Here is a 72,089-nt window from a genome sequence, read left to right as displayed (position 1 = left end):
ATTAATAGCCGATAAGCTTACTTTGTAGAGTCCATGTCGGAGTCTATGTCCTTCAAGGAGGAGACTTCGAAGAAACCTATACTCCTAATTGAGTACGACTACCATATATTTATAAATTCACATTAAAATCATGAGTCCCCACTTTTGCTCACCCTACTGTTTACAACTTTGATCGTCGCTGGGTTTTGGTGTGGAGACGATTGCTAAGGGTTATTCAGTTTGTTGCTAAAAGTTTAAGACTGGTCCACTACAAGAAAATAGTCAAAGATGGCGGACATAGGACCGTTGGCATAGTCCTTTAGACCGTCGCTTCAGATCTAAGGCGGCGGTCATGAGTCTGCCCCTTAAACCACTACCGGCCTAGGTCAAGACCACCGACTTAAACAAAAAGACCGCCACCTTTGAGGACCGATCCGACGTGGTTCAATCATTCCTAAACCAGTGGTATGTTAGAACCACCGGCTCAGAAGCAATAAAGTTGGTGGTCTGGACCGCTGGCTTAGATCTCTTTAGATTGCTGCCTTAGGTCCGTCAAAATGTTGCTTTCATTTTTAGGTGGCGGTTTGGACCGCCAATTTAGATTTCTTTGGAACGCCGCCCTAGGTCCATCGGAATGTTGCTTTCATTTTTAGGTGGTGGTTTGGACCGTTGGCATAGATCTCTTTTATGTCTAAGGTGGCGGTTGTATGACCGTCAACTTTGTTTTTTTTTAATTTTTTATTATTTATATCAATTTGGTTTCAACATTTTTTTATACCTATTTAATACAAATCTCATGGCAGATAATGCATAAAAATCAATTTAAATAAAAGATGCAAATTAAGAATAAAAAACTTTTAATTAAATTATTAATTATTATAATATCAAAAACAAATAGCTTAAATATAATATCCAATTAATATAAAAAAGTACAAGGCATTTAAAAAAAATATTCTCGAATAATGTAACAAATCTTTCAATGCAAATCCACTTAACATAATGGTTTAACCTGTAAATCATAATATATAAATTGTTAGATAATGTAAAGTAAATGAGATATCAAATTCAATTCTTAGTCAAATTAGAGCCGCATCTGGGTTTTGCACTCAAGGCACAATTTAAGAGTACAAATATAGATATGTAGAGTGCAAAACCTTATATTTTTATAAATTTGTACAATACACATGGAAACAATACAAATGTTTTCAAAATTTGAGGGTGCATTTGGTTCGCGGATATGACCGGAATCGGAATCACTTATTCTTGGCACTTGTTTGGTTCAGTCAGGAATTGGAATCCAATTGTTGTTGTTTGGTTCAACTAGAAGCTGGAATCATCCAAAGTTTCCAATTGTCCCTGTTAAAAGAATCTCAAAAACATCCACTAATTATATATTTTCAGCATATACACATATTGGCAACATGCTACCAAGTGCATATATGGAGAAAATATGAAAAAAAAGTAAAGAAAAACACATAAATGAACAAAAATCACAAAAAAAAATTCTCCACCATCAACGAATCCAACTAAGGATTTAGCATGCCAGAGGACTCAATCATATTTTCATCAACCCCTTCTCGGGCTTTGCTTGGATGGCTATTGAAATGTTCCACTTTTGCATCCAATGAAGCTGTGTAGGAGAACTCATCCATGGGTTTAGTAGAGATGTAAGGCATGTGGGCCTCCCCATCTCCCGATAGTTTTGATTTGCACTCTTCAATTTTAACAAATGAATTGGTAAATTCAAAGACATCCTTACCACTTGAAAGATTGTGTCCTTGAAGATACTAGTCAGACAATCTTTGCTCTAGCTCTTGCATGCGCTTCTCATATGACAATCATTGCATCTCCTTCATCTTTACATGGATTAAAGATGCTTTACATATTCATCCTTCAAATGCAAAGCTTAAGCTGTCTTCTCTACTACATTCTTGAGTAAATTATCCAGCTTACTATCATCCAGTGAGTCATACTCAATTTCAAGGCTAATTGAACAAGAAGCAAGTTTGGCTTTTAGTGTTGGACAATTATGCCCTTAGCTCCAATCAGATTGATGTACCTTTTGACATTTATCGTAAATGAATAAAGTACACAATTGATTCATGTCATTGTGGTGTGTTTCTGTGTAATACCCTTAAACTGGACACTTAATGAGATTCGTGTTAGTTTAGAATCTTCACAGCCGTTGGTTAGACCTGGGGAGATTTATCCTGCCAAGGCTGACACTGATGTACCACCAAGTTGGTTGGGGTGGCTTGTCTCAGCTGCTAGGGTGAGACTTGAGGTACATGCAGTGTGGGTTTTCTTAAAACCTTGAACCGGACCGAAATTCCAGTATTACCCTAAATCTTGGAGATAGGTGGACAAAACTGGAATGTTACACCTGACCCCTAGACTCAATTATGGTATTGCACTAGGTGTCGGATTGAACTATCTTTGATATGCCAATCAATGAGATCCTTAGAGGGGGTCGAAACCTGGGTATGTTGGAACAGACTGAGAATTCATCTGAGTGGATGATCATAGTGACAGGATCAGCTCCTTTGTCGGACAAAGTGAATGATCGGGGATGCACTCTCTCTGATGGAAACCTAAACTGCTAGTAATTGATTTCAACCGTTGAAATTTGTTTTGCAAAATATATTTATATAAAGATATGCATATATATATATATGGTTTTGAAACATCTGCAAAATGTTTCAATTCCTAAGATCCATGTGATTAGAGAGTGCAACACTATTCCTTACAATCGAGGGAGAAGTCCTCTTTTGTCGGGTAATGTTTGATCATTATGGGCTGAGAGGTTAAGTGTAAGACCATTGAGAGTAATACCTGATGGGCTAATCTTGCATCTGCCCATAGTCCTTGGGTTTTCATAAGGTGGCTGGACCCAAGGACCATTTAGTGTAAATGTTTGGCCCATTAAGATCCCATGGTAATGAACTCAGGGGTTCACTATCTCCTACAATGAATTCGTTCAGGCCTTGTAACAAAGGCTGGGCTGAACCCATGTAGCTGATGTGTAGATCAATGTTTGGATCACACGCCATACAAGGATAGCCAACTGGGCAGTGGGTTAAGAGGTTAAGTGAGCACATAGACTTAATGGGCCTAAAGCCCATTCAAACTGACTTAATAAGATTAACTAAATAGGGGGCGGTTTTAGGATTTGGATCAGCAGATAGGATAAGGGGTTATCACTATCCACTTAAAGAGTCCAGATCCAAATAAAGATTTGGATCAGGAAACTCCTAATTTGATTAGGAAGGGTGATCTTTATCTGCAGATAAGATAAGGGATTATCCTTATCTCTTAAAGAGAGTCCAGATCCAAATAAAAGATTTGGATAAGGAAACTCATAATAGGATTAGGAGATCTTCTCTTTAAGACTATAAATAAGAGAGCGGGGCAGACCTCCAAATACACTCATAGTCTGTTGAATTAAGAGAGAAGACAACTCAGAGTTTGACTGCTCCTGTCTTCTGCTCTTTTCTTCTTGTTCTTGCCGCCCCTACCCAGTTCAATCTCCACCTGTGGGAGTGATCAAGAATCATTCTTGATATTGCTTCTTGGTAGAATAGTCAATCTGAAGTTGTGCTCACCAACCCTCTACTACATTTTTGCTGAAGAGTCGTCCTGCTGATTCTGCTTCACCTCACACTGTGTCATCTTCAGTGGAAGTAGTATTTGGTTTTCTCCTTGAGCGTTAACACCTCCATTGGGAGTTATCATTACTCCGTATCAAGTATATCTCTCTCCTCCCTTTTGGTTTCAGATATGATCCTGTTTGGTTCAAGATTGATCCTTAAAAATGCAATTTTCTAAAATAGGGAATGCGATTCCCAGATATGAGAGAAAATTTTTTTTGAAATTTCACCCAACCTTCATTCAGGGTTCGGCCATCCATATGATGGATCTCTAATCCCTTCATTTAGCCTTGCATTCTCTACCTCCACCTTGCTTGTTCCAGCAATTTCTACTGAGTCATATCCTTCAAGTAACTCCACAAAGTCAAATTTGTCAGAGAGTTCCCCACAAGACTCTTCTTCCTCAGCCAATTGAAAACCATCATTTGACATGCAAAATGACCCTTTTGATGCTCCCTATTTCTCACCTTTAAAAGGAATATGTACCAAATATACAAGTGCATAACGATTAGTATCAACCTCCAACAAATTAGAGTCAAAAGGAGCAATATTTACATCACACTCATTGGAAGTATCAAATAACCCCATGGATGCAAATACATCCCGAGGCAAGAAAGCACTCTGTGCTCTCAAGAATTGCTCCCGTCTTCTAACTTCAACCTTCCTCTTTGTTGTAAGCCTTTCTGCCAATTGTCAAGCCATGCCCATGTACAACTTCATAGAAGCCTTCCTTCTCACCACTTCTTCAAGGTAGGCTCTATATGCAGGACTAATACCATGTACGAATTTTAGATCTGCAAACAGATCTTCTTGGCACACTATTGCCTCTTTGGAAGCTGGAAATTATAGCCGAACATCTCTAATGATGAATTGAACATATGCAACCTTTTGCATACAAATATCGACAAAATGGTTCATATCATTCTTCTTATCCTTAAAGACATCCAACAACTTGGAAATGGATCGATCACAAGATAGCATCTTGGGTAAGTGATGTTTGTCATGGCATGGCTCTCATACATAGGGCCTAGGGATGAAACTGCATCATGAGGATGGAGTGATGTAGATAATTGGTAGCTCAGACAACCATCCGCTAGCTTCTTTATAGTGATGACATCCTTGCTGCATAAAAATACAAGAATAAATTTTTGGATGATAATGAAGACAAAACTATAAATATCTTCAAATATATGGTGTAATCACCATGGTAAGGCTATGGAGGTCAAGTCTTCGAAGGTCCAAAGATGGTGGCGGGAAAGAGAGAGGACGTGGGGGAGAGAGGAGAAGAGAAGAGAGAAGGGAAAATCCCCTTGTGAGAAACGCTAGGTCAGAGTTATGATTCTGTCACCCTAGGGAAGAACTGCTCTCTCCCTTTTATAAGGAGGAAGTTAAGGTTATCAAGGAAGTTCTTTTCTGTTAGGAAATGGATCTTTTCTGTTAAGAAAGAAAATCTTTTCTTTTGTTTGAATATTAAAAGATCATTATTAGAGAATTCTATCCCTTTCGGATTTTCTCCATATGCGACCCTATCATACTGATGTAGCACGGGTGACATCATCGTTTGGCAGACGTACTTTCACTAAACTCGCATTTGTAACTTAAAGACGTACATGTAATCGGTATCTATTCCCGTTTTACTATGATTCTACGGTTTTGTAAGGTTTCATTTGGTTTGAGGAAAAGTTTATGTGGGACGGGAAAGGGTGGGATGGGATGGAATGGAATGGAATGGGATGAGAAAGTGTGAAAATTTTATTTTCTTCCGTTTGGTTGTACAAGGGAAAATAGTGAAAAAATTCATTTTTTCATGTTTCTTTCCCTCTCTCATATTATGAATTAATGAAGTGAATTAAGGGCCAAACAACCAAACTAGTTGATGTAATCCATCTAATATATATATTTCTAGAATCATATTTTAATGATGTTGATTGTAACCATCACATTTGATACAAACCATTGATGGGCCCACGTCATTTGAATTTCATATGGCAAGTTATGGCCCCATGCAAAAACAGCTAGTAGTCCTATTTTGCAATCAATCAACCTGTAACTATAATTGTATTACTGCCCTTGGACAATAGAGCTAAGTTGGACTCCCAATGATAGACGTTCATTAATCAGTAAAGCTTAAGGCTTGTGTTATATGTGCGTCAAAAGATTTTGCAAGTATTGGAATGATAGCTTAATGGCATAAGAGTGAACACTGAAGCGTTGGGATGAGAACCTCTGCCTCAATTCATATATGAAACACATTGGCATAAGCCGCCTAAGGATGTAAGGTATGTGGCTTACCATGCATGGGGTGTCCCCCCCAAGCCTTCCCCCAAAGAGTAAACTTCACACCTTTTAAAATATTAATTTGCCATACGGCATAATTGAAGACATGATGTTAATGCACCTGTATCTGCTTTTCTATATTGCCAAATTTGTCAAATTTTTGAAAGATAATCTGTTACCAATGGAAGTGTTGGTGTGTTTTTTGTTTCATAGGAAAAAAAAGGGGTTCCTCTTGTAGCACATGAAAAGTTTCAGGAACCTAGAGAAGTGGAGGTTCTCTCTTTTCCTCTTCTAACCCCCAAAAAAATCTACCCATTCAGTTCCCTCTTCTAATCCCCAAAAAATCTACCCATTCGGTTTTCTCTTTTAACCCCAGATAAATCTACAGTAAATCAAGGAATGAAGTTAGCACTTCAGAAGAACCAATCAGTTCCCTCTTTTTTCTTTTGGTAATAGCTGCATCGTCTTCTTTGATCATGGTAGAGAAGGGTTCTAAAATCAAACCAAAAGAATAGGCAGTCTTATTGGAAGTCATAATGAAAAAAAAAATGCACACCACTGTAAATCGATCAGAGAAAACCCCTGTACCTAACAAATAACATCACTTCAAAATAACAAGAAAACAAAAAAAAAACCTTCGTCACAGCACTGTAACGTGAATCTCAGAGAAAACCCCTGTACTTGTGCATGTCCTGAAGAAGATGAAATGGAGATTCTCCTTTTCTCACTAAAACAGATTGTCCTACCAAATGTCGCCTATACAAGGAGAATGGAGCTTCTCCTTGCCGAAAATAATGAAGAAGATGAAATGGGATCAATCATTGCAGAGACCGGCGCAACTATGGTAAAAACATTCTTATCCACCAAAATATACAAGAAAATATAGGAAATGGCTCGCCAAAGCAAGATGAGTGTAGATCTGGTCTTGCCTTTGCTTGATATCACCAAAGAAGTCGTCGGAGATATGACCATTGGAATGCCTGGCCGAAGGAAGGAGGAAATTCTTAACTTTTCTTAGTCGCATCACACGTTTTTCCTTTCTCACTAGGGTCGCACCATTTTGGTGGGATCCCATTTACTTATTTTTGGGATCCTGCGCCTCACTCTTTGCTCATCCCATACTACACTATCCCAAAATGTATCATTTAGGAATATTCTTCTTTTCCCATCCCTTTCCTTCAAACCAAATGGAGCCTAATGGTGTCGGGTTCATCGTAGTTTTACGCATGTTTAGGGTTCACTGTAATCGCACACGTGTCCTAGCTTTATCGAGGATTCGCGCTAGCCGAAGTTCATCGTGACTTGTCCCAGATATGAATTTATCACAGTCACGGTTCTACGATGAATTCATCGCAATTGTGCGATGGGTTCTGGATTAATCGTAGGCGTCCGTATAGTGTTGTTTTAATACCTTTTATACTTTGAGGGTCTTAGTAACCATTGTATACCTAGACATGGATTGAATTATAACATAAGTCACATAATAAAATATGCAAGGGTTACTAGTGGTTAAACTTTACAATGATATGATCATGCAGCATTGGAGAAACAATCCTGTTTATTGATCAAAAACAAAAAAAAAAATAGTGCTGCTTAGGTGGTAAATTCATACAAGTGTTTAATTCTGTTAAGTCAAAACATTTCTACATTGTTTGGGAACATTTGTACTACTTAAATCTTTCAAATACAAAACCATTAAGGTTCTGATGCAGCTATTCTCCAAAAAAGAGAATGGAGAAAATAAATACAGCATGCATGGTTTTATGCCACCAAGAAGCAAGTGGAGCAAGACTCTTCAATCAATGCAACATCTCTATAAGAATTAAAAAAAATAAAAAAAAAGCATTTCTAAAACTTGCATAGTTTTAAGCACAAAACAAAGAAAGGTTTTTTTGCTACCAATCTCCTTAAAAAATAATGAAAGTTGAGCAAGCCTGTTCTAAATAAATGTTAGTCAACATGATATACATGGTTTGATGAGTATAAATTGCATCCAGGCTTTGTCTAGACATTGTTCCAAAAATTAAGACATTCTAGACTGCAAAAATTAGGATCTCATTTGACATGTGGGGTTGCCACTAGAGTTAAATGGATAAATTTAACTGGACATTTGAAAAAGCCCTAAATATTTTTCATTAGTTCATTATAAACATTTGACATGAGTGACCTCATTTGAACTGATCCATATTACTTGTTAAAGCAAAACAAATACTGCTAGGGCACTTTCTTGTAAGCTCCCTTTGTATGACTGCTTGTTGAACATGGATTTTTTTGTTGATTAATGAAGTTTTACTTCACCTTTTCTCAAAAAAAAGAAAGAAAGAAAGAAAGAAAGAAAGAAAGAAAGAAAGAAAGAAAGAAAATATGTAGTAATCTACTTGCACCAATCAAAGATAGAAGAGGGAAAAGACATTAACCCAAAAATTCTGAAACATAAAATCATGAACCCCATTTCAACAAGTGAATATTTCATAAACACTTCAATTATTTGAAAGTTCTAAAGATAAAAGTTTAGTTCACTTCAATGGTGAAGGAGATAGGAGAATCCTCATATTAAAGCCAACTTGAACTTTAAGAGTAATTAAACAAAGGCTAATAAGGAAAAACAATAGACAAGAGAAGCATTTACAAGTTAACAAGAACAATAGAAAAAGAGGCAAATTTTGCACATCCCAACCTAGGATGCCAATCAATTCCCTAACCAATGTTATAAAAATAGAACCAACAACCCAAGTTCCTACAAGGTTTGTAAAAGCATTTCGACTAAAACAATACCATAATATTAAGTCTGGTCAATATATTGATGTTGTTTGAATATGAAAAATCCATGGTCAAAAAAGAAATAAAAAACCAGAATATCAGATAATGAGCTTCTATGAACAAATGACACCTATAAGAAAATTCCTCCTGTGCAACTATCATTGTTTTTCTGTATCACATGGTTGGCATTAGTAATCTTAGGTAAGCATTATTGGTCTCCAAAGGAGGTTGCACAAACAAGAGATGGTAAAAGAAATGCTTGCATTTGGACAATGCCATGTTGAGAAGAAACTTGCATGGAATCCATGTTCATCTATCTTGACTATCTTGACACATAATCAAGTTTCTTTTCTTGATTTTGATCATCTATGCCAGCCATTGAAGGGAGTTCAGCTTCATGTTAGGTTTTTGATTCTTGGTTGCAAAATCATGCCATTGGGACCTCACTGAGGGCCAAATTCAGATCCTTCAAAAGCTTTCACCATTATGTTTTGAACTTCTCCCATCATCAGGAATTTTGTGCCAAGAAATGTTTTTTTTTTCTTTGGGAAAATTTGCCACTTCAGGCTAGTCCTATACACATTTCTCTCTGGTGTTGGTTATATTACTTAACTCCACTTGTTGATGCTCTATCTGCTTTACAACTTTTGAAAGATCTCTAGTAAAAGACATGGTCATGGTCTCTTCCTTGGTGAGGTGCTGCTTTCTTATCTTTAATATAGCCTATGAAACATCTCCAATTGATGGTCACTTTCTTGGGCTTTTGGGGAGGCACCTACAAGCAATGCTGGAAAGGAGCCCAACTTCCTTAAGGTTGCACCTCCCAACAAGTTGCTTATCAAGTATTTCTTCCACACCATCCGAGCTCATTGCCGCCGAGAGAGAGAGAGAGAGAGAGAGAGAGAGAGAGAGATCGGTGATGAATGCTAGATTCTTTGGCACCCACCATCCACACCATCTGCCAACCTATGTGTGCCACTCACCATTCCTATTCCTAGGGCAGAGTCATCTCTAATTAATCCATGATTAATGCATATAAATAAAGACCAAGTGTTGATCCATGGTGAATAACATATAAATAAACATGACTTCATGCTTTGAAGAATACGTCATGATTTCTTTGACATAGACTTTCACTAATCTACTTTATTATATGTTTTCAATAGGGAAATTCAAATCAGATTCAGATCTTTCTTCAGGGATTTATTATGATCAGTCCAACTTAATTTCAGCCCTTACTTTTACTATTAACCGGCCATAAAAGTACCCCATCCAGCAATAATAAACTACCCAAGCAAATGCTAACCTGAAGTCATCTCTATTTTAACAAATTCACAAATGGGGGGGGGGGTTGAAGCTGGTTTAGGATCATTCAGATGCAAGCAAATTCAAAATGATAAACTTAGATCAATTGAGTTATGCAAACTTAAACGAACTCAGAATGAAAACTGATCCTAGCACGTAATTATCCACAACTTGATTGAACTTTTTGTTGTGAGTTATTTCGAAAGTAAATCAGAAACTAGTTTGAAAACAAATTATTTCATAGAACAAATACATGAAAATGTGCAACAGAACCAGCTTCTTTTTGGGAAGCACATATGGCTAAGACAATGTCATAAAGCTCTTTGCTTACCTCCTTACCCACAAGCTTCATTTCCCACAACTGTCTTTCAGCCTCAAGTCCTCTACCAACACATACATACATGGCAAAAAGCCTCTCATGGACAAATTCTAAATGTGTGGAGCTTCCTTCTTGAAATACCCAACTAGACAATTGTACTCCGTCCCTTAGAAGATCTGACTTGTACTCCTCAACAAGTCTTGCATTTTCTAAATCAAGTACAGCTACCAAATTGGTCTTCATGAAACCTTTTAATTTACCCATTCAACTCTTTGACCACAACTGTCATTGCTATAAGGTAGTTGTAGACCACAGGTTTAGGAGTGGTCCTCAAGCTATAACTTCTCTAGAGCTCCTCAAGTATATTTCAGCACTATTGAACTTAGAAGTGGAGGTTGGCAACTCATAGTTCAAGCTTTAATTATATCAAAAACAGCAAACAAGTAAGACTTTAAGTATTTCCAGCACCGAGAATGGATGCAGGTCTGCTTAGCATAATGATTGAACCTACAAATCATATCATATAAATTTTAAAATTATATTCAAATATTTTAACCATAAAAGATAGACAGGGTAAATAAAACTTACATGGACACACTAGCAGTTCCAACTGTTTTATAGCGTCCATATGGACACACTAGCAGTTCCAAGCAAAGCAATTGGAACACCAATAGCAGTTCCAACTGTTTTATAGCGTCCATATGGACACACTAGTGGTGCATCACTTATAATTGGAACATTGATCATGACCTCTGTTCATCCATAACCAAGTGGCACACCACCTAAATCTTCTGAGGATCTAAACTTGTAATGATTGCTTTGGCAATGGATACAACTCCTCCTTGCATGAAAGTCAACAAATTACTTTCTGTATTTTCCTACAAATGCAATTGTCCTTGTCAACAAACACCTTACACTTTCTCATTTGTGTTTAAATCAAATGACACTTACTAAAAACACTTGTGATTCAGTATTGGAGCTAAATTGGTGACAAAAGAGAGACTTTGAAAAGCATGTGCGGAGGAGTGCCTTCACAATTGGGATGATTCACCTTGATCCTTGCATAGAATTAATGAAACATAAATATTAAATAAATATTTATTCAATCAATCATAAACTATTTAAATCTAAATATAAGGGTGATACCTGTCTATTAAGTAATTAAGCTTCCATCGCATCCATCTGTTCTTGCATTGATGCAATTTGTTCTTCCGGCTTCCGTGTATGCTCTTCAGCTGCTCTTTTACCTTCATTAGTAGCCCTCAAGGCATCTTCATGGCTCTATCGTGGGCCCCTAAACTTGGATGGAGTTGGGCCTAAACCTAGACCACGCACTCGGCCACAACGCTCTTGGCCCATCACACGAGCATAGACATCATCGTGTCCTTGTTCACTACCCTCATTTTGAGTGTCTTCCTCTCTAGACATGCAATTTTGCATTTTCTCCTTGAATACTATACAAAACTATTAGTAATTCAAAACAGCTTTTTAATACAGACTTGAATAAGTATACCATTAAAGAACCCGATCTTGGATCTACAGGTGATCCATCTTTTTTCCTGTGTGTTGCATAGAATGCCTCCGTACGTGATACATCAGCTTCCCTCTCTATTTGTTGCTACCATGGAAACATGTAATTATTTTTAACACATACAAAAATTAATGAATGCAAAAAGTATAATGAACAAATCAAATTTGTATATTTACCAATTCCTCGCGTACTCTTGCAAAGTTCTTTACTCCTGCTGTGTGGTTGGCTGTTTGTTTGGAGCAGTTAGCTTTGTTGGTTATGGATCTTGCCTATATTAAAATACAACTAATTTACTTTTCACTCATTTAAATAAAAAACAAAAATATTTAAGATACTTACAGTCCCTTTTTCAGATCTCCAAAACTGTACCAAATTTTTCCATTGGTGTGCATCAACCTGATTTTCAATCTGCTTAATTGGTAGTGCATCTGCATTATCCGGATCAGGGTCATAACACTTTTTCTTCAAAGTGGATTTCCAATTCCTCAACTTTTTACTCAATGACTTCATAGTGTAGTCTCTCATGTCATCACTCACCTTGAATTTTGTCTATAACTAAAATAATAGACCAATCATCATGTCTGCATAAGAGAAATGTCTAAAAAATAAACCGAAAAAATAATGAATTTAATACCTTGATAAGCTCCCATATGTCTTCCTTTGTTTCTGTAGGAATTTCTCTCCAATTGTCAATGTCTATGGGCAACTAGTTTGGAGTTCGTGCAAGGCTACCCAAATCTAACTAAATCCTTTGCTTTTTCATAATTGGGTTGGTTGTATTCATTGGACCCTACTTCAATTTATTCCCCTTCAGGCATGTTCCATATATCTAGTGCTATAGTGAGGCCTCTTAACCTATGTGTTGTACGAGAAGATCCCTCTCCAACATGCTCACTAGAGGACTCCTCGTGCCTTCCCAAGTTTGGTGATGTAGTATCATCTACATCAGGTGTTGACCTAGTAGTTGGATGAGCCATCGATTGACTTGCATGTGCCCATGTATCTTATATATTGGGTGGTGGGTTACTAGTGGTTGGGCAGGCCCCTGATTTACTTGCTCGTGATCATGTCCCCTTTTCATTAAGTTTCTTCAATATGTTTATTTTAACTTGTTATAAACCAATAGGGAATAGAGCTTCAAAGCCATAAATTCCTCTTAACTCAGAATCCATTGTTCAAGATACAAGGTTGGAAGAGGTCAGAAATCCAACCACACCTAGCTAAACTGGTGTTACTTACATTTATAAGATTCATCAATAGTTCAGAATTCAAAACAGAAAATCAAAAATTAATAGTACTTATTCATACACATAATGATGCAGCTAAAGACAAATCAGAAAAGAAGATTCATACATTTTTCTTACTATAATATGACGCAGCTAACGACAAAATTTGGCATCACTGTGAACAGCAAGACCATATAGAAATTAATAGTACTTATGCATACACAAAAATAAGTAAATTTTGAATTAATAAGGATAAAGCTTGCTAAAGCTGAGTTGATAAGCAAAGAAATGGACTGAAAGTGAGGATTATGTGGATCAAATGGAACTATTTTAAACCATACAATAGACAAACTGAAAAAACTTAATATTAACCTAAAAGAACCATGCATTTGAGACCAATCAAAACAAATATTGGGTTGTACTCCTCAAATATTGGGCTGATTCTCTTCACCAACCGGAAGAAAAATCTTTTATTTCATTCCTCAAAACGTCAAAATAGTCTTATTAGAAGAACCATGCATACATATATGCATATTTTACATGCATATATGTTTCTATGTATGTTATGTATAAGGTATGCATGAAACAAAAGTAGCATAGTAATTACCAAAAATAAAAAAATAAAAGTAGCATATTATGGTGACAAGCATGCAGTTGATAGATGGTAAATAGGCTCATAAAAGAAGTCACATGGTATAAATCAAGTCTCTTGTGGAACATTGAATTTTTTTTTTTTTTTTATTTCAACTGTTTACCACATAGTTCAGCAACAAGAAGAAAAACAGCACAATGATGTAAAGTAATATTGAGCTGGTAATTATATTTGGTAATATCATCATATAAATGTTAAAGGTTAGAAGTTGAAATTTGATGGCAGCTTGATGGATAATCCAGGAAGGGCAAGAATAGGAGTTTTTGGAAACCACCAAGGAGAGGTGTTGCCCTATTTTCAGGACAATTGGTTTTGGAGATTCAGTTCAATCTAAAATCCTGGCTCTCTTATAAGGTTCGAGACTTGCATTACAACTAGAAGCAAGGGAATTGATAGTGGAAGGAGATTCACAATTAGGCATCTCATGGACCAAAAGTTTCAGTTAATCTCCTTGGAGATACAGATATGCTTTCAGGGAAATTGATATCCTAGAGGTTCAATTTTACCTTTAGCTGGTTAAGGATGATATGTCCCGAAAAGTTCACACACAATTCTCAGACACAAGGCAAGAACTACAGAACTCAAATAAAGAGAAACTGATATTCATTCAGAGGAAAACATTAACAGTAGGTCGGTTCTTTGAGAGACCGCCGGCTCTCCCAAGCATTCACAGAATTCTTTAATCAGCAAAAGCCTGCCTCCTCCATCCCCCAAAGCCCCTTCTTATACACATCTTCAGCATAATTGCCTTCCATAATAAATGCCCAGCTGGCCGAATCATAAATGTCCCACTCTTCTTATTCCCACTAACAAGCTATAAATGCTAAATGCCCTACACTCTTCCTATTCTCAACTGACAAGCTATAAATGCCACAAAAAACTCTCCTTATTCCCTCCAACCATAAATTCCCCCATGTTCAATTATTCCCCCCCTTCCTTGGCCGCAAGCTGACCTTTCCCCTTCCTGGCATATGTAAAATTAATTGGGGGCCTATCATTACCCGTCGCCCAAAGTCTAACAATGTCCTCAAGGTTGAAATGAGGAAATTGGTCGCGAAGTAAGTCAAAAGGCTCCCATGAATCTTCAAAATCAAGCAGGTCCTGCCAATGGATAAGCACTTCTGAACCAGTAACTCCAGGCATAGTGGATGGACGCACCCCCCGAACGGCCGCAGGTTCCACCAGCATTTCCATATCAGCTGACAGAGTGGAAGGAATCACGGGAGAAGAGATATGATTGTCAATTGCCTTCTTGAGTTGCGAGACATGAAAAACAGGGTGAATCCTTGCCTCTGGAGGAAGTTGAAGTTTATAAGTGACAGCGCCAATTCTTTCCACAATAGCAAATGGTCCATAAAATTGAGGGGCAAGCTTTTCATTGGCTCGGCGAGCTAGAGACTGCTGGCGATAAGGTCGCACTCGTACATACACCGAATCCCCAACCTCAAAATTAACATCACGACGGTTCACATTAGCCGAGTCTTTCATCTTTTGTTGTGCCCGGTGTAAATGAGCACACAGCTCCCTAAGTATAGTATCTCGCTAAAGGAGAACAGCTTCAACATCAGCATTAGCCGTAGAGCCATGCTCATAGTGGATTAATGGAGGAGGATCATGCCCATAAACCACCTTGAAAGGTGTCATGCCAACAGCAGTGTGAAAAGAGGTATTATAGTTGTATTCTGCCCACGATATCCAAGAAGACCAGCGGGAGGGGGAATCAGCCGCAAAGCACCTCAAATAAGTCTCCAAACAGCGATTAACCACCTCCGACTGTCCATCTGTCTGAGGATGGTAAGATGAACTACGACGCAATTCTAAACCCTGTAGGGTAAAAAGCTCGCGCCAGAAGAAGCTCATAAAGACTTTATCACGATCAGATACAATTGAGCGGGGAATGCCATGTAAATGGACTATGTTGTGCAGGAAGGCCTGAGCAACCGTGAGAGCTGAGAAAGGAAGACTTAGAGGGATAAAATGGGCATACTTGGAGAGACGATCGACCACCACCATAATTGTATCAAACCCCTTTGATTTAGGAAGAGACTCAATAAAGTCCATAGCAATATCCTCCCAGATCTGTTCAGGTACGGGTAAATGTTGTAAAAGGCCAATAGTGGACATGGCTTTATATTTACTGCGTTGACACACATCGCAGGCTTGCACAAACTCCTGGATAGAACGCTTTATCCCTCGCCGGTAAAATTCAGCTGCTATGCGCCTATATGTCCGGCGGATACCCGCGTGTCCTCCCACAACTCTCGAATGAAACTCCTTAAGTAAGAGGGGAATAAATGGGGAAGAAACCGATAGAACCAATTTACCATGATAACGTAGGTGTTCTCCAACTAAAGAATAGGCGTGATAGGTAGCCGGATCCTGCTGTATGGTATGCTTGATGTTGGCCAGAAAAGGATCATCATCAACTTGCTCCTTAAGGTCATCAAAATCAAGAAAAATAGGTATTGTAAGAGAGTTTAAGTGCATTTCAGCAGGAACTCTGGATAGGGCGTCAACCACGGTATTATCGGCACCCAGTTTGTATTGAATCTCAAAGTCATAATTCATAAGCTTAAGAAGCCACTTATGATGCTCACCTTCGACAATCTGCTGCTCCAACAGATACTTGAGACTATGCTGGTCGGTCCGAACAATAAAGCGTCTTCCAAGAAGATAGGGGCGCCATTTTTTAATAGCAAAGACAATGGCCATTAATTCCCGCTCGTAGACAGATTTTGACTGTGCAGATGGGCTAAGCTTGTGGCTATAAAAAGCTATAGGCCGATTATTCTACATTAATACCGCCCCGAGACCTACACTGGATGCATTTGTCTCGACCAAGAAGGGTTGGGAAAAATCTGGAAGGGCCAACACTGGTACGGTCGTCATACCCCGTTTCAACTCCTGAAATGCATTCTCAGCCTCCGCATTCCATGAGAAAGCATCCTTTTTAAGCTGTTGCGTCAATGACCATGCTATTTTACTATAGTTACGCACAAAGTGGCGATAATAGCTTGTAAGTCCCAAAAAACCACGAAGAGCTTTAAGTGAAGATGGTTGAGGCCAGTCAACCATGGCCTAGATTTTAGAAGGATCGACAGAAACACCAACCACACTAATAATATGACCCAGGTACTCAATGCTAGGCTGAGCAAAGATACATTTCTTTGAGTTGGGAAAGAGACGGTGGGCGCGCAACACAGAAAAGACCTGTCGAAGGTGATCCAAATGGGCAGCTTTGGAATCACTGTAAACCAGAATATCATAAAAAAATACCAGCATAAAGCGACGAAGGAAATCATGGAATACAATATTCATTAATGACTGGAAGGTTGAGGGCACATTGGTGAGACTGAAGGGCATGACAAGGAATTCGTAATGGCCCTCGTGGGTGCGAAATGCAGTCTTGGGAATGTCCTCATTGTGGACCCGAATCTGGTGGTAGCCCGATTTAAGATCAATTTTGTTGAAAATAGAAGCACCATGGAGCTCATCGAGAAGTTCTTCGATGACCGGAATGGGGAACTTATCCGGAACTGTAGCATGGTTAAGGGCTCTGTAATCCACACAAAAATGCCAACTTCCGTAGTAGGGGCTTGTACTCGGCTGAATAAGCCAGCATCTCAGAGACAAGACGTTCAATTTCATCTTTCTGGAATTGAGAATATCTGTAAGGACGAACGAAGATAGGAGAAGTGCCCTCCTGCAAGATAATAGCATGCTCGCCCGTGTAGGGGGTAAGCCCAAAGGCACGTCAAAAACATCTTTGTACTCATCTAGTAACGCGGAAATTGGCGGGGATGTAGGCAAGACAGAGTTCAACGGAGAATCCACTATCTGCAATTGTTTTAATTCTAACAAAACCCCTTGTCCCTCATGTTGTAAGTTATGCATCATAGCATGCAAAGATACCTGAGAAGAACAGAGAGAAGGGTCGCCCTACAACTTCACCCGGACACCTCCCAAATTGAGCTTCATAGACATGTTGCCCCAATTCATCCCTGAGTCCCCGAGGGATGCTAACCAAGGAAAACCAAGAATGACATCCATAGAGCCCAACTTTAAAGGAAAGAAATCAGCAATGACATCCAATTCGGGTAAGTTGAGGCAAACCTGTCGGCAGACTCCGGAGGTTCTTACCTCATCACCATTTCCCATTTGACCTCCAAATCCGTGTGTAGGGGTGCGGGGTAATTTCAATTCTTCGACTAAAGTTTTGGAGATAAAGTTGTGAGATGCACCCGAGTCTACCAATATGACCACCTCGCGTGACAAAATGCGTCCACGCACCTTAAGGGAATTTGCTGCACACAACCCAACAAGAGACGAAACACAAAGCGTGGCTGATTCTGGAGCCGGAGCAATTTCAGTGTCCCCGGAAGTGCAGTCCAAAATAGACGCATCGGAAGTGATTTCCTCCACATCATCTTGAACCCATAAAACCTGAAGTGATTTCTGATCACAACGGTGTTCCAGGCTGTATTTCTCGTCGCAATGGAAGCATAGGCCCTTCGCTCATTTCTGTTGCATCTCTTTGTCGGTCATCTTTTTGAAAGCAGGAGGTGGGGCCTTAATAATAGGGGCTGATGAAGAAGAAGGAGGGATTGTGGCTCGTGTAGGTCGGGTGACAGCAGAAGTAGTCACTTGCGAAACCCATGAGTTAAAGTGGGTTCCAGAGAGGGACGTTGTGGGCCCATGAGGGAATGAACCGGATTGATAAGCCCATAAGGCCTGATTCTTCTCCTCAATTTTCTGGGCTGCAACCATTTTTCTGATTAGCCCAATGGGTTCCATCTATCGGAGTTCGACCTGTATATCTGGGTGCAACCCATTAACAAAGGCAGCTTCAAGTACTGATTCTGGCAGGTCACGTAAGGGGGCGGAGAGCACCTCAAGTTGGCGATGATATTCCTTAACAGTAGTGGATTGACGTAATGATAGAAGCTGCTCCTGCAAGTTTCCCTCCTGAGTTGATTGAAAATGTTCAAGGAGGAGCTCCTTGAATTCAGCCCAACTACAAAAAGGTCGCCGACCATCCTCCCAATAATACCATGCCAATGCATCACCCTCTAAACAGAACACTGCCGCCCGCAGACGTTCCGCCGGAAGCAAGCCATTAATCTCAAAATAGCGCTCCGCGCGAAAAAGCCAGCCGTCTGGATTTTCCCCATCAAAAATAGGCAACTCCAACTTCCGAGGAAGTGAATCAGGAGTTTGTTCCGGGACTGACATTGAAGGAGATGTCAGGAAAGCTGCGCTCTTCCCTTTGTCAGCCGCACGACTTGATGTGGATATAGGAGGAGCATTATCAGTTGTAGACAAAGGAGCTGACAAGGTCTGTTGCTGAAGCAACAGATCAAAACGTCTTACCAAGTCTTGAACGCTTCCTTCCAGGGATGTGATCTTCGAAAGTCCAGTTGTTAGCTGTCACCATGGCCGAGGAAACCCTCCACCTGCGATGCCACTTCCTTAGCTGTCACCATGGCTGAGGAAAGACGCCTCTGATACCACTGATATGTCCCGAAAAGTTCACACACAATTCTCAGACACAAGGCAAGAACTACAGAACTCAAATAAAGAGAAACTGATATTCATTCAGAGTAAAACATTAACAGTAGGTTGGTTCTTCGAGAGACCACCAGCTCTCCCAAGCATTCACAGAATTCTTTAATCAGCAAAAGTCTGCCTCCTCCATCCCCCAAAGCCCCTTCTTATACACATCTTCAGCATAACTGCCTTCCATAATAAATGCCCAGCTGGCCGAATCATAAATGCCCCACTCTTCTTGTTCCCACTAACAAGCTATAAATGCTAAATGCCCTACACTCTTCCTATTCTCAACTGACAAGCTATAAATGCCACAAAAAACTCTCCTTATTCCCTCCAGCCATAAATTCCCCCATGTTCAATTATTTCCCCCCCTTGGCCACAAGCTCACCTTTCCCCTTCCTGGCATATGTAAAATTAATTGGGGGGCCTATCAAAGGACTGCAAATGGGTTGACAGATGTTTTCGCAAAGCAAGGAGTTGACAGGCCTAGTTTATTTTGGGCAAAGCTATAATCTCATGTATTTTGGGGGTTCTATGTAACTTGGGTTTGAAATTTTGGGATGACATTCCAGTCATCAAGTTGTATTAACTATTTCTTTAATTAAATCTAATTAAACTTTTTCTGCTGATCAAAAAAGTACAAAGACTTCATCACTCAGGAAAGAGAATTTGCATCTGAACTGCAACCACAAAACTGTTAGGAGAAGAGGGTGCTGATGCCCTGTCTCTAGGACAGCCAATGGACATCATTACAGCCTTGCAGCTTGTGCTGAAGAACTTCATGGCACATGGTGCTAAGGTGATTGAAAGGCACACTGCACAGCTCTGTGTATTTGGCAGAGGATTGCAATCAGCTAGACTATGTTAAACTTGTTAAAGCTCTTTGTGTTGATCACTATATAAGCGTGATATTGGTGCCAAGTGCTAAAACTCTTGGAGAGTGGGATGGTTTGTGTAAAATTGATTCAGAGGGAAAGACAAGGAAAATGGTGGGTTGTTCTTGTGTGGTTGTCATGCAAAATGGGATCCATACTCCCAAGACTTAATGGGAGAAAGGTCAGGGCAATAAACCTTGAGAAAGCAAAGCAAAGAATGATGAGTAACTTCTTTTTTGATCAATAGAATGATGAATAACCCTTTCTGAGAAGCAACATTAATTGAGGTTTTATTTATAAAAACTGATCCTGCTATTAAAACTTAGCAGTGGCAAGCATAATGGTAACTTTATTCTCCTTATCCTCAAATCTCTCCCTTGCAAATTGGTTTTTGTTGCAAGTAGCCACTATCAGCTGTAATTCCATTGCTGAATAGTGAAATTTGTAAATGAGGAGCTGAATCTTTAAAGAAGACTTAAGTTTGCTCAAATGAGAAAGTAATCCATGACAACTAGAACATAGGTCATAGAGTGGACAAATGGATCAGGACTTAGACACAGGATTTGCAAAAATATTAGTTCTTTCGTCAAGACCAAACAGAGGTTAGAAGAAAATGTCAAGATTACAAGTCAAGGATGAGGCCCCATTACAGAAAGTTTTAACTTCAAAATGGCTATCAACTCAGGGAATGAAGATTGGGAAAACAAACCGGTGATGAACCAGTTAGTAATTGGAGAAAATTTGTGATATATTAATAGTGAAGTTGAAGCTAAAGGGTACATTCATCTTAACCCCATTTGATAGGTGCAAGGTCTGGTTGACTTGGTAGAAGACAAAACAGAGGAAAGTAGATTGACTTGTCTAAGGACCAGGCTAACCACCTTGCTTTATTGGAACTTAGGCCTCAAATACCTCAAGTAAAAAAATGCAGGGGCCAAAGCCAAATAATTAGCAAACCAAAAAACATGAAGATGTGATAAGATACCAAAGCTGGAAGAGTTACTTGAATAGAAGGTCTGAGCCTTCGGGTCTGGGGTAACTATAACTTGAAGTTATCCAAAAAAACAACTATAACTGACTAGAGGAAGCTAATTGTCATTATATGAGTATGGGGCCAGCTACACGAATCCTGTTTCACCATTCTATTCTGTTCAGTGCCATATCCATACTACAGGAGGCTAATGTCCCCTACTAATGATTTTGAATTTCTGCTAACCTAGGTTTCTACTTCACAATAACCACTAAATTTTCTCAAATATTTATTAGATAATTTTATTACAACAAGCTATTTTGTGTTTGTGTTTGTGTTTTCTGTTATTTAACTAGTTTCTCTTTAAACAAGAATGAAGACGCACAAGACATATAGTTAGATATTGTGATATACAACACCAATTTCATGAGATTTTAATTCACAGAAAAAGGAAAGTGAAAAGAAACTTACTTACCAGAAGAAATCCATAGGTAATTGAAAATTACAAAACTGAACAGAATCATCTTTTATTTGATTGGGTTGGCACTCGATGGGGGATTTCTTTTTATAATTTATTCACTAGTATCATATTTTTGTGCCTTTCTAGTCTATTTTTGACTTTTTGTTTCTGTTACATGTCCTGCATCAATGCTAAACAAATCAGATTTATTTTGTCATTTGTTTATGTATTTTCTTTTCTCATTCAGGTGGCAACATCCTTGAACTCTAATGACTGTTTCTTTTTGCAATCTGGGTCTTCAAATTTTATCTGGCAAGTACATCAAAGTACTTTAGAGCAACAACAAATTAACTGCAAAAATTGCAGACTTTTTAAAGGTATGTAGTTCAGTTCAGTTTGTCATTTATTATTATTATTTTTTTTCTATTCAAAATTTGGGTTAGGGGGGTGTAAAACAGATTACACGTTCATCATCTTTGTTCTTCTTAGTAGACACATAAAGATAAAGAACAGTATAAAAGGAGAAGAAAAGCCCACATATGCCAATAAAATCTGAAAACTTTGGAATATTTGGGGTTTCTTTCACGTGTAAGTTTTAACAATAAATTTCTGATTTGCTTTCTCTGATAAAAAACCACAGCATTTAATGTAAGAAATAAGAATCATAGAATGAGTCAAAGAGATGCTTTCATATTTCCCAAACAGCAAAGAGAAAAACTTCCTCTAAATCATCCATTTCCAAAATTGCAAGCTAAAGGGGACAAATAAAAACTAGCAGCTTGCCCAAGACATTCAACAAGGCAATAAGCAGGTATAATACTAAACCACAAACCAGTTCTGTTCTCATTTCTTTCCTTTTTTCTACATCTTTTCCCAAACTCTTAAGCTTCAATCAACCAAAAAGACGCTTCAGTAAGAAACTCTTACCTACTTGAATTGAACTGTATTCAATTGGGCTCTTGAATTTTTACCAAAGGCCCTCCCCAACAGGCCCTAAGGGGCCCTTAGGGGGCAAAGCTAAAGATTCAGACAATGTGGTTCAATTGCTTTGATGTTTGAAGTGCTCCAAATAAATTATTCAAAAACCGATGTAGGCGGCCGTCTTTAGAAGACTGCCTCCTCAGATATCACTCTAGCGGTGGTCATTAATATAATTATACTTTACCTTTTGATTGACGATTAGAAGTGTTCCTCATGGATGAAAAATGGGTTTTGTCCAAATGACTTTATTTTCTTTCCTATTCTTGTTGCTGATTTGCCTAATCTATAATTCCTTATCTAGGATTTATCCAGTCCTAATGAGAGAATATGGACTGTTGACTTATGCCATTTCTCATCTCTCATTTTCTTTGCAGCACTAGGATCACCTATGAATCTCCCTGTTCATATACCTGGGGGGGGGGGGGGGGGTGAGAGATCCATTGCACAGGGGGCATAGGAGATCCAAGTGTAAGCATGTGTGAAGTATTGTATGATATTGTTGAAGCTATTCAAAAAAAAATTATACATCAACAACTATACAATGATGACATGCACATTGGCCCATATACAAAAAGAATATCCTCCAACTAATAGGTCCAGCTTTCAAAAAAAAAAAAAAAGCTTGGCACCTTGAAACATTCTTTGTACACCACCCCTTGCAAAATCTAGTTGTGTTACAGACTCGAAAAAAAAATATGATGACCAAATCAAGAAGCTGCCATCTACCAAAGTGGTATGAATACTTGCAATGGAAGGTCTTATTCAACATTATCTCTGTTTCTATGTTAGAGTTTATATCAGCTCCTCTACTGTCAGCAATTGCTTGTATAGGGACCTTTGTCTCATCAACCTCTATAGCAGGTTCATCTGATCTATTCCAACTAAAGTCATCACCACCCAACAACACATTATTTACCAAGTTGTTATCATTGTACAACACATCTAGTATACCCATCTCAACATCATCTGCACCAATAACTCCACACATGTCATATATATCTCTAGGTTTTGTCTTGGAAACAACATACCATTTTGTATCAATGGGATCATGAACATAGAATACCTGTTCTGCTTGAGATGCTAACACAAATGACTCATTTGTATGTAAGCAGCCTTTGAAATTTACCGGTGTAAATACTAGTTCATTGACCCTCGTTCCTCTACCTTGAGTAACATCAAACCAATCACACTTGAATAAAAATATCTTAAAGTGTTGAAATAATTTAATTCAATTATATTGGTGAGCATGCCATAATATTCAATGTCACCCAACACCGGGTTCTTATCTCGGGTATTGGAAAAAATGTGTCTTCGCAATCACAACAATGCCACTATTTTGTTTTAAAAATATAAAAAAATGTAATCATTGCTTATCTTGATTCGATTAATAAAGTTGCACACTATTAGAGAGACTTTTGGGTTTTCTAAGGCCTCATATTTTAATACATGTTATTATTACATTTAAAAAAGACATTTAAGAGAGAGAGAGAGAGAGAGAGAGAGAGGGAGTAGTAATAATAATTACTGTATTTTAAAATTTATAGTATTAATAATATTTTTAATAATTAACAATATTTTTAAATAATTATCAGTGTTTATTCAAAAAACAATATTAAATAATGCATTTATTAATTAATATAATGTAAGTTATAATTTATTAAAAATAGTATTAACAATTATAGTATTTAGTAATTAACAATAATTAAATAATTACGGTATTTTATTAATTAATAATATTAACTATACTTTTTATTAATATAGTACTTTTAGTTGTTACAACATTTTTAATAATTATAGTATTTTAAATAATTAACATTATTTATTAAAGATAATGTATTTTTTATTAATAATATTTTTAATAATTAACCATATTTTACAGTATTTTCAATAATTACAGTATTATTATTTATAAATTAATAGTGTTTATTAAAATACTGTATTTATTAAAAATATTAATATTTTTATTAATTTATTAATTAACAGTTTTAAATTGTTAATTAATGTAAGTTATAATTTAAGTTGTATTTTAAATATTATTTAAATTATATTTGAAACTGTAAGTAATATAATTAAATTTTAAAACGTAATTAAAAGTAAATATATTTAAATATAATAAATACGATAAATTACCAAGAATTAAATATATATATATATATAACTATTAAAATTACTTTTTGAAAATATGTGCTAATTATGAATAATCTTCATGAAATAAATGTAATTAGTTCATAGTATTTTCATTTGTTTTTTCGTATAAATTATAAATTATATAATTTAAACATTATAATCCTTGTCTATAATGATATTAGCTCATAATAAAAAATAGAAAATATTTATTTACTATTATGTATTTTCATTATTTCACTTTCACTCCACAAACCCACGTGTCCTATATTACCGAATCCATTAATTTGGTTAATCGGATTTTTGGTTCGTTGAAAACTCTATTTGCTGTAACTGTAGGGTTACGGTTTCACTTTATTGAGGGTTGAAGCAGCCGCTGAAGTCCTTTCAGTTCGTTTGGGGACGAAATACACCCCGCGGTGCAGTTTCATATCATTAGCAGATCAGTCATGGTAGCTTATTTCGTTTTTGTCCTCTTTGTTCTTCATATATGATCCTTCGTCTCTTCTGATTCAAGTTTTCAATTTACTTTTCTATCTTTTTAGGTGAAGTATTCCAAGGAGCCAGATAACACAACCAAGTGTAAGCGTTCTAGAGCCATTTTCTCTGATTTTCTAGTTGCCTTTCAATTACTATTGAGCTGCGAAATGATTTCTTTGAGTCATTTTACGTTGTCCCCTAACATTCTAAGGTCTTTTTAGCGCGTTTTCTTGTCGCTGGTAAATTCGCTAGAAATGCATTTTTTTTTTTTTTTTTTATAAATAACACTGGAAATCCAATTTTTCCGTGTTTCAATTGATTTTAATTCATGTGTTCTGATTCATTTCTTGACATTCATCTTGCAGCCTGCAAGGCCAGGGGCTCGGATTTGAGAGTTCATTTCAAGGTGTGTTGATCTGAACTTGTTGTTATGGCTCTTCTTTTCTTTTGTTGTTTACGTGAACTGTGATACGATTCTCCATCATTGTTTTCATCTGCTTATCAAAACAAAGTCATGGTTTTGTTCACAATGCTAGCGTCATTATTGTTATATTTGTAAACATATGGGAAGGAATTGTGGGTCTTAGCTAATATTTGGGGTCTCCTTCCACAAAGTGAATGGAAGACCAGCCAGTAACATCTTGAAGGCTCCAACATTAATCTCCTTACAGTTGTATGAGAAGGACCAGTTTTCAATTAAAACCAGTCCCAAATCAGTTTGCACTGTTCTAAAATCGACCATCTTCTCCCCTGTATCCAGAATTGCTCTATATTCATCAAAGGGATACATTGAAACACCAGATTTGACTTGGAGCTTACCTGCAGCTTCTATTATTACTTTCTAGTCAGTTGCCTTCTTCCCTGCTTTAACAATCAATCTTTGTTCCCAATCACCTGTCATTTTCCAAAAATAATATCTGAATCTTGCTTGAACTTGCAACTGAAAATAGTTGCAAGATTTCTTCCTGCAAGCTGACCCCAGGCACTTTGTCCAGGTCGCAATAAGTTTTCTTAGAAGGGTCACTATCATGTGGATTTTCTTGATTTGCCTCAGAGCTTTTACCGACCAGGGTTTCAGCTTCTTTCAGCAATAAAAAGTCTTGTAGTTTCTGTGCCATTAACTTCCAACCTAAACCTTGTTTTCCTTCTAGAATACAGATAATTTGCTTTTTGGTATTACCGAAAATCTCTGAAACCTCCACATACCACCCTTTTTGGTTACACTTCAAGACCACCTGATACCTTCTTCTTGGAAGATCCAAAGAATTCCTCCAACCATTATTCTTAACAGAGAGACAAACTCCATCGTTGAAGCCTTTCAGCCATGGTAATGCTTCTCCTATTAAGAACATAAAGGCCCTTCCTCTCTGATCTTCAACACCAGTTGGCTTCAATTCTTCCCTTTCTTCCAGAAAGAACTTTGCTTTAACCATCAACTCACCTCTCCATCTTCTCGCTGGTACGAAGGATCCCTCTTGCTTCTCCATTTCAAGACAGTAAGTGCACACACATAGGGCTGTAGATTAGCTGAGCTGGTAAGATGAAAAACTTTCCTTTCGAGATCTTCCCAAGAACTAGATTGGTTCTCAAAAACTCTCTTGTTCTGTTCCTTTCAAATACACCAGATACCAGCATGGCAACATGAATAATCATTCTCCAGAAAATTATTATCAAAATTTTATTTTTCATCAATGTGTCATTCCTGGTTATTTTCTGCAAAAACACACCATCAATGTGGTATAAACAAAACACTGAATTATATGGATGACTGTGAGGGATTCACAATGGCCATGAATCCCTAAAGGGCAGGGCAGCCCGGTGCATGAGGCTCCTGCCAATATGGGGTATGGGGAGGGACAGATGTACGCGGCCTTACCCCTGCACATAAAGAGAGGCTGTTTCCAAGAAATGACCATAAATCCTTGCTAATTCAAAATCATTCACTTATCTAAGAAAATATAGTTCTTGTACAAAAAATGAGAGAGAAAGGCCATGCTAAACCACTTAAGAAACACTAGCATAGTCATAATAAAAACCAAACTAGATCTAAGAATAGATCATGTCAGCTGATAAGAAAATACATGTGAGAGAAGAAAAAAATGTTGCAAACCTCAAGCTGCACACGCATGGCCTCCAACAAACCAGCCATTTTTGGGGCACGTTAAGATTGAGGCACAACATGGTCACTTTTGCTACGAGCAAGGTTCCTCGTCAATCTGGACCTTTTCTCTTTCTTCTTTTCTTTGGATGGAACAATGAAGCCCCTGCATAAAGTGGGATTTGACAAGAATATGCAAGTCATGATCATAAAGAGCACAAATAAAAGAAAAGAGATAAAACATGAAAGACATGGAGCAATGAGAGAGAATAAACAGATAAGATCCTAGAGCTAGAAGCACAACCTGCAGCCCCCGCAGAAGCCAGGAGGACTTCATAAGATGTTTCACGGAGGTCATCATCTGTAATACCTGCCAGAGAAAATAAAAGAAAAAGAAAATTTGAAACTAAATGGTTAAAAGGGGTCTATCCTATTTATGCTCACATTTCATGCTTTGGTTACTTTGCCAAAGTTCTAAGGCAGCAAACTTTATATACATACAAAGTCCATGAATTTAGGCTGTGTTTTGTTTGAAAGAAAAGGTAGGAAAAGGAAGGGAGAGGGAAACCTATACTACTCTTCCCTTCCTTTTCCTACCTTTCCTTTCAAACTAAATACAGAATTAAAGAAAATATACATTAATTTCTATATAATATAGTATCACATAATGTCACTTCCCCCTGTGATATCCACCATCATGGACTTATGCCAATAATATGAAGTCAACTACAGGAGCTTGAAACGAAAGATCAGAATTCATATGAAAGACTTCCTACTGTAAATATAAAAAATTCAGCATAGAACTCAAATACCAGCAACTCCTTAAATCAGCTCCATTATGTAAAAAAGAATTCCAGCAAGGTAACCCATCATGCACACACCATTGCTCATACATTTCTTTCAATAAGTTTAGGCTCCAAAGAAATGGGGAAAAGATTCTTCTAGGCATTCCACTAAATCTTAGCCAAGGTTACCTGTTGCAAAAGACAGCAATCCTAACACAAGATCACTGGCATTAATTGTATTCCTTCTTGAAGTGCTGAGACTGTTAACTTCCTCATTATCATCATCATCCTCAAAATCTTCAATGTCATCAACAGATAGTTCTGGAAGCTGTGTTGAGTGGAGGGGCTGTGATTTTGATAGGCTTGACGTAATGGGTGAGGGTGTGTGGATAGGAATCTAGGTAGCTCCCTTCTTGGAGGTGAACCTGAGTGGTCAGGATTTGTAACCAAAAAGAATTCATTGGTAGAACCTGTATTATTCTGAAAGAACAAGATAGGTCATAGGTTGCAATCACATTATTGTTATATTTGTAAACATGTGGAAAGAAATTGTGGGCCTTAGCTAATATCTGGGGTTATAGGAGAACTGGCTAGTACTTTTTCACTATTAGTCATTATCTTTAAGGGTTCCTGCTGTGATATGGTTCAACATCCATTCCCTGATGATGACATGTTTCTAGAGTCCAAAAGGCCAAAAGTGTAAATGATGAAATGGGATGATTATATCCATTTGTTTGAGGATTAAAACTTTTATTTCTGAACGTTTTCTTATCTTGGAAGAAATAATTGGAATGAGTTGTTTGTCTATCTCTTAACTTCTACTTAGGATGATTGAGTCTCTAAATGTACGAGTTTGTGAGGGTATTTTTTAATGGTTGATAGAGTTGTATCTCTACTGTAACATTAGACTATTAGCATTTGCTTCTCTCTATTTGATTTTCAACTGTTATACTGATAAGTTGTCGTACTTATTTAGTTAATGATCCTTTTGTTAGAAATTACTGCTGATACTGGCATTAAGGATTGGTTTTGCTTTGTATTGGTTTATACACCTGATGATAAAAGCAGGGTCTTGTTGCCCAGTGAATGGGCCTCTCGTAAACTTCAGGGAAATTATTTACATTGTTATTGGGTGAACCTCTGTTTGTATCCTTCATGACAGAAGGTTCAGTAAATGATGTTACATTATAGACACTATTTGATGCTTTGTTGGTGATTCTTTTGACTGTTCATCTATTAACTTCTAATTAGGATGATTGAGTGTTTGGATTTATAAGTTCGTCTGCTCTATTGACTGAACTGTATGAGGGGATTTTTCTTATGACTGATGGAGTTGTAGGAATTACTGTTGACACTGGCATTGAGAATTGATTTTGCATTGTATTGGTTTAACACCTGATGATAAAAGCAGGGTCCTGTTGCTCATGTGAACGGATCTCTCGTAAATTTCAGGGAAATTATTTACATTGTTATTGGGTGAACCTCTGTTTTTATCCTTTGTTCCTGAAGGTTCAGTAAATGATGTTACATTGTGACACTATTTGATGATTTGTTGGTGATTCTTTCAATTTTCTGAATTAATGCTAATGTGATGGCATATTGGCATATAAATTGCTCATGGTGTTTTTGCATCAGTAGGGGTTCTAACTTGGCTTCCTCAGAAAATGTTTTAAATGCTATGTCCAAATGGTGCAATATCTTTGTTGAAATTCTGAAAATAAGCAGCAACTAAATAAATGATAATAATAAGCTCCGCTGCTACTGGGAGAGTAAGCAAGCTACCTTGCTTGCATTCTAAAACCGGTAGCTTCTGTGCCGTTCCTGCCTGCTGAAATTGATGTGAATGATCATGACAGCTCTTTAAATCCTAATCAGTCTGATTAGATATCTCACTGAAACAAAGTGATCCTGTTCTGTCTCTGTTTTCTTTTCGGATTCCAAGGATGAGCAACATCATTTATGAGGAGCCAGACAACAAAGACTCCTCAGATAAAGATGGAAGGGAGAGTTGGTTTTGGCATCATTAAGTTTTTGCTTCAACAAATTGAAATTAGTACAGTTTTCCTTTGATTTGTATGTTTTAGTAACCTTTGCCAGGGCTAATACTGCATACTTGTTCATCCTTTTGCATTTGTTGTGTTTTTGTTTTCATTTTTTTGATTCTATTAATTTGAAAATCTTGAATTTATGCTATATTCCTTGCTTCCTTAGAACACTAGAGAGACTGCCCATGCAATTAGAAAGTTGCCTTTGACCAAGGCTAAAAGGTATTTGGAAGATGTGTTGGCCCACAAGCAAGCCATTCCATTCCAACGCTTCTGTGGGGGTGTTGGTCGAACTGCTCAAGCAAAGAACCGTCATCCAAATGGACAGGGACGTTGGCCTATTAAGTCTGCCAAATTCATTCTAGATTTGCTTAAGAATGCTGAGAGTAATGCAGATGTATGTTTGATTCTAGCTGGTTATTGATTTCGTTTTCTTCAATTTTTAGATAACTATCTACATTCTAATGTCACCCTTATTTATTTTCCAGGTGAAAGGTTTGGATGTGGATTCATTGTATATTTCCCACATCCAGGTAAACCAGGCTCAGAAGCAGAGGCGCCGCACTTACCGAGCTCATGGGAGAATCAACCGTGAGTTTGTTAACTTGTTATTAATTTTTATGAACTTCTTTTAAATTTAGCCTGTGGCTATTTAATGAGACTGTCTATTTTGTATGACAGCCTATATGTCTTCTCCCTGCCACATTGAGTTGATCTTGTCTGAAAAGGAAGAAGCTGTAAAGAAAGAGGTAATCACTGTTATTTGATTATACAAGAACAATAGCATTAATGAAATAAGCCCAAGGACTAGGGTAAGAAAAATGTGGTTTGTTGTGTCTTGATAGACTACTGATGTTGGATCTTTCTGTTTTGCAGCCTGAGACTCGGCTAGCTCCAAGAAAACCCCAAAAGGCTCAAGCTCTAAGAAGTGGGGCTTCTTCTTGAGCAGTGGGGTACAGGGATTCGTTGCTAAAGGATGGTCTTAATCATTGCAACTTCTCTTTAGAGGACGATTTTTGTTTCTTTTGGATCAAACTTTGTTATTAGGAGGTAATGAGATCTGTTGTTATTAAACAAAATTTGCTAGTTATATTTTGGTTTGGTTGCTATGTGGAATTTTGTACCATGATGAAATAGTTAAATATTAAATGATCAGTAAAAAGTGGGGCGAATAGGACATTTGGGAGTCTTGTCATTTAATTCTGCCAAATATCTTCAAGGGCGACCCTTTTGTCATGGCTTTGAGCAATATGGCAACGTTTTGATTATTCCTATTAAATCAGATTTGTTTCCTTGAAAAACAAAGTGGTCTATTTGTATGACAAATTGAAGTGCAGAAGTGGAAATGTGGAATCTGATTGCCGTATATCGACGATACGCCTACAAGTGGCTGATCTTCATATACATTCTAAACATTCTTACGTTGCCCTGAATTGATGTGGACCAAATGATCTTTTAGATGTAACCAAATTAAAATAAATTGGAAATAGAAAAACACGTTATTACCCATAAGCCATGGTTGCTTTAGCAGTCTAGCCTAAATCATTGTAGTACTACATATCTAGTCAATTTCAACTACTTACTAAGGGCCTGTTTGGTGTGTTGTTTTGAGAAGATCTTCTGGTAGTTCTGACATGTAAAAGATGTATTGAGTTTTTGCATTAAGACCTGAGAAGTCCGAAGCATGTTTGGTAGATGCACATTTTTCCGTGCGTCTTTCTTTGTCTTTTCGCATGAGAATAAAATATGAAAGATGTGGAAAGCTTTATTTGAAGCTTCTCGAAATCAGCCCAAAATGGGCTTCTTGTGTCTTTTCGATGCTGTCTTTTGGCGGTTAGATCTTCTATGAGCCAAACAAGAATAGATTGAAAATCGGTCTTCCCAATTTGTAAACAGCTGAAAAACTGTGAAAAGACACGTCAAACTGATCCTATGTCAAGGGAGAGAGATTACAAGAAGGAGAGATGGGAACGATTACTTGCTGCCAATCACTCACCTAATTGGTCCAAACCTGTGTCAGTGATGTTCTCATCTTTTATAAATCCCTATAAACGAAGTCAAAGATCAGGGTTATCTGAAACTTTCCATTGATCTTGGCCCTAGACGACAGTTTCAAATTAAGTTCAGGGCATGGTTTTTAAAACCGGTCTGGACTGGACGGTCCGGAAACATCGGGAACTGGTCAGATGATTGGCTCCGATTTTATCCCAATATTTTGTCAGAAAATCGTTGACTCGGAGAGTTGAATCGTTCAGACTGTTCGAACCATCCAATAGTTTTAACTGTTTTTTATTTTTCAATTTTTTTTTATCAGAATGGGCCGTCCGTTGGAACCGGACCCCTGACCGGTTCGTTGTCCGGCTCTATTTTAAAAGGACCTTGGTTTAGGGTAAGGCACATCAAAATCAAGCGTTCAGTTGCTTAAGGCATTCAAATGGGACCTCTTCTACTTCTAGCATTCAACAATTCCGAATATAAAAACTGTTGAAGGCGGGATATTGCTCCCTTGCTCCCTCATCCACTATCAGTGATCTGACGAATCCTAAGACCCGGAAACGTAACTAATCTCCTTGGTAGGCTTCAAGTGGATCATGTCATTCTTGAATATTTCAAACGTCATTTGATCAGATTATGCTGCACAGGAATCCAATGTGGAACCTTCTCCAGATACCCATCCAGAATTTTTCCGTTGAAGAAGTGGTGGACGATGAGATAGTGATTCTAGATCATGAATCTTAGCCTTTTCTATTGCATATAAAACTATAGAGCAAGGCTGGCTCATTTTCTCAATGGAGGAGTACAGATGGAACCCATCCTTTCCTCATCCAACCTTCTCAAATGGCTCAGTCTCCCTACCTCTCTCATTAGATTCCTGCTTTGGTTTGCCTCCATGTTTCAGCTTTTGCAGGGATTTCAAATTTCCTTTAACACTTATTGGCACCTTAAATCCTCAAGGAATTTATAGTATGACCCATGGTTGTAAACAAGAATGTGTCTCAGATTTTGAAGCTTTAGTATTCCAATTGATAATCAAGATACATAGGCATGTTTGAGATCACGTCTCTAGGCTAAGCTTCTCAATAGAGTTAGGGAGTATCTAGATTTTGGTATACCTCAGACTTTAAATACCTTAAATGGAACAGGTTGATAAATTCATCTGGAAGCAACTCAATACCGGAACCTCTCAAATCCAACGCCTTCAGAAGCCTGCAACCATAGAAGAGTGTTCTGGTAAATGAGTTACGTTGGGTAGTGTAGCTACTTGGAACATGAAGATAGAATGGTACACAAGGTTCTCTCTTTTTGCTACTTTTCCACAATAACTCCTATGGATTGATAGGCGTCTGATCTTCTGGTTTGTTCATTATAACATTACCATCAACATCAAATGTTGCTGAAATATTTTGGTCCCTTGACTCTGCAAGAATAAATTCGTACCGAAGGTCATGGATTCTGCAACTTTGGCTCTCCCATCACTGGTTGTTTCTACAATTTGAATTAAGCTTCTGTTGATAAGCTAATCGAAGTAGCTCTCTCCAACTTCTTCTATTGTATTTCCTGGTCTTTGTTGGAGAAATCCTTCTGCCATTTATAACCAAATTAGTCTCATCCGCTCAATTGATTTATCCTTAGAGAAGATGCTTAAATGCAAGAAAAAAGATTTATGGAAGATCGTGATAACTGAGAAAATATTCTGTTGATGCCCTTAAGTTGGTAATCATGCCCTTAAGTTTATTGCGGCAGTTTTTGAAAGGGATAAAAGGCAACTGCCGCTAGAAATATTGGTCTTTAGCAGCAGCCACGACCTGTCAGTCTTACCCTTAAGTTGGTAATGATGCCCTTAAGCTTGTACGAATTTCACACCAACCGAGTAGGGTTTTTCCCCACGCCTCTTCCTCTACACATTTCTTCTCTTCTAGCCCTCTCCGTCTCTCTCCTCTCTTGGTCGTCTTTTTCTCTCATCCAAATTTCAAACCACCGGCATCGACTAAACCACTGGTAGTGTGAAATTTGACTGCTATTTCTTAAACCTGTTTCGACAGACTGGCTCAAGTTCAACTAATTAATCCAGACTTGCTCAAAGACGAGAGAGAGAGAGAGAGAGGCAATTGATTTGAAGCCTTTTGCAGTGTATAGAAAGAAAGGGGAGAAAGGAAAATGGAGATGGACGACGAGGAGCTAGAAAAGCGATCAACAGGAGAGAGAGAGAGAGAGAGAACGAGAAGAAGTCAATAGTTATAAAGATACCCTCATGTCAAGAAGCCTTTGAGACATCTCAAGCAAAACCCCCACCTCTCTTCCATCCCTCTTCCTCCTTTGTTGAAAGCCTTATTCTTCATTAAAAACTCCAAATTCTACTCCACTCCTCATCCTCCCACTTCTTCATCACAGTCTGTGCCTTCATAGGTGAACTCGACTTCGAGGTCTATCTTTGATTCTTTCCTCTATCTGCCTGTATTCTTTTGCAACAAAAAAAAAAAAAAAGGGTTTTTAGGCTTGTACGGAGATGATATTTCTATTATTAAAGGCAATCAAAGGCTTCTTGTTCTTTATCTTCTACTTCTACTTCTGTTTCTGTTCCTCCTTCGGCGTGGTCTCTTTCTGTTCAAAATTGTAACACAATCCTTGTAAGCCATAGATAGGTTAGTCCATCTCTTTCAGTTTGTCTATTGGTAAACACATCCTGTCTTTGCTTTAATGTAGTATTCGAAGTATTTGTTTTGTATATTAATGAAATTAATTTTCTTTGTGATTATTCTACACTATTAGCGATAGGTGATACATTCTTGAATTGATTGTTTCTTAACCATCTTGATTTCCCATTATTGGCTGGCATCCATAGCTTTCGTTGAACTTTGAATTGTGTTCAAAACTTAATTTATTCTAAACTAGAGGGATCCATGATTAATTTGTTTGAATTGCCTGCTAATACTAGCTTTTATATATTTTCTTGGATTAAATTGACTGTTGATGCAGTCTTCGGTATCATCTGCTTCATCTAAATTACCTATATTATTGAACAAGGGAATTAAATAAGAACTTCAAGCTCTGTGTTGTTTTGTGCCATGTTGGCATTGCAAGCCATCTGCTCTTTTATTTACTTGAGCAGTACTTCTATGTCTATTTTCCTTTCTTTTTTTGTGGTAATGGTTGAGTTTTTATATAGAATGCTTACCAGAAAGAATTCTTATTCAATAAATGTTCTTTTTCCTTATTTCTATTTTTTTTTTTATGTTATTTTTGTTAAGGAGGATTAAGCCTTTACTTGAAGTGACAAGGACAACTTTACTTCATGATTATTGTACCCTTCTTTGTGGATGGAGGTGTTGCACCATTATTTTTCTTTCTTGTTGTGATATATATTTTTTTTTCTTTTCAAGGAATTAGTACCAAATGACATTATTTTCTATTCATTACTACCTGGAATATTTGATAAAATTTTGTTTGTTGCGATCAATATTTTAAGATATGATGTCCAATGTCCTAATAAAACATCTTCAATTTGCTTTGGTTGACAATCTTTCTTTTGTTCTCAAGCTTTGAGGAATGTGGCTGATATTTGGACAATAAAATAAGCCTGTAGATATCATTCAAGGGCAGATGGATAAAAACTACGGGCCCGTTTGGTGCATCTTTCTGCATGGTCTTTCGGCTGTTTACAAGCTGGGAAGACCAAAAATCAGTCTATTTCTGTTTGGCACATGGAAGATCTAGCCACCAAAAGACGGGGGTGCCAAAAAGACGTGAGAAACCCATTTTGGGCTGATTTCAGGAAGCTCCAAATGAAGCTTCTCGCGTCTTTCGCATTTTAATCTTGCACGGAAAGACCCGAAATGATGCATGGAAAGATGTGCGTCTGCCAAACGGTCTTCGGGCTGCCTAGATCTTATGTCAAAAGCTCAATGCGTGTTTTGACTATCAGAGCTACAAGAAGATCTTCTCAAAAAGACTTGCCAAACGGGCCCTACATGTCACGGGTATATATCATTGTACAATCTTTGTTGTAGTGGTTAGATATTGCCAGCTAATACTTCTTGAAGTCAATTTTTAGGACATAGACTATTGTGCTTTCCCTTTAGATATAAAATATTTAGCACAAAGTACTCTTTCCAACTTGCTTCAACTAAAGTTTCTCTTTTCTTTTTTTAATAGCTGTCTCATGCCCTTATGACAGTTCGACATGTTAAAAAAAACTGATATAGTCACCCTTGGGTCGGCTTTCGGAGTAAGTTTAATGTCTCCAGTAAGATATTCATAGTTGGTGCCCTTATCTTTATTTTCTACCATTTTTTACCATGAATCTAAGATGTTTTTTCCTCTTTGGACGATGATTGCTGATGTAGTTAAAATCTCATGATTTATGATATGGTTTATGATTCAAATAGGGAATCCTAAGGGCCCCATTTCAAATTTTATGATTGAATCCTTTTATGGATAATTCTCATGATTATTGTTTAAACCTACAATTCCATTCATGAACCACAAATCTTATGATTTATCCAATTATACACTTCCAATTAATTTGAACAGAACCTAGCTAGTTTAGTAGTGTTCTACTTTCTCATTTCTTTGTCTTTGTATTTTTGATTGGAATTTTTAGCTTTTACTAGAATAAGACTTCTTTTTTTTTGGTAAATAGACTTATCCTATTTGTTTCGACTGCTGCTACAGTAGTCCGAACTAGTAAGGAGAAGAAGAAAGAGAAAGAGAAGAAGAAGAAGAAGAAGAAGAAGAAGAAGAAGAAGAAGAAGAAGATGAAAGAATTGTTGAACCTGATAGGCTAAACTCTATCAGTTGACCTCTTAATAGTGATTAGGCTCTAATTAATTATACAAAGACTAAACTGCCCCCACTAAAGTATGGGACCAAGAGTCTCTAATAAGACTGCCACATAAGCACATAACTTAACAAAGGTGAGTTGACTAATCTACCCTTATTCAGTTAACTCTAACACTCCCCCTCAAACTGGAGAATATATGTCATATAATCCCAGCTTGTTACATATATAGTTCACTCTCCCTGAGTTTAAGGCTTCTGTAAACAAATCTACCCACTAATCACCTGAGCCTACATGTTCTGTGCTCATCTCTCCAGTAAGAACCTTCTCCCTCACAAAGTGGCAATCAATCTCTATGTTCTTTTTTCTCTCATGAAAAACAGTGTTGGATGAGATATAGAGCGCAACTTGATTGTCATAGTACAATTTCATAGGTTTATCCATGTGGAACTCGATTTCTTGTAGGAGATTCCTCAACCATACTAATTCACATGTAGTGTGTGCCATGGCTCTGTACTCGGCTTCAGCACTGCTTCTAGCCACAACCGTCTTCTTTTTACTCTTCCACGTCACAAGATTTCCTCCAAGAAATGTGTAGTAACCTGTAGTAGATCTTCTATCAGACACAAAGCCTACCCAATCTGCATCTGTGTACCCAATTACTTTAAGTTTTCCTTCTGGTTTATACAATAGCCCATGACCCGGAGCTCCCTTCAGATATCTTACAATTCTAAGAACTGCATCCTAGTGAGATATACGAGGGTTCTGCATAAATTGGCTCACCACACTAACTGCAAAGGAGATTTCTGGTCTCGTGATAATCAAATAGTTCAGCTTCTCCACTAGTCGTCTATACCTTCCAGGATCATCAAATATTTCCCTTGTATCACTACTCAACTTAACATTTGGTTCCATAAGGGTTTCAGCCGGTTTTGCACCTAACAGTCCTGTTTCGTCTAGTAGATCGAGAACATATTTTATTTGGCACAAGTTTACACCTTGTCTTGATCTAGCAACTTCTATACCCAAGAAATACTTCAATGTCCCAAGGTCTTTTGTTTGTCAATCCCTAATTTGTCACTGCTAGTTATGACAATACCATTCACATAGACCACTAATAAAATCTTTCCGGCTTCTGAGTCATAGCTGAACACTGAGTGATCAACCTAGCATTGTTTCATTCCAAAATTCTTCACTATTTTACTAAACTTCCTGAACCAAGCACGAGGTGATTGTTTCAACACATAAATTGCCTTTTTCAGTCTGCACACCTTACCATCCTCCCCCTGAGCAACAAACCCAGGTGGTTGCTCCATATATACCTCCTCCATAAGGTCACCATGAAGGAAGGCATTTTTTATGTCAAGTTGAAATAGGGTCCAATCATACATAACTGCCAGGGAAATTAACACACGGACAGAGCCAATCTTAGCCACTGGAGAGAAGGTTTCCATATAGTCCACTCCATACAACTGTGAATAACCTTTAGCAACAAGTCTGGCCTTCAAACGCTCTACACTACCATTTGGCAAGTATTTAACAGTATACACCCATTTACAACCCACAACATGCTTATCAGGTGGAAGAGTAGTGAGCTCCCACGTGTGAGTATGCTGAAGAGCAGAGAGTTCCTCCTCCATTGCCTGTCTCCACCCAGGTGAACTAAGAGCCTATTGGACATTGTTAGGTATGGAAATAGATGACAATAGTGAAACAAACCGGTGATGTGAGGCGGAAAGGCGAGATACTGAAACAAAATTGGAAATGGGATGGAGAGTAGAACTACGTTTACCTTTCCGTAAGGCAATGGGTAGATCAAGTCCTGAGGGTTCAGCAACAGGAGCAACGACAGGATCCACGGACAAGGTAGAAGTTGGAGGAGGGGCCGGTGTCGTTCGACGTGTATACACTTGCCGAATCGGTGGTCGTTTAGTAGGAATCTGCATAAGATGAGGTGACGAGTCAACTCCAACAGGAACACCCGGAACAGGATCACTGACTGGAAGAGGAAGAGGAAGTAAAGGTGGAGACGAAGATGTTTTAGTTCCTGAGAAGAAGGGGACACTCAAAAAAGGTGACATCAGGACAAATATAGCACTTCCGAGTAATGGGATTATAACACTTGTACCATTTTTGAGTCCGAGAGTAGCCAAGAAAGACACACTTAATGGAGCGTGCATCCAACTTGTCTATTCCAGGACTCAGATTGTGAACAAAGCACACACAGCCAAAGATACGAGGTGTTAATGGAAAGGGAGACAAGGTGGGGAACAAGATAGAGAAGGGAGACCGACCATGAAGAATGAAGGATGGCATCCGATTAATGAAGAAACACGCAGTAAGTACATCATCACTCCAAAACCGTTTAGGAACACTCATATGATGAAGAATAGACCGAACAGTTTCAAGGAGGTGACGGTTCTTTCGTTCAGCCACCCCATTTTGTTGAGGAGTGGATGCACATGAAGTTTGATGGATGATGCCATGCTGTTCTAAATACTGTTGAAAGAAAGTAAGAAAGTATTCACGACCATTATCTGAACGAAGAACTTTGATTGGAACACCAAATTGTGTACGTATTTCAGCATGAAATTTTTGAAAAATGGAAAATAATTCACTCATTTCTTTCATTAAGTAAATCCATGTCATTTTTGAATAGTCATCAATAAAAGTGACAAAATACTTGTAACCATTATAAGACTCTATTTTGATCGGGCCCCAAACATCTGAATGAACCAAAGCAAAATGACTCAACATATGACTTTCAACTCTAGGACTGAAGGGAACACGACGATGTTTCCCATACTGACACGGCTCACACTGTAACGATGACAAATGACTCAAAGACGGAACCAGTATCTTGAGTGCCTTGAGAGATGGATGTCCCAGTCGACAATGCCACTGTAGAGGAGTGAGAGAAGTCTGAAGTGCAACTGACGATCTACCACCGTCAAGGTAATACAATCCATCAGCTTCATGCCCCCCACCAATCTTCTTCCTTGTCTTGAAATCCTGAAAAACACAAGAGGAAGGGAAAAAAGTAACAGAACAGTTAAGAGTCTTGGTTAATTTACTAACAAACATAAGATTGAATGGAAACTTAGGAACATATAGAACAGATGATAAAGAAAGAGAAGCCATGTCAACATTGCCAACACCACAGATGGGAGAGGATGAACCATTGGCAAGGGTAACAGTTTGAGATGTGGAAGTTTCAGAGAGAGAAGAGAACACACCTGGAGTCCCGGTCATGTGATCAGAGGCTCCAGAGTCAATAATCTAGGGAGAGGTTTTAGATGACAGGCAAGCGATACCTGAGTGGGCAAGAGTAGCAGTAGTGTGCTGTGAAGTAGACTGAAGGAACCGCTCATACTCATCATGCGGTACACTCACCATCTCCCTCCCGGAAACAGATGTAGATGTGGAAGGAGTTAGGTCTGCTTGTTGATTATCACTGATGTCAACCCCACCAGCTACAAAATGATTGGCTCATGTAGAGGGAGGGCCATGGAGATCATAACAGAACTTTACCGAATGTCCTTCTCTGCCACAGTGGGTATACTTCCTTGTAGAGTTGCTTTTTCCTTTGCCATGGCCTCCCCCTGAGTCACGACCACTACCTCGGCCAAATATGGAACCTCCATGACCTCCTTGGGAGGCATGTCCTCCCCCTTTTGTACCACGTCCACCTCCTTTGGCTGTCGCAAATGCTGATTTATCAGACTGTGTGGGATTCTCTGTCTGTCCCAAAGAAATCCTACGAAGCCGTGCAAACACTTCTTCAAGTGTAGGAAGGGTAGAGCCCCCCAATATTTGGGCCCTAATACTCTGATTTCAACCCCACTAAGAACCTTGTGACATCTAGTTGTTCTCTCTGTTGTTGCTGTACCTTAACATCTGGAGTGAGAGGATGATAGACATTGAGTTCATTTCTGAGGTTCTTCATACTGGCATAGTACTCTTCTAGGGTTTTATTTCCTTGTTGCAGATCAAAGTACTCCTGATGGAGCTGATATACCCTTGTAGTATTATCTTGCCCAGAATACAACTTCTTGGCATGTTCCCATATGTCCTTAGCAGTATCTAAGAACATGAAGTTGGCACTTATTTTGTGTTTCATACTATTCCATAGCAATGTCATAATTTGAGCATCTTCCTGTTCCCAATCATCAAACCCTGGAGAGTCAGCCGGTGGTTTATCTTCTTTCACATGCTTCACTTTCCTCTTTGCCTTGAGAAAAACTTCCACTGACTTGGCCCATGGAACATAGTTCTCACCATTCAGTTTAATTGAGGTCATCTATACACCTAGATAGTCAAAGGAAACCACCACACTAGGTTTCTGATCACTACAGCCATCTCCCATTGCTGCCATGATACTCTTTCAATGCTGCCTCTAATCTGAATTCCCAGTCACCAACTAAGTGCTGCTGTCAGGAGTTTGATGTTCCAGAACCTACAACAGTCCCTAAACACAATAATAGATACACAAACCTTTGTTCTTGTTCACACCACTACTGATTTCACAAAACCACGAACCACACCGACATTATTTCAGCACTTACTAACCACATGCAAGCCGTCTTACAACTACTCAACAGAGATTGTGCATCACAAGCACCACCACACAGCCATAGCTGTCACACACGGTACAAACCTGTCTAACACTTTTAAGAGAGCACTACAAGACCAAAGAGAACTCAACTAGTGCCACTGCATTACACCTTGCACCATTTGGCCACCCACAGTAGCCCCTACACCATTCGGCCACCTGCAGCAGCCCTTTCACCATTCGGTCACTGTAAACACAGCCTGTTCTTGAAAATTTTTTCAAGAACCAGGGCAACAACCAACCTAGTTCTCTAGGTTCTGATCAGTCCTCGTAGGTTCTTGAAGATTTTTAACCCAGAAATGCCAACGGCACAAAGAGAAGAGATAACCAACTTTCTTTTGAGAGCTTCAGCCAACCATTCACTGCTGAAGTCATTTTCTTAAGAAAGGAGGTTCTGTGCACCAGAGAGAAAGAAGAGCTGAGATGTTTCAGGCCTAGGACGAACCAGTTTTCTCCATTGACAGCCCAGAAAAGAAAAGGAGAGAACTGAAGCACGAATTGAAGTTGTCACGAACTGAAGCAGGTCACGAACCCCGCTCTGATACCATGTTTCGACTGCTGCTACAGTAGTCCGAACCAGTAAGGAGAAGAAGAAAGAGAAGGAGAAGAAGAAGAAGAGAAGAAGAAGAGAAGAAGAAGAAGAAGATGAAAGAACTGTTGAACCTGATAGGCTATGCCCTATCAGTCGACCTCTTAATAGTGATTAGGCTCTAATTAATTATACAAAGACTAAACTGCCCCCACTAAAGTATGGGACAGAGAGTCTCTAATAAGACTATCACATAAGCACATAACTTAACAAAGGTGAGTTGACTAATCTACCCTTATTCGGCTAACTCTAACACTATTTAAAGAAATTTTTTATCTTATTTCCATCATATTTTGGTAAGGAGACTTCTCTTTCTCTCTCAGTCGAATTTCACACCACAAATCCATATTTCTTTTTAAGACACCTTTCATTTTCTTGCATTTCCTTAAGGTGTATATCATATTCACTGGACTCTGCTCTTGATCGAGTTCTGCCTTTGTTTTCCAGACACATCCATCACAGACTTGCTTCATGTCATCAGTTGATCTTCACACTCATTACTCATATCAGGTAATAATGGAACTCTATAAGCATTTCTTATGTGATTTAACTATTGATTTTCAATTTTCTGTTCTTCCCTTTGGGAAACCTAAACTAGTTGGTCTTGTTGCTCTCTGATTAAACTGAACTTTGTTTCTTAACAAATTTCACCCCCGGGGGGAGGGCTAACATAACATCCCTAATTATAAGTCAATATTAATGCATATTTTAAAATACAAAACCAATACTTACAGTAGCTACTGTAAGTGGCTACTGTGAAATCTAGCTATTGTCTGGTAGCAGATTTGCCTTTTGACCTAAATTTCCCCATTTTACAGGAAGTGGTATTCTATGAGGATGGTGAACCTATAATACATGGAGAAGCTGGAGATCTGAAGGTTTGAATCTTCCCTCCTTTGTGTTTGTAACATGTGGAAATAGACTATATACTTATAGTAGCTACTGTCTTTTGAGCAGTTTCGCATTCGGACTGTACCTTCTACTTGTGCTTCGCATTGAGAATGAACATGATTTCATGGTGAAGTTGCTGTAAATGTTTCCTACTAATGACCCAAGACAAATTTAGGCCCTGTTTGAGAACACTTAAAAGAAGTACTTCTTTTAAGACATGGGACCACACATTAAGTGGTTTTTAAGTATTATGGGTGTTTGGTAAAAAAGTGGTGAAGTACTTTTTTTTAAAGTACTTCTTTAAAAAAGTAACTTCAAGGTGGCTTTTTTTTAAGTACTTCTTGAAGAAATACTTATTCAAAAAAATAGGATGAACCAGTCCCTAACAAAATTTTATAATGACAAAAATATCCCCACGCGGTTATACCTCTCCCTTCCCCCCTCATTCGACCCTCAAACCCTAGCAGCAGTGGTGCACCAGTTGAAGGTCCACCGGCAAAGAACGGCGGTGAGGAACCGTGGCCGACGGACCTGCCGTTTGGCCTCTTTCCTCTATGTTTTGAAGTTTTTTTCTCATTTAATCGATTTTTTTTTGTTTTTTTCTAACATGAACTCTATTCTTTGTAGATCTACTATTGTGTAATCTACTGTTCGAATGGCAACCGGCGATAAGAGGTTAGTTCTCTACAGAGATCGATCTCTGTATTTTCATGGTTGTTTTTTTTTTTTTTTTTCATTCGTTCTACTATTGTGTAATCTATCTGATGAGTGGTGTTGAAGTTGGTTGCGTGAAACAGAGCTCTGAAATCCGAAATAGAGCTTGATCTCAGATCTCTGAAACAGAAATCCAAATAGGTGTTTATTTTTTGATGAATCCGAATGGTTGAATTTAGCTATTTTTCTTGTATGATAACATTATTGGCTGCTGTTCAGGGAAGAAAAAAGAGGATATGCAGTTACTTCTAGCTGAAGAATTTTTCAATTAGTTTGCTCTAAATTGCTTTTCCCTGCAAATGCCTCCTTTGCTTGTGGATGCTTACATTTGTTAGGGTGAACCAGCAAAGATAACTACAGAAATTGAATGACTGACTTATGAAACAAAAATTCAGACCCCTTTCCTTTACAATACTCAGGGTTTAGAAATCACTCAAATATGCAACTTATTAGAGATAAACTTGCTATTTGCTGATATGAACTCTTCAGAACTAGAAATTTCTATGCCAAGGCTGGGCTGAAATGAACTAGTAATTTTCTTGACAGAGAACTCTTCAGAACTTGTCCATTGCTAGCACCTTGTGAAAAGAAAAAACCAGCTTTTCTTTTCCTTTTGTCATGGATGCTGTAGGTCTGCATTTCTTTTCCTTTGAGAGCTCTATGAGGATGCTATGGCGTATGCAGCAATGGTGTCAAGTCTTTGTTATGATACATGTTTCTTATAAATTATAATACCTGCTTCAGCTAGCCCTCACTAGGGATGTCATTCTCTCTTATATGGCTTAATTTAACATAAACTAAAAGATTCAATACAGGACATGGACGGATCAAGAGTTGGGTGTGTTTGTGTGTTTGTTAGAGAGAAAGAGAGAGAGGTGTCTCTCTCTAACTTGCAAGGTGTCTCCAAATTAACAAGATATAGCCACATAATTAAATGGGTTCTTCCATGGAGATCAATGAGGTAAAAAATCAGCTTAAAATATGATAAAAAACTGTTTGTTTCTACTGTATGTGTATAAAATTCATCTTGATAGTGATATGACAGACACATGGAGCCTTTTTGGGATTCCATTAAAAATCCCACATGGAAGAATTTTGGGTTGTCGACATCTGACTCATCTAGCAAATCCAACCCACACCCATTGCAAAAAGGATTTGGACAATACACACCAAGTTTTGTCATAGCTTCTTCTGTATCAAAGGAAACATCCAAAATGAGATTATTTAAAAGAATACATAACAGGATTTAGATAATTCTGTTATAGAATACTTACAAAGTAGTTCTTTGGGTGGATCTGGTACAGGAACAAAGTGAGTTATAAGTATCTTAAGATCAATTGACCCTTGTTCAGTTCAGTGACACTAATAGGTGTTTCTTCAACTGAGTTGCATTCAAATAAAGAATCTTAGGTAATACACAGGATAAATACTCTAGGCCAAAACACAAGAGGCTGATACAAATAAGCCTAAATACATGTGGCAAACCATTTGTTTTTATGCTCTTTGTTTTTCCTCATTAAGACCAAATCAACCAAGCATCTTTTCTTCATTCTTGGTAATCTAATTTCTGAGGGATTTGAACATAAACCATCCGAGCAGTAGTATCTCATGAACAAATACAATTGGGATTTGGGAGTCAGCTTTCAGCATTCACAGCCAGTGACCTGGTTGGTTGTTGTAGCTCAGTTTCCCGTGTAATCATCTCACTGTGGTTTGATTGGATGTTTTGTATGGGCCCACTTATTGAATGATCTTGATTTACCAATCGATTGTTATATTGTTTAATTCTTTGCATTTTATTTAGGGTTTGAATGTTTTAGTATTAGATATGATGGCTTTAGGTTTTGTTCAAACTTTCTTAATGGAGTTCTTCTCTTTAATAGCCTTGGGTTGGCTGGCATTAAGGAACCACAGGCCCACACACACCCGTAGAATCCTAAGCCCATTCCAATCTAGAAACCCACCTTAGGCCCAAGCTCATCTCAAACAGATTCCATGCTCAGCCCAACTCGGCCAAGGCCATATAGGCCGGCTGTAACCTTAGATTCAAACCATTCCAACCCACATCCAAAATCTGCCAAGGCCAAGGAAGTCGTCCAAACCCATTTTAGCCTATGGCCCAACCAAGGCCAATGTCAAATAGGCCTAGGCCAATATCAACTCCAACCTAGAAGCCCACCTTAGGCCCAACCTCATCTCAAACCCAAGTCCAATTCTACCTTGGCCATAAAGGCCAAGCAAATGCTAGTCCAAGCCTATTGCATGCTCAAGCCTGAATTCAAAATTTGATTTGAATAAGAATAAACAAATTCACATATTTGTCAATACTAACATAATTCATATACTTGGATTCAGGTATATTATTCTTGTGGCCATTTTTTCTTCTATTTTATTGTCAATATTAACATAATTAGTAGGTTATGACTAGTAGTCAAGGGAGAAATGGGGGGGGGGGAGTTCTCAGGCTACGTGGACTCCTGAATTGCATAAAACTTGGGTGGATGTATGCTTGCAACAAGTCATTGCCGGCCATCAAACCAATACCACATTGGATAGACAAGGATGGGCAAATGTGATTCAGGATTTTAATAGGATAACGGGGAAAAACTACACCCCAAAACAAATGAAGAATCACTGGGATGTAATAAAGAATGAGTGGAAGATATTTCATAAACTGTCAACATTTACCTGATCGGGTTGGGATCCAGTGAATGAAACATTCATTGCTAGAGATGACTTTTGGATTGACTATCTGAAGGAATGGTGTAATTTAGCATTTTTAACATAATAAACATGTAGGTTAATCATTTTGTTATGTAGAACCTTGCATAGTTCTGTACTTGTGTGATAGACATTCCCTGATGCGGCTCAATTTAGATACAAGGGTCTTTCCCATGCGGCAGATTTGGACATCATATTTGGTGGCATAGTTGCCCACCGCTACGATAGTTGGGCACCAAATGAGGGTACACTACCAGAGGTGGTGCCCTTAACCCAACTAGATGGAGGATCAATTACAACATGAACCAGAGACACCCATGTCTGCATCTGAAACAATGTAGGATGCTGGAAGGGTCCCAACAAGCACTCACTCATATAGAGCTGTTAGCAGAGATGTAAGGGAGAGTAGCAACTCTACCAGGAAAAAGCAGACATCGGTTGCTATGTAGATTAGTAAGTGTATAGATAGAATTGCATCTGCATTTGAGCTATCAACTACCCATAAAATTGGCTAGGACAAGAGACTAAGTTCTATGGAACAATGCTTTAACCTCCTAAAAGAGATCCCTGAGATTGAGGAGGGGAGTCCTTTATTCATGTTTGCTAGTCTCCAGTTCATGAAGGGTGAATTCCGTGACTTGTTTATTGCAATCGGGTTTCCTGCCTTACGATTGAAGATGGTTCAAGAATTGTATGAGCGTTCCAATAGTGTGTGAAACTTGTTTGCATCAATTTGTGTTTAAGTTTATGTTTGTCACATAGACTGGAGAACTTGAGTACTCTTCATTTAGTATTTCGTAGGATTATTATCGTTGGACTTGATTTATATTTTAATGTTAATTAAATGTGTTTTTTATATTTTCTGCATTTATGTCTTCATTCATTGATTATTAATTTTGTTTGTCTTTACAATGGGGTGATGGATACTGATGATGAGCTTGAGTGCATTGTGAATGTTGTCTCTATGTTGAGTGAGTTTTTTTATGATACTTGGGTTCACAAAGAACCCAAACACACCATGGACTGTACAGGAGTAGTGTAAACAAGGTCTTTCCTTGAAGGGCACGATGACCGATTGTAGGAACTTTGTCAAATGGACAAATATGTATTTATACGATTGTGCAATACTCTGAAAGAGCCGACCTCATTGTAAACAGTCGAGATATTTCAGTGGAGGAACAACTAGCTATTTTCCTTCATATTGTTGGACATAATGAGAGGAGTTGGATGATGCAAGAGCGGTTCCAACATTCTGGCGAGACAATTAGTCGCTTTTTCAATTACATGCTGATGGCAATAGTCAAGCTCTCATTGTCAATAATATGCCCTCCCAACTTTGACATTGTTCCTCCATACATCCGCTAGAATCCAAAATATTGGCCATATTTCAAGGTAGCATTCTTACACTATGAGTCCTTTTTAAAACTACATAAATAATTGATACTGAAAGCTACTGTTTTGTTTTTTTGGCAGAATTGCATAGGAGCTATTGATGGGACACACATATCAGCATGAGTCCCTACTGACAAGCAAACATCGTACCAGCATAAAAAAGGGCTTTGCACACAAAATGTAATTGCTGCATGTGATTTCAACATGCGGTTTACATTTGTTCTTACTGGATGGGAGGGAACCGCACATGACTATTGCATATTTGCTGAAGTTGTGCGTAATCCAAAATATAATTTCCCGCATCCACCACGAGGTATGCCTGCATACATTGCAACTTGTTCTGTATTATATGAAGTGTAAAAATATATTCATATTCTCTTTATTATTCTTAGGTAAGTATTATGTTGTTGATTTTGTGTACCCCAACACTGCTGGCTACATGGCACCGTACCGTAATACACGGTACTACTTGTCTGATTTTCAAAGGGGAGGACAACCTACAACAAAAGAAGAGTACTTCAATAATGCCCATGCTTCTTTGAGTAGTGTCATCGAGCGAAGTTTTGGTGTGTTAAAGGCTCGATTCCCTATTTTGAAGTGTATGCCATGCTATCCATTAAAGACACAACAGTTGATAGTTGTGGCTTGCATGGCAATACACAACTTCATTCGGGACAACCAGGATAGAGACACCCTATTTAATGAGTTTGAGAATGATGAAGAGATTGAAATTCAACATCCGTCTGAAACAAATGGTGAAGGTTTCGATGAGGTTGCTATTGACAATGTGGTTCAACAACAAGAAATGTTGTTGTTTAGGCAACAACTTGCAGATGCAATATATGCTGACCAAACTCGGCCACCATTGAGGAAGCATAGGTCAACATAACCAATGTTGGTGGTTTTGGTGTTTGTTTTTCTCTGGATTTGATAAACATAATGCATCAAATGTGGATATATTTGACTTTATTGTATATTGGAACTTTATGTTTTTGATACTTTATGTTAATCTAGTAGTTGATAGTATATATTCTCTCAATGGCTGGTAAGAAATACTATGTAGTATTCATTAGTCGTCGCCCAGGTATATACGATACTTGGGCCGAATGCAACTTGCAGGTCCATCGGGTATAGTGGTGTAGTCTTTTGCTCATATAAAACATACGAAGAAGCAGATTGTCAATTCCGTCATTTTATAACTTTACATGATTCTTCAACTACTAGGCCGTCTAGTCGGAATGATGCATCTAAGTTAACCCATGTGTACTGGGCATCTACATGTGTTTTATTAGTTGGAGTTATTACATTGGGCATGTTGTACATGTCCAAATGATATGTAATTTTACAAATGTCTGCACTTTTATGTTACTTTAGGGCACATTAAACAAATATGGAAAGGGAATTTGTTTGTGGAAATTGAGCTTTAATTACATCTTCTATAAGTATTTTGTGAAAAATTACGCCTTAAAAGCACTTTTCAGAAATATTTTGTGAAAACTGTATCTTGAAAGTGCTTCTAGAAGTATTTTGTGAAAATTGCACATTAAAAGTACTTTCTGGAAGTATTGTGTAAATTGCGCCTTAAAAGTACTTTTTGGAAGTATTTTGTGTAAGTTGCACCTTAAAAGTACTTTCTGGAAGTATTTTGTGAAAATTGTGCTTTAAAAGTACTTTTTAGAAGTATTTTGTGAAAACTGTGCCTTAAAAATACTTTCTGAAAGTATTTTGTAAAAACTGCGCCTTAAAAGTACTTTCTGAAAGTATTTTGTGTAAAGATGCCTTAAAATTGCTTTATGGAAATATTTTGTGCAAACTGCGCCTTAAAAGTATTTTCTAGAAGTATTTTGTAAAAGTTGTACCTTAAAAGTACTTTTTAGAAGTATTTTGTGAAATTGCACCTTAAAAGTACTTTTTAGAAGTATTTTGTGTAAACTGTGCCTTGAAAGTACTTTCTGGTAGTAATTTATTAATACTAGTTATTATTATTATTATTATTATTATTATTATTATTAATTTGATCCCCATGGCAGCCCACGTGGAGGTCCACGTGGGCTCTTAGTTGAAATTTATAATAAAACATGTGAAAAGCATTGTATATATGTTTGAATGAAGTGATGGTTAAAATTGTTATTTGTGTAAATATAAGCACTTATGGGGAAATTAGCTTACCAAACATTCCCACCCCAATAAGCATTTAGTCCCTTACCCTCCCTCGTTGATATTATTTTTGTTAGTTGGTTCTTTTGTTATTGGAGCTCCACGGGCTTTTATGACATCTATCTAGGTTAATGATCAGAAGTGAAATATATTCCTTTCTATACAAGGTAAACTTGACTTGGTTAATGACATCAGAAAGCTTTCTGGTTATTAGATCTAATCTTTAAGGGTTTTAGTGAGTCTAATGCATGATTGATGACCATGGACGTATGGGGCAGGGCAAATGACTTGAATGGTTTCAAAATTGATGAATCAATGGTTTCTAAACCACACTAAGATGTCCTTTTCAAAACTATATTTCCTTTGATGGACTTTATTAAAACTGTTGTTGGAAACACTCAGGGGGCATTTCTTCATTGAATCTTCTAGTATCTTTGCAATAGTCATATATCATGTAGTTATCTCTAACCCTCTCCATGTGTCCTAACTGGGTATAAGTCAACTTGTTATAAGAAGCTCTTGCCCTAGACTTTTTTTTTAATTTTATATTTTATTAAAAATATTTTGTTCATAATAATTTTCATTGGAAAAGTTGATTTTATTTTTGTAGCTTGTAGTTTGATGTTCAGACATGGAGTGTTTTATAATACATATTCCAGCTGTATTAAAATATCTAATTTTCTTTTACTGCATTGTTTGTCAATAACATTATTTTTGGGTGATGCTTTCTTGGAATGACAAGTTATTTGGTTTTCCTTTTATTGCAGCTAGATAAAGTCATTGTGCAACCACCTAAAGACGTATCTAAAGTTGTAATTGAACCTAGAGGTGTAAATCAGGTTGTGTCGCTGCAACCTAGTATGATGGATTGTGGGTCGTGTTAGGCATGGCACGATCATATGGGTCGTGCTAGGCCTAGAGTTTTAGGTCCATGGTCTGGTACAACACGGCACAATCTAGCGGGCCATATATATATTTATATATTTTATACATATAATATGTAATATGTATATATATATATTATATTATGTATAATAATTATATAGTATATTAATATATAAATTTATTTTAAATTTTATTATATTATTTAATTTTATTATTGCATATATAAACAATCGTATAAATCAAAATTCATATAAAATAAAATTTTAAGATCTTTTTTAATTTTCTCTATTTTTTTAAATTCAGGAAGTTTCAATAGGGTCCTATACATTATTGACTTCATCAAAATCCAATACCAACTTGATTTGCAGCCCCATTTAAACTCTAGTAAGTTCATATTTAGTCTCTACCTTGACTACCACTTACAACTATTTATGATGTAGTAACTATTATTAAAGGTGGATGCAGATCTTCATAGAGGTAATTTGCACATGGACAAGATGTCAGCTGCAAATACAATTGAAACCTTAATAATCACATTAGGTCATTGTGAACGTCAGGAAAATGCTCCAGCTGTCCACTTCACGGCTGAATGGTAAGAGTCGCCACCCATCGGAAATCCATAATGGGGAGTGATGGGCCTCCCGGATTTAAATTATCCAAATCATTTAGAACTAACAATGACTCCATATCAATCGACCACTGGGTAAGTTGAGAGAGAGAGAGGGAAGGGGTTAGACACCCCTCTCTGGTTAGTGTGAACACCACAATCCCCAATTGCACAGAAACTAGATTAGAGACTCGGATCCTCTAATAGCTCGAAAGAGTGCTCCCTTGCATTCTCAGACCAATCCCCTTTTGGATGTAGGGCCCTGAGCAAATTGAACCACAGAGAACTTACAAGCCTCAAAGTTCAAATTCGAACCCAAGAACCAAAACAACTACAGATAACAATAGAGAGATGAGATAAAAAATAAATAGACAACGTAGGACTAGAACTACAATTGAAACTTTGAATGTGGGTATGAGGTAATCAGACTTTACCTCTTGTGTCCTAAAATGAAAAATGATGCTGCAAGAGAATGTGGAAAGCTCGGCCTCTTGACGAGCTCTTTTCAACGACGAAATGTCAATTTGGGTTCTACTCGAAGAAACCCTTCTCTTCAAATTTGGCGAGGGCTGAGATAGAGCTTTCGATTGTGATTTTCTTCTCTCAAAGCTCTTTCTCACCACTCTCTCAAAGCCCTCTGTCCTCTCTCAAGACCTTCGCTCAACCATGCCTCTCTCCTCCAACCCTCTCTAGTTTTCTTCTCTCCCTCTCTCTCTCTTTCTCTTGGACCCTCTTTTGGTAGCGCTTCCTTCTGAACTTTCCATTCGACAACCTTTTTAGGCTTTCCAAAAGAAAATTGATGAAAGAGTGAGACCCCTCCTCCCAACTTCCCTCTTTCAACCCCCTTCTATTGGGAATGGTGCTTCCTCTTTATAATGGAAAGGAAGGGGGATTTAAAAAAAATCTAAAAGAAAGGGGTTTTTGGTAGGTAAGCTTGGGTTTGGGGGGGACATCTTGCCAGGTTGGGTCTTCAAGAGTAAAAAATGGTAATTTGGGGTGAGGAGGAAAATTTGGTTATTTATGGTCTTGGGGGCAATTCAGTAATTGGTCCAAGGGGGTATTTTGGTAATTTGGTGCGAGGGATAATTTGGTAATTTGGTCAGGGGTATTTTTGGGAATTTGGGCAAAGGGTATTTTAGGAATTTGGAAGAAGGGGTATTTTGGTAATTTTGGCTTTGAAGGGTATTTAGGTAATGGTTAAGAGTGTTTTGGGGAATTTGGAAAAAGGGGTATAATGGTAATTTGGTCAAGGGGGGAATTTGAGTAATTTTGTGTGGGGTAATTTGGGAATTTGGTCAAGGGTATTTTGGTAATTGGTCTGAGGGGTATTTGGGGAATTTGGTGTGAGGGGTAATTTTATTAGGGGTATTTTGGTAATTGGTCCAAGGGGGTATTTTTGGGAATTTGGGCAAAGGGTATTTTGATAATTTGGAAAAGGGGTATTTTGGTAATTTTGGCTTTGAAGGGTATTTTGGTAATTTGGTTAAGAGCATTTTGGGAATTTGAAAAAAGGGGTACATTGGTAATTTGGTTAGGGGTATTTGAGTAATTTGGTGGAAAGGGGTAGTTTGGGAATTTGGTAACTCGACAATGAGGGAAGGGTGATTTTGGGGTCTAAGGGTAATGTCTATTTGGGGTTGATCGGAGCCATCGAATTGGTATCGGGTAGATTTAACGATGAATCTGAGGGCTCTTGGGGTGAAATTCGGATCTCTTAGGTTTTTGGGTGTTTCGGAGAGGTCGAATGGGTCTGATCGGGTGTTTGAGGTGAATTGAAAGTCCCAGCAACTGACCAAGCAAAAATCTAGTGCTGATAGTCATCATATAGTTGACATTTCAAACTGTTAAGCACGTAAACTTAACATAATATGATCATCCTATAATAATTCCATGAGCATCTTGAAATCTAGTTCTAAAAAAATCAGCAAACCATTTCCTAATTTCGGTGTTGTTTGACATATCTCATGGGTGATTGATCCCATGTTCATGGTGCTTCTAGGTGACTTTTCCAAAGTAACCCTATGAACTAAACTCTCAAAATGATCCAAAGTCCACCATTAATAATTCCTTGGATGTAATATTTTGTGGTAGTGAAAGAACCATATTACTTCCCCCACCCCCATAAGAGAAAGGGCTTCCTATCAGCAAATTTGCACTCAACAAATTTAAGACCAGCCTTTACATGGGGACCAAACTAGTTCTGAGAGGGGGTCAACAGTGACAAGTTTCATCTCTGCCCATTGAAATTGCATTTGCACCTGCACCAGAATCATTATTCAACCCTCTTTGAGTGCATTCATTGGAAGAATCCAAAACAAATCCATCTTTCCTTGGCTATCCATTATTGGTCTCAATGTTTATCTTTGGTAATGTAATTCCTGAGGCCTCAATTTCTAGTGAAATTCCAGCTTCATAGCCTGACTCGGGAAGAATCCCTTGTGTGAAGCTTCTTTTCCTTAGAAGTTGTGAGATTTTTGCATGGGTTATATTATGATTTGTATGAATCTGATTCCTAATCCTACAAGAGGGAGGGAGAGAGAATCTATGCTATGGGAATGCATGACTTCCATTTACATTTTAGACTACGTAGAACTAGAGATGCATCACAGTCATCTTAGCATTGTGCAGGATGTTTATTGAATTGTGTCTGCCTTACATTCATTTATGCATTTGTGTTTTTCTTTTCCTTACTTCCTTTTACCTTTACATGACATTTTGAATTTTTGAATCTCTTGATCTTTGAGGATATATTACAAACCATTAAAAATAGTAATTAATAATAAAAATAAAAATAACACATTTGACAATGCACAGAACCCAAAGTCAAAAACTTTCAAATTTCCTTTGTCATCTATTAGTAGGTTCCGAAGTTATCAAAAGGCACCAAGCAGCATTCATTTGATCATGACATGTGGTGGGACCTATCCATTTCATCATGGCATGTCTATAGTAGTACTAATTGCCTCCCAAACCAGCAAGTAGTGTCTTGACTTCTCCACAGGTCAGAAGTTTACAATTTGTCGAGTTTTGGGCTTAAAACAACATTTGTTTTTATTTACAAAGCATAGTAAGAGAGTTATTGGGATCAAGGCTCATTAGTTTATGTTTAATTTAAGAGTGATTACTTAGTTTTTAAAGTAGTCGACTTACTAAGGGCATACTTGTTTTGTATTCGGTTTTTATTTATGAGTATATAAGCTAATGAAAGGACCAGTTAGGCCTAATTTTGGCTTCTCCCATTCTCTTCAAATTTTCTCCTCTTTTTTTCTCTACATAAACCTTCTCTTTTCTTTCTTTTTTTCTCTCTTACACAGATTCTATATCAAAATAGATTTTTTTGCACTTTTCTACTTGGTATCAGAGCAAATCTAGAGATTGTTTAAACCATTCCATCATATCAATCGATTGCATGATGAGGTCAAATGCTAATCAAGGACTTCAAGTAAGCCTAGTTTTTGGATTCTTTAGTGGATTTGTAATCCCTTGTAGTTGGTCTAGCATTTAGCACCAAAACTAGGAAGAACTGGGAAAAGGAAAAGAATCCTGATTTAGTAGGACTCTTCAATTTTGACCTAAAAAGTGATGCTCTGTTTTTTTGGGTTTCTTGAGGTTTTGTAAAGAGGGCGATTCAAGTCCTAGTCTTTTTGGAGGCCTTTGAAGGGAGTAGCAATCTTTTCTCTTCCTTCCCCTACTCCCACAAAGAAATGAATCTTTGGAGGAAGGGGCTTCTAGGATACCAAGAAGGTGTTTGTGGTTTCTAAAGGAGATAAAACTCTTTCTTTTCATAACACATTGATTTCCTAGTTTGTTCTAGGAGTTATGAAGGGTTGTTGAGTTGAAAACAAATCTACAGGTGACGTGGGACTAGGTAGAGGAGGTGTTGGTGATTTCTTTGGGGCTGAGACCATCACTACAATCAAGTTGGATAGTACTACATGGTGAAGACAAGAAACCTAAGACTAACTACTCCTGGTGGGTATAGGAGAATTATATGTTGATAACTTGATTGTGCAATTCCATTTTACCCAATATAAAAAAGAACTTTCTATGGGCTAACATAGCTAAGGAGATTTGGGGTGGAGTAGCGGAAACTTATTCATAGAATGAGAATGTTGCTAAAGCTTACTAGTTGAGAAACCAGGTGATTGCTATTAAGCAAGGAGAAGTTTATTGCAATTTATTTTTCAATCTTCAAACCTTATGACAGGAGTTAGATCATTTGGAGACTATGGTTTGGGAAAGTAGTAAAGATGCAACAACTTATTAGAAGTTGGTAGAGAAGAATAGGGTATGTAAGTTTCTAGCAGGACTTAACCCTGAATATGACATTGTATGACAACATATTCTTTTTTGAGACAGTGTAACTCTCTCTCAGACATATGCCTTTGTGTCTAGAGAGAAGAGTAGGAGGAATGTAATGATGAGGAATGACAAGAACGATCTAATTTGTGACTACTGTAAGAAATCTAAACATAGTAGAGATACTTGTTGGAAGCTTTACCCACACCTTATACTGACCTGGCTCAGAAACAAGAAGGGAATATGATAGTAATTGGTGATTTATTAGGACCACCTACTACAACTTCTCTAAAGTCTATTGCAACAGCTGTAGTGAGGCCAAATTGGAGAGATATGGGAAATTTCTAAATCAGAGGGATACAACCGGTTCTAACTCATTATGAGGTGGACAACAAGGTGCAAGTGGATCAGGAGGTAGCCATTCTACTTCGTTTGCACATACAAGTAGTTCACATGCCACTACAAGTTATGCATCCATTATAGGTAAGGGAGGACCTCCCTAAATTATAGAATCAGGAGCCTCAAAATATATGACCAATATATCCACCATCTTCTCTTCATACCACCTCTACTCTAGTAGAAACATAGTTTTCACAGTTAATGGATTACATGTTCGCATTGCTGGGAAATGGTCTATCAAAGTAACCGATACCATTACCCTACCTTCTGTCCTTCATGTTCCTAGACTGAGTATTAATATTTTATCTATTAGTAGCTTGACAAAGAATTTGAACTGTTCAGTGATTATTTTTCTCCTGGTCATTGTGTTTTGTAGGATTTGGAACCAAAAAGGACGATTAGGAGTGGTCATGAGGTGAATGGAATCTATCTTCTTGATGTACTTCCCAGTCATTAGAATCGTCATGTTAGCGGAAACAATGAGTCAGAGCCAGGGGGTCAAATTATGCTTTGGCATAATCGGTTAGGGTATTTGTCTTTTACTTCTTTATATTTTTCTGTTTCTAAAGTTGTTCGTTTATCAATTTGTCCAGCTTGGAGTGTGAGGGTTGCCAACTTGGAAAGTGTTGTAGATGTTCTTTTAAAACATGCAATAAAAGATGTTCTTCAATTTTTTATATTGCTCATACTGATATGTAGGGGCCATATCATATTTCCTCTATGAGTGGTTATCAATGCTTTCTTTTGTTTGTGGATGCATATTCTTGATACTCTTGGATAAATTTGATGAGATCTCGTGATGAGGTATCTTCTTTGGTTTAACATGTCCATTAGATGGTGTTAACACAATTTGGAGTATGAGTGAAAGTGACCTTTATTCCCAACTTGAGGGGGAGTATTGAGTTTTGTGCTGATAACATTTGTTTTTATTTACAATGCATAGTTAGAAAGTTATTGGGCCCAAGGCCCATTAGTTTATGTTTTAGTTAAGAGTGTTAGTTTTTACAGGTAGCCGACTTACTAAAGGCATACTTGTCTTTGTATCTGGTTTTTATTTATGAGTATATAAGCTAATGAAAGGAGCAACCAAACCTAATTTTGGCTTCTCCCATTCTCTTCAATTTCTCTCCGCTTTTCTTCTTTGCACAAACCTTCTCTTTTCTTTTTTTCTTTCTTTCTCTCTTACACAGATTTTATATCAAAATAGATTTTTTTGCACTTTTCTACTCAATTTAATTGTAATTAGGATATTATATGGATCATATTATGGTTTTGAAAATATTATGCAATTTAGGTTATAGCTTGCAATGTCTTAAGATGATTCCAAAATTTTGGTGTTCAGATAGCTAAGCAAAAGAATTGAATAAAGTTAGATGTTAAAAGCTATATCCTAAATTAGTTGTGTGAATAGTTGCATAATTTTGTCATCAATTCTAAGCAGAATCTTTTTCTCAACTAAAGGTACTCCAATCTTTCCTGAACAGATCGGAGAAAAGGCTTGAGGAGGAGCTCATAGAACTGAATGATAAGGTTGTTAAGTTGAGTTCAGAAATTGGGGAGATGAAATGAAGAGCCTGACAAAGTGCTCTTGATTAGACCTGTTAATGGGTCGAGCTTCGGGCGTAAGTTACATTGTGTCAGGCTCGGACTTCGGGCTGGGCCCCATTCAAATTTTGGTAAAATCCAAGCCGGAAACTAACCTATGAACATGTCTACTCTTGATATTTGATCAAATGAAGATCCTAAAATATAAGCCAAATGTGATAACTTATAATACAATTTTAGCAATGTTGGGACAGGTTGGTCGTTTAGATGAAATGTTGCAAGAGTTTGCTGTCATGAAAGAAGTTGGTATGGTTCTAGGTATCGTCTCTTACAACACTAATAAATAGCTCACAGAAGGTGGGTAGATTGAATTTGTGCTTGGTCTTCTTACAAGAAATAACTAAAAAGGGACTAGAGCCAGATTTGTGAACTTATATCATGTATCGCTTTGGGCAGTTAGGGAACTTGAGGAATTCTACTTTTCTCTCATATCTAGAGAGGAGAAATTCTCTCTCATATCCAGACAGGATTTTGGGAGAAGCCAAAGAAGTTTTTGTAAATGAAGTTTGTTGAATGGAACTAGATATTTGTAAGAATACATGGATGCAATTTGTATTTTTAAGAATAAATGGATGGAATTTGTATTCTTGAGAATGAATGAATGGAATTTGTATTTTGAATGGAGAATAAACTTTAAACTTTATTTGTATTTTGATTTTTTTTTTTGTGTATTTCATTTCAATTTGGATAAATGAATATAAAACAGATTATTTGAAGCAAATTTTAAGTTTATTTAATAATTAGTAATAATTACAATTTATTTGGAATGAATTTCAGGTTATTTGGGTAGGTGTATAAAATAAAAAATATAGTTTCAGCGGCAGTCGTAAACTATAACTAGTGGTAGTTTTTAAGATTTGTCGGTAGTCAGGAAAATTGCCGCTAGAACTTTTAGCAACAATTGTGTTAATGACAGTTTGCCAATTGCTGATAAATCCTTTAGTGGCAGTTTTTATGACATTTTCCGCTAAAAGTCAATTTTCTTGTAGCGAGTTAGTGAGTATCTAGATTTTGGTATACATCGGACTTAAATACCTTAAATGGAACAGGTTGATAAATTCATCTAGAAGCAACTAAATTCTAGAACCTCTCAAATCCAACTCCTTCAGAAGCTTGCAACCATAGAAGAGTGTTGTGGTAAATGAGCTAGGTAGTGTAGCTACTCAGAACATGAAGATAGAATGGTGCTCAAGGTTTTATCTTTTAGCTACTTTTCCACAATAACGCCTATGGATCGATAGGTGTCCGATCTTCTGGCTTGTTTAATAAAGCATTATCATCAACATCAAATGTTGCTAAAATGTTTTGTTCCCTTGCCCGTGCAAGAATAAATTTGCATAGAAGGTCATGGATTTTGCAACTTTTGTCTCTCCCATCACTGGTTGTTTCTACAATTTGAATTAAGCTTCTATTGATAAGCTAATTGAAGTAGTTCTCTCCAACTTGTTCCATTGTATTTCCTTGTCTTTGTTGGAAAAGTCCTTCTGCCATCCATAATTGAATAACCCTCATCCGCTCAATCCATTTATCCTTGGGGAAGATGCTCAAATGCAAGAAACAAGATTTCAAACAAACAGTATGGAAGATCGTGATAACTAACAAAATATTCTGTTGATGCCCTTAAGTTGGTAATCATGCTCTAACCCATAGCCTCTTTTGCCATTCTATTCTATTATACACTCCTAACTTATATTAAATTTTCTCTTAAGATATTTTTGGTTGCAGTGCAAATAAATTTGCATTGATGCAAAACTAAAGTAATGCAAATGATTTGGGTGCAAATTCTGATTTGTTTTTGTTTTAAAATTTACCTTATTTTATTTGATTGCATACAAATGAAGTAAAACAAGACCTAAAACAAAATTAGAGCAGAATTGTTCTTTTTATTTGTACTCCTATACATTTGTACTAATGCAAATAAGATTGCATTGCAACCAAACATAGCCTTGTGTCTTTGTAGTCATTGAAAGCAAGATGTTGTTGCCTTGCTTTATATGAGAGAGAATTAAGGTAAGAGGAAGGTGGTGCACATTTTGCATCATAAAATCTGATGCAAAATTTGCACCACTTCCTTTTTACCTTCAATCTGTCTTATAAAACAAAACTCTCTTATGTAATGGGGGCAACATCATCTTGCTTCCTATCACACTCTTGGTTGTACAGGATTTGTTGTGAATACAAGTGTGCTTATTTAGTTGTGGAACCAAAGTGAACATGTCAATGTTTTGTATACATTCTTTTTTGTTTTTCATATAAGGGGGAGGGGATCACATCATTTTACTTCTTATAAATAAGACAAAATCAAAATTGAAGAAAACATTTGCATTCCCATGCATTTACAATTGTCAAAATGGAATTCACACTGCAAGGAAACTGAGTTTAAGGGCTGTATTTGATTTGCAATGTAAATCTGAATCAAATAAAAAGTTTGCATGTCGTTCAATTTTACATTTGTTTGTTTGTAACTATGATTTGCACCATATCTAACAAGGTTTGCCAGGGATAGAGCTAGGATTTTTTCTTGAAGGGAGCCAAAAACTAGTAAACATGGATAGGAGGGGACCAAAATCTAGGTAAGAATTAAATGGGGGTATTGTGGGGATTTTCAAGGCATAGGGGGTATGATTTGTACCATTTGAATCTGACTTTATGAAAGTCAGTGGGAGCCACTATGGTAAGACCTAAATGTGACATAGGGATTGATATGCATGCTCCTTCATGATTAATTTAAGTGCAATGAGGTAAAGAATGTCATAAGATGATATCTCTAAAGGCCTTTTGTCATTAACATGAAAACGGGTTGAATTTGTGGGTGGAGATGCACCATAAAATTGGGTTATCCATTTCATTGAGACAGTCAGTGGGATTGCTTCATGAGATGATAGGGGCATTATAGAGTAGTGGGAGGGGCCTATTCTAAAATGAAAGACTCTTCCACGGTACATTAAGGCTCCCGACATTGACGGGTCAACACTTACTAGTTAAAAAGGTTTAACATAAAATGGCAATGAACCTTGTATGGTGCAGACTAAAGGGAAAGGTCATTGGATAGGTGGATATATGATCCTTCATAGAAAGTAATGGGGTATGCAGCTGAAACAGTTGACCCCATGCACTTATGTGATTTCCCACATTTACAGGGACATGAACTATGTCCTTGTCACTGAAATAGGAGGGAAATCTTAGAGATGAACAAATAGAGATGGAACATAGATAAAACTTCATTTTATGAAAGATAATATGAAACAATATTAAGGTCGTAGAATAATTAATCATGCCTTTTATCAAAAATGGCATACGAATAGTTTACATTAAATTGTTAGACAACAACAAATTGAAAGGACTCAACTATGCAGACTAGTTTTGTAACTTGAACCTGGTGCTCACTTTCGAGAAATCGGACAAGGTTGCCAAAACCCGGCACCATAACGTCTAGGTGATAGAACTTCTAAGGCAAGAATAAGGGAATATTAGGAATGAAAATAGAAAAATTCTCTTGCCCAATGTTATGTCATAGCCTTCTTGGATAATTTTATTAAGATAGTTTGACAAAATTGATATCTACAAAGATAGACCAGATAGTCTAAAAACCATGTATGAGGAGCAGAATCGTTCTATAAGACAAAATGTCATCAAATTGTTGATGACTTCGAGGATGACCGAAAGCCAATCAATTCAAGACCATGCCATGCAGAGGATAGGTTAAAAAAATGAATTGGAGGCTCTTGGCTCCCAACTTGATGATGACACCAAGAATGATGTTGTCTTAAACGCTCTACCCTCATCCTTCAATCAGTTTGTCATGAACTACAACATGAACAAGCTAAAAGTTAGCTCGTAGGAGCTTAGTAATATGTTGCAAAGAGCTAAAAAACTGATTAAGAAGGATAAGCTAGTAGCCATGCTTGTTAAAGGTGGCAAATTTGGCAGGGAGAAAAGGAAGGGTAAGAGAAAGCCTTAGAAAAAGGGAGGCAAACCGAACAAGCAGAAGAGAAACAAGTCATTTGATGAATGTCACTTCTGCAAGAAGACTGAGCATTGGAGGAGGAATTGTCCTCAATATCTAGAATCTTGCGAGAACAAAGAAGGTATTTTCGAATCTCTTGTCATAGAGACCAATATGTTGGTCATTTCTGCATCGTATTGTATTGACTCCGGGGTTTCCACTCATGCATGTAATACATTGTAGGGGTTCAAGGAAAGCACAAGGCTAATTGATGATGAGGTTGTACTTTACTTGAGGACGACTGCAACTATTGCAGCTACTACTATTAGAACACATCCTCAAGAAAAGAACACATGATATAATTAATCCCACGTGTCTGTGGTATTACCAACTTGGCCATATTAATAAAGAACATATCACAAGATTGGTGAATGATGGTCTTTTATGTTTTCTCACTATGAAAGATCTACCAACTTGTGAACCATACCTTTAAGGCAAGATGGTAAAAAAACTATTTATAGGTAAGCTTGAAAGAAGTACGGGCACACTTGACCTTATACATAAGTATGTGCTCCCATGAATGTTAGGACACAAAACCAACACTGTTATTTTATAACTTTCATCGATGAATATTCTCGACATGGTTACATGTACCTAATGAGATATAAGTCTGAATCCTTTGAAAAATTCAAGCAGTTTAGACAAGAAGTTGAAAAATAGTTGGAGAGACAGATCAAAGCCCTTCGATTAGATCGATGAGGTGAATATCTCTCCAACAAATTCAGGGGCTACTTGAAGGACAATAGGATTATATCATAGTTATCTCCTCTTAGTACACCACAATTAAACGGTGTGTCAAAGAGAAGAAATCAAACTTTATTAGATATGGTCCAATCACTCCTCATCCATTTAGAATTACTCATATTCTTTTGGGGGCATGCATTGGAGACTGCAATTTATGTACTGAACTGGGTTCCAACCAAGTCGGTTCCTAAGACTCCTTACGAGTTATGGACTGGCAAGAAAATAAGTGTAAGACACTTGCAAATATGTGATTGTCTAATACACGTCAAAAGAACAAATACAGACAAATTAGAATCCAAAACTAGTCGTTGCCTATTTGTAGGCTACCCTAAGGAATCTGTAGTGTTGACCAACGTATCGTACACGACTCCACTGGAAGATAAACCCACAACATTCCTAGTTATCTTTGTATTTTTCCTATACTTATCTCCACTTAATTACTGCATTTATCCCCTGTTATCGTTATCCTCTATATCAACTTTGTATATATATTGGTGAAACATCACTCAATAAAATCATTGAATTCAAACCAAAACTCTAAGTTCTATATGGTATCAGAGTCCCACGTGACCAAGGCCTCCAGTATTCAATATGTCTTCAACCTCCAACACCGCTACCTCTTCACCAAACTCCTCCCTCTTTGTAACTCCTCCACCATTTGTTATCAATTTTTCTCAACTCATCATAGTGAAGTTAACTGGTCCCAAATATCACTTGTGGAAATTTCAAGTGGAACGTGCTCTCTTTAGTCATGACCTCCCTGGCTACGTAGACAACGCCTCACCTTACCTAGCAAGCAGCTCTCCCTCTCTTCCAACAATTGAACAAATTGAGTGGATCAAACAAGATTGAGTCCTCCTCAGTTGGCTCTTAGCCACCCTCTCCGACTTAGTACTCCCCTATGTTGTTGGATGGACCACTTGCCGCAAAGTCTGGATGACTCTTGAAAGTATTTTTGCCACGAAGTCCACTACTTGTGCAGTCCACATTCGTGATGATCTTGTCGCATTACGTAAAGGAGACTCCTCAATGACTGATTATCTGCAAACTCTAAAGAGTTACAATGATGAACTCTTTGCTCTTAGGGAACCATTATCCACTTCGCAGCTGATTCATCATGCACTGGAAGGTCTACCCTCGAAGTATGATGCTCTCGTGACAGCACTTTCTATGAGATCCACTGATGTCGCATTCAAAGAACTTCAAGGTATGCTAATGCAACATAAAACACGACTCCACTGTATAACTCTTGATCCTCTTCGATCAGTGAACACCGCCTCCACTCATCCTGGTCGTCATCACAATGTCAAAATGTTGACCAATTCGGGTGATCATTGTTGGAGATCGAAGTAAAAAACAAGTAGAAACAGAACAAACTTATTTGCTAAAGTTTGTAGTTAACTGCTGTGTTTTATTTCTGAACTGAATGTGCCTATATATAGCAATTACATATTTGTTGTCACAATAAATATCAGTTACTTCTTTTTTCTCTTAATCAAGTTCCTCAAGTGCCCTTCGTAACCATACAGCTTGACATGCTGATGAAGTTACAGCTACATACTCAGCTTCTGAAGATTACAAAGCGGTTGTTGCTTGCTTTTTTGAACTCCATGAAATGGCACCTAATCCAAGACAAAGAGTATAACCCGAAGTGCTCTTCCGATCATCCAAACACCCTGCCCAATCACTATCAGTAAATCCAATCAACTTAAAATTTGACACATGACTATACCACAATCCAAATTCAAGTGTTCCAGCTATATAACGCAAGACTCTCTTTGCTGCTCCAAGATTATGCTTTGAGGGAGAATGCATAAACCTGGAAAGTACTCCAACCGAAAAGTCTATATCTGGTCGAGTATGAGTCAAATATATCAGACCACCCACCAAGCTTCTAACATATCTCGCATCTGCTGGTTCAGTACCATCTTCAAGCTGCAATTTCTCATTTACATTCATGGGTGTGGTTTTAACTTTGCAATTAAGCATGTTAAACCTCTTAAGAAGATCAGTTGCATATTTCCTTTGTGAAACAAATATCCCATCTTCAGCTTGTTTCACTTCCAGACCAAGAAAATAATGCAATAGACCTGAATCAGACATCTCAAATTCTTTCTTCATGTAAATGCCCATACCGTAAATGCCACACTCTAGATTCATTATTTTCTTTGACAATAAGAGCATGACTCTCTACACTAGAGATTTGAAGAGGAAACAACTTATTTTTGGTCATACAAACATCAACTATTATCTGACCTGATTTTTTTATCTCTAATCGCACATGAACCATCATCAGATGAGAGAGAATAATAACCACTATCCATCAACTGTCCAACACTAAACAAATTATGTGACAAGCTAGGAATAAAATAGACATCAGAGAGAAGTTTAATTTTACCGTGACCATTGTTAATTGCCACAGTACCTTTGCCTTCAACTTGTATCTACTTGTTGTCTCCAATTCTCGCTTTCAACTTGTATGATTCATTAAGTTCCTTGAATAATGACTTCACGCTGGTCATGTGATTTGAGCAACCGCTATTCAAACACCAAATGTCAGTTGAGACATTTGTGTCTTCATGATAGGCCATGAACAACTTCACCTCAGCTTCGTCTTCTTTTTCTGCATAGCTTGCTTGTTTTTCCCTTTTCCAACATTCAACTTTTATATGCCCATATCTTTTGCAGTAGTGACATTGAACACCACTCTTGTTGCCTTTTTGCTTGTCATCAAACGGCCTATGTTCACCTTGCTCACCATTTTGTCCTCTGCCTCTACCTGGACCACCTCTACCACAGTGTCCTCCTCTTCCACGTCCTTTGCCCGCTGCATCTTTTGGCTCATCCATATGGTTAGAGGACTCCCCCTTCACATGAAATGCTTTCTCTTCACTTTTTTCAACTGATCTGTTCAGTCTGGCTTCATGAGCTTGCAAAGAATCCATTAGTTCATCAAAAGAGAAATTAGACAAGTCTTTTGACTCCTCAATGGCAGCAACTACATGATCGAATTTTGGAGTCAAACTTCTCAATACTTTTGCAACTACAGTTACATCAAAAACTTCTTCTCCATAGGATTTCATTTGATTAACAATGGCAGATACTCTAGAAAGGAAAACTTGTACTGATTCCCCACTTTTCATATTCAAGGTTTCAAAATCACGACGAAGGGATTGAAGTTTCACCGTGATTACCTTCGAGGAGCCTTAAAATGCCAGCTGCAGTGTCGTCCAAGCTTCTTTCGTTGTTGTTGTTGTTGCAGTTTTGGAGAAAATTGACTCATGAACTGCTTGTTGGATGAAGAATAATGCTTTAGAGTCCTTCTTGTTCTCTTTCAGCCTGGCCTCTTCATTCGGATCAGGATAACCATTTTCCACTAAGTCCCACAGATCTTAAGACCTAAACAGAGTCTTCATCTTGATGCTCCAGAATTTGTAGCATTCCCCTTTGAAGACAGGAATTTCTGGTTGAGAAATGCTCACCACATTGCCATTGGTTGCCATGATTTTTACGCCCAGTTGTGAAAGAACAAGGATCTGGTACCACAAATTGTTGGAGATCGAAGTAAAAAACAAGTAGAAACAGAACAAACTTATTTGCTGAAGTTCGTAGTTAACTGTTGCGTTTTATTTCTGAACTGAATGTGCCTATATATAGGCTTACAATTAAAAACTAAATTGCTAAAAATTCTCAACAAACAGATTTTATTGGCACTACATCAGACCTGAATTAAACAATCAGAAAATAAAGGAGAAAATATCTCAATAGAAACCTAGCTGTCAAAGACCCTGTCTAGTTTTCAACTTTTGAATCAACTTCAACACTCCCCCTTGATTCAAACTTGCAAACACCAAGTTGGGATCTAAAGTAAACATGTTTTCTATGAGGAAGAGATTTTGTTAGAATGTCTGCCACTTGCTCATCTGTGCTGCAATACTTTAAAACAATCAGTCCTTCTACTACAAGGTCTCTGATGAAATGAACACGAATGCCAACCTGATCTGAAGCCCACAACATCTTGGATTGTAAGTGGGTCTTCTGTGTGAAATGCCAACCTGATGGTTCTATCGACCACTACAAAGCTAGGTTCATTGCTAAGGGCTTTCATCAGTGTGAAGGGATAGATTTTCATGAAACATTCGGCCCAGTGGTCAAGTCCACAACCATTCGAGTGATTCTCTCCCTTGCAGTTTCTCGCGGATTGAGACATTCAACAGCTCGATGTACAAAATGCCTTCTTGCATGGAGATCTCAATGAACTTGTTTATATGGAGCAACCTCTGGGCTTCATTCACAAGGACAAACCTTCTCATGTTTTCCTCCTTAGACGGTTATTGTATGGACTCAAACAGGAGCCTTGAGCTTGGTTTCACAAGCTCAGCTCTTATCTTCTCTCCTTGGGATTTGTATACTCAATGTTTGATAGCTCCTTGTTTATTCTTCATGACAATGATACATGGCTTTTTCTACTTGTTTAAGTTGACGATATCATCATCATGGGCTCTTCTACTGCCTTGGCATCGTCGATTATTCAGAAACTCCAAACTCAATTTGCCATCAAATTGTTTGGTCCGCTTGGATATTTCCTTGGAATGGAAGCTCTACATGCCAAATCTAGGTTGCTCCTTAGCCAAAGAAAATACATCATCGACCTCCTTCAGTGCACTAAACTTGATGGTATCAAACCTGTTGCAACTCCTATCTCATCCTTGTCGCACACTGATGCCTCCCCCTTTGCTGATGTCACCCTGTACAGACAAGTTGTGGGGGCCCTCCAGTACTTGAGCTTTACCCGACCTGACATTGCTTACTTAGTTAGTCGGGTCTGTCAGTCCATGCATAAACCCACAACTGATGACTGGGCCACTGTGAAGAGAATTCTGAGATACTTAAAACACAATGTCGACTTCGGGTTGGCCACCCTACCTTCTTCAATCTCGTTGACTGCCTTTGCTAATGCGGATTGGGTAGGCTGCAAACTAGATCGATGTTTCCAAACAGGTTATTGTGTTTACATGGGCCCCAACCTAATCTCATGGGACTTGAAAAAGCAAATCATTGTGGTTCATTCGAGCATTGAAGCTGAGTACCGAAGTGTTGCCTCTACTGCTGCTGAACTCTTATAGCTGAAGTCTCTTTTCTCTGAAATTGGCTCGCCTCATGAGACCATGACAAATCGATGTGATAATGTTGGGGATACTTACCTGGCCACCAATCTAGTCTTCCATTCGCACATGAAACAAATTGAAATCGACGTACACTTAATTTGTCATCATGTCGCTGCCAAACACTTGCAAATAAGGTACATCTCAAGCAAATACCAAATTGATTTGCTCACCAAACCTATTGGTATGCCACGTTAATCTTTCCTTTGTGACAAGCTTCATGTTGTTGCATTTTCCATGAGCTCGAGGGGGGCTGTTGACCAACGTGTCGTACACTACTCCACTAGAGGGTAAACCCACAACATTTCTAATTATCTTTGTATTTCTCCTATACCTATCTCCACTTAATTACTGTATTTATCCCCTGTTATCCTTATCCTCTGTATCAATTCTGTATATATATATATATATTGGTGAAACATCACTCAATAAAATCATTGAATTCAAATCAAAACTCTGAGTTATATACGTAGGGTATCTCTTCTGTGATCCACGAGAACAAAAAGTGTTTATTAGTTGAAATGCTTACTTCTTGGAGGAGGACTATGTCCTGAACAATCACTATTAGGAAGTTTTTCTTGATGAAGAGAGCTCAAGAGTAGTGAGAGATAACCCACATATTCCAAATAATTATATCCAACTTAGAAAATTTACCTGGGTTTGTAGACTTCCAGTTCGTTATGATTATGATCAAGAAAGTTATTTGATTGGAAGCTACAAACAATGGGGAAGATCTCGTAACTTATATGGAAGCTATGTTAGACATAGACTCCCTAAAGTGGGTAGATGCCATGAAAGTCAAGATGGACTCGATGAAAACCAACAAAGTTTGGATTCTCGTAGACCCACCCCCTAGGGTAAAGGTAATCATTTGTAAATGGATCTACAAGAGGAAGAAGATCCCTAATGGAAAGGTTAAGACCTATAAAGCTCGGCTTGTAGCGAAAGGGTACACTCAGAAAGAAGAAATTGATTATGAGGAGACCTTTTCACCGATGGCCATGCTCAAATCCATAAGGATACTATTAACCATAGTTGCATAGTACAACTATGAAATTTGGCAAATTGATGTCAAAATTGTGTTCCTGAATGGAGATTTTACTAAATATATCTATGTGCAGCAATCGCAAGGCTTTGTTGCGTAGGATCAATAACACATGGTGTGTAAGTTGAATAGATCTCATTTATGGATTGAAACAAGCTTCCAGAAGTTGGAGCATCCGATTTGACTCAACAGTAAAATAGTTTGATTTTGAGTAAAATCCAAATGAATCTTATGTTTACAGAAAACAGTGGGTGATAACGTTATGTTTATGTTTTTGTATATAAAAAACATTCTACAAATAGGGAATGTTGTAGGAATGTTGACTATAGTGAAAGCATGACTTTTATAGCAATTCTCCATGAAAGATCTTGGAGAAGCCTCTTATATCTTGGAACTTCGACTCTATAAAGATACATTGAAGAGGATAAATAGATTATCCCAATCTACTTATGTTGACAAGATTGTCAACAGATACAACACATAGAAGTCCAAGAAGGGATTCGTTCATTTCAGGCATGGAGTCACTCTCTCCAAAGGAATTTCACCTAAGACCCCTAAGGAGATTGAGGACACGAGAGAGATTCCCTATACCTCATCCATAGGGAGCATCATGTACGCTATGTTGTATACTCGGCCAGACATTGTTCAGGCCGTTAGTATTGTAAGTAAATACCATTCTTACCTAGGACAAGAGCATTAGATTGCTATGAAAAACATACTAAAGTACCTATGGAGGACTAAAGATGATTGTCTTATATTTTATGGTAGTTTATACAAATGGTTAGCTATATTGATGCCGACTTCTACCTTGACCCAGATAATAGAAAGTCTATATCTATATACTTTGGGGCCTTATGTAGTAAGAAAAATAGTCCATAACCGAGGCCAAACACATTGCCATAAGTAAGGCTGCCTAATAATTAATATTAGGGGGAAACTGGTGTGTTACCAAAGAAGTTGGGGTTGTTAGTCAACCGAAATCTGTTCAACTGAAATAAAAGAACATGTTAGAATAAAATTTTACCTCCAATCGCCATTACCTCTGTGCAAGAAACTCTTGTACCAATAAGTATATTCATCAAAACCACTTTTTGCTTCCTTGAATCGAGCCCCACTAGACTTTGATTCCTTGGTTCAGATTAATGTAGTCGAGCTACTCAATAGCTACACACTGATTATAGTCGGTGACTTGCGAGAACTATAATATCCCCTTAGACCTCTACAAGATCTCTCTTGTGTGTTAACTCTCTAGTTTAGTGTTAATAGGGAGCACTCTTTTCTTTTTGGGGAGAATAGAATGGGAGTGAAACTTGAAGGAGAAAACCAAGAGGTATCACACGCCTAGGGGAGATGGGTCCTCTCTATATTGTCATTCTTTTAGGCAATCTTCCTATCAAAGATCTTGCCTAATTAAAGGGAATTTAATTCCCATAAATTTTGTCAATCAATCAGCCCCATGGTTTCCAAAAATAAATGGGACATTTGAATTCAAATTTGAATCCCACAAATCCCTTAATTAATGGGGTTGTTTTATTAGGAAATGTTTAAGTCCAACACCCTCATAATGAGCTCCAATTAGGGTTATTGGATTTGAACTAATTCAGTTTGGAAAGTGGCTACCGTGATGGGCCACAATCCGGGTCCTACCCAATGAGTAATTTTTTCTAACAATCTCCCACTTGGCACGAAAGATGGTCATAGAGAAAGATACATGTATGTATATATATACAAATAGTTGGTTTGATCAACTCCAATGAATGTGTAAGTTTACACATTCAACCAAACCACTTAGGTAATTGCTAGCATAATGTAAATCATGGTGGTACCCTCGGATTATACAAGTTTCCTTCCATGTATTATACAATTGTGCATAACAACCCTCAGTCTATAAACCCTGCTATGTTTCCATTCCATAATCTGTCATCTCATATATGTGCACAATATGACAGGCCACGGGACATCTGCAGATAAAGGAGGTGCTGACACGTGTCACTGAATTAAAATGCATTCATCCAACAAACTTACAACACCCATGTTTTTCATATGGTTTTGATAAATCACTAGGGGCAACCCCTTAATCATGGGGTCTGCTAACATTTTATCAGTTTTGATATGTTGGATGTCTACCTTGCCTTCTTGTACTTACTACCAAGTACTTCAAATCTATGTATTTGCTTTGGCTACTGCTCTTGTTATTTTTGGAGAAAAACACAGTTGTTGTATTATCACAATAAAGTTGTATTGGTTTGTCTACATAATCCAATACTAGGGCAACCAGGCCGATAATAAAGTTTTTCAGCCATATTACATGTGTCGTAGCATCATGGCACCCAATGAATTCTACTTCCATCATGGAGGAAGTTCTCAACTTCTTCTTGCTGCTCCTCCAGCAAGCAAAAATATATACCCTGATGTGGATTTTCTAGTGTCTAGGCAACCACCATAATCTGAATTAGTGAATCCACACAGATTCAGTTTGTCCCCTTTCTTTTATGTGAGAACATACTGTTTGCTTCCCTACAGATACCTAAGCACTTTCTTAGCAGCTTTCCAATGTTCCCTACCTGCGTTACTTTGAAATCTACCTAGTACTCCCACTTTAAATGCACTGTTAGGTCCTTTGCAAACCTGTGCATACATCAAACTGCCAACGACTGATGCATAAGGAACTTTATTCATGTCCTCCTTTTCGTATTTAGTTTGATGACAACTTTCACTGCTAAGCTTATCTCCTTTGTGAATGGGAACTACACTTGGTGCACAGTTTCCCATTCCAAAGCATTTTAAGACCCTTTGAATGTAGACCCTTTGGGATAATCCCAAAACCTTACGGGCTCTATCTCTCAGGATCTCAATCCCTAGGGCATAAGAAGCTTTTCCCATGTCCTTCATGTCGAATTTCTGTTTTAGAAATTCTTTTGTTTGGTGCAATAGGTTTATATCCCTACGGGCTAACAAGATATCAACATATAACACTAGTAGGATGAAACTACTCTTGCTTACCTTGAGGTATATACATTGATCCCTGCATTTTCTGTGTATCCAATACATGTAATTACACTGTGAAACTTGTAGTAGTTTTAGCGGGAGTCATATTTCAATCCATAGATTGCCTTCTTCAGTCTGCAAACCATATATTCCCTGTCCTCAGCTTTAAACCCTTCAGGTTGTTACATGTACATTTCTTCTTTGAGATCACCGTTAAGAAAGGTCGTTTTCACATCCATTTGATGTAGCTCCATGTCAAATTGAGCTACTAATGTCATGGTTATTATGAATGAATCTTTCTTAGAGAAAGGGAAAAAAGTCTCATTGTAGTAAGCTCCTTTTTCTTATTCGAGTTGATCTCCTAGGAAGCATCGGTGCCTTTGTGCTCACTACGACTGACGACTTTTCCTCCGTAGGTTCTTCTTGAT

General features: G+C 37.7%; 3 protein-coding genes, 1 long non-coding RNA gene, 2 other non-coding genes and 2 pseudogenes across 53 annotated transcripts; 4 read left to right on the top strand and 4 right to left on the bottom strand.

Annotated features, from left to right (window-relative positions):
• Window positions 1–1,469: 1,469 nt before the first annotated feature.
• Window positions 1,470–2,048, bottom strand: LOC104608136 (autophagy-related protein 11 pseudogene; annotated as a pseudogene).
• Window positions 2,049–3,672: 1,624 nt separating this feature from the next.
• Window positions 3,673–10,530, bottom strand: LOC148790469 (autophagy-related protein 11 pseudogene; annotated as a pseudogene).
• Window positions 10,531–11,438: 908 nt separating this feature from the next.
• LOC148790468 (uncharacterized) lies at window positions 11,439–22,616 on the bottom strand. The gene is made up of 4 exons (XR_016078468.1): window positions 22,479–22,616; window positions 12,158–12,246; window positions 11,995–12,087; window positions 11,439–11,905 (listed from the first exon to the last, which is right to left on the bottom strand). It is a non-coding gene; the product is annotated as an uncharacterized LOC148790468 (long non-coding RNA).
• A 2,369-nt stretch (window positions 22,617–24,985) lies between these two features.
• On the top strand, window positions 24,986–31,243 carry LOC104608082 (large ribosomal subunit protein uL22y-like). The gene is made up of 7 exons (XM_010273951.2): window positions 24,986–25,108; window positions 25,202–25,238; window positions 25,502–25,542; window positions 30,231–30,461; window positions 30,553–30,655; window positions 30,746–30,813; window positions 30,941–31,243. Exons 1-7 carry the CDS (start codon window positions 25,106–25,108, stop codon window positions 31,007–31,009), a joined length of 552 nt encoding a protein of 183 aa, XP_010272253.1. The 5' UTR covers window positions 24,986–25,105; the 3' UTR covers window positions 31,010–31,243.
• Window positions 29,078–29,207, top strand: LOC148790467 (small nucleolar RNA snoR74). Its single transcript, XR_016079075.1, has one exon. It is a non-coding gene; the product is annotated as a small nucleolar RNA snoR74 (small nucleolar RNA).
• Window positions 29,421–29,551, top strand: LOC148790466 (small nucleolar RNA snoR74). Its single transcript, XR_016078957.1, has one exon. It is a non-coding gene; the product is annotated as a small nucleolar RNA snoR74 (small nucleolar RNA).
• Window positions 31,244–32,539: 1,296 nt separating the features above from the next.
• Window positions 32,540–58,359, top strand: LOC104608081 (uncharacterized). 48 transcript variants are annotated; one of them, XR_016078701.1, is made up of 12 exons: window positions 32,547–34,707; window positions 35,603–36,042; window positions 36,218–36,290; window positions 42,491–42,553; window positions 42,862–42,921; window positions 43,001–43,072; window positions 43,562–43,609; window positions 47,374–47,761; window positions 47,843–48,074; window positions 48,154–51,395; window positions 56,485–56,636; window positions 57,593–58,355. XR_016078701.1 is itself a non-coding variant. In XM_088891927.1 (9 exons), exons 8-9 carry the CDS (start codon window positions 47,966–47,968, stop codon window positions 48,648–48,650), a joined length of 606 nt encoding a protein of 201 aa, XP_088748053.1. In that variant the 5' UTR covers window positions 32,600–33,347; window positions 35,603–36,042; window positions 36,218–36,290; window positions 42,491–42,553; window positions 42,862–42,921; window positions 43,562–43,609; window positions 47,374–47,761; window positions 47,843–47,965; the 3' UTR covers window positions 48,651–48,791. The 48 variants fall into 46 exon arrangements, 27 of the variants coding, with proteins under 27 accessions (XP_088748053.1, XP_088748051.1, XP_088748073.1 ...); XR_016078702.1 differs by lacking the exon at window positions 43,001–43,072 and having other exon boundaries at window positions 32,545–34,707; window positions 47,527–47,761; XM_088891927.1 differs by lacking the exons at window positions 43,001–43,072; window positions 56,485–56,636; window positions 57,593–58,355 and having other exon boundaries at window positions 32,600–33,347; window positions 48,154–48,791.
• Window positions 58,360–64,907: 6,548 nt separating this feature from the next.
• Window positions 64,908–65,606, bottom strand: LOC104608133 (uncharacterized). Its single transcript, XM_010274027.1, has one exon. The coding sequence runs from the start codon at window positions 65,604–65,606 to the stop codon at window positions 64,908–64,910; it is 699 nt and encodes a 232-aa protein (XP_010272329.1).
• Window positions 65,607–72,089: the final 6,483 nt, after the last annotated feature.

Source organism: Nelumbo nucifera, chromosome 7, assembly GCF_055504915.1.
Source record: "Nelumbo nucifera cultivar China Antique chromosome 7, China Antique-T2T, whole genome shotgun sequence".
In the NCBI taxonomy this organism is placed as follows: domain Eukaryota; kingdom Viridiplantae; phylum Streptophyta; class Magnoliopsida; order Proteales; family Nelumbonaceae; genus Nelumbo; species Nelumbo nucifera.
This window is presented reverse-complemented; position numbering and strand designations above follow the sequence as displayed.

Excerpts from the sequence above, each read along its gene's own strand:
- LOC104608133 (XM_010274027.1), bottom strand. The coding sequence starts at position 65,606 with ATGAAAAGTGGGGAATCAGTACAAGTTTTCCTTTCTAGAGTATCTGCC.
- LOC104608081 (XM_088891942.1), top strand. The coding sequence starts at position 47,966 with ATGCGGTTTACATTTGTTCTTACTGGATGGGAGGGAACCGCACATGAC. Across the intron at positions 48,075-48,153 it reads TTTCCCGCATCCACCACGAG|GTAAGTATTATGTTGTTGAT; the intron begins GTATGCCTGCAT and ends TATTATTCTTAG.
- LOC104608082 (XM_010273951.2), top strand. Across the intron at positions 25,239-25,501 it reads GCCAGATAACACAACCAAGT|CCTGCAAGGCCAGGGGCTCG; the intron begins GTAAGCGTTCTA and ends TTCATCTTGCAG. Across the intron at positions 30,814-30,940 it reads AAGAAGCTGTAAAGAAAGAG|CCTGAGACTCGGCTAGCTCC; the intron begins GTAATCACTGTT and ends TCTGTTTTGCAG.